We start from the raw sequence: 72,089 nt of genomic DNA, 5'->3' as shown, positions 1-72,089 counted from the left end.
TACTTATCTTATTTGAACACATTTCACATTTGGTCATTTAAAGCAAGTGAGTTTATCTGCAGAACTACCTGACAGGACCGTACACAGAGCAGCAAAGGCATTAATCTTGAGGCTCTTCATGTTCTGGTAGCAGTGGAAAATCTCTGTGAACATGAGAAGACCTCCAACCAGCAGAAGGTTGATGTATAAACATTCGGCCAAGATGCACAGCCAGAGGATGCCTAAAGAGAAAACCTTCTGAGTACACCATTCCACTAGCACAATCCTTACTGTAAGCACACACACACATTTTCAGAACCGCTTGTCCCATACGGGGTCACGGGGAACCGGAGCCTACCCGGCAACACAGGGCGTAAGGCCAGAGGGGGAGGGGACACACCCAGGACGGGACGCCAGTCCGTCGCAAGGCACCCCAATCAGGACTTGAACCCCAGACCCACCGGAGAGCAGGACTGCGGTCCAACCCACTGCGCCACCGCACCCCCCTTACTGTAAGCAAGTTATCCTAAAATACAGTTATCAGCGTAACACTACCCTGGCTCTTGCATCACCAGTAGAGGAGTAAGTGTAAGGAATCCAGGCTGCAAATCTCGGTAGAAAACCAAGTTAACACATTACAGCCAATGCCATCTGCTAATGGGTTCGGTAAAAATACTGAGTTGAATTTTCGGCATAGATCAACACAAGTGTTCAGACAGGTATATAAATGACTACTCAAGGTGGGGGGTAGTTCTACTACTACTTTCTGGTGAAACAAGGTGGGTGCTGTCACTCTGTTGTGATGTCAGATTTAATGCAGTTAATAAACTTAAAAGAATACTGGGATGTATATTACATATTATCCGTCCATCCATCCATCCATCCATCCATCCATCCATCCATCCATCCATCCATCCATCTTTGATCCCGCTTGTCCTAATAGGGTTGTGGTGGCAGCAGGGAAAGCAGAGAGGCCCAGCCGCCCCTGTTCCCAGGCCAACTGTGAGATATAATCCCTCCAGCAGGTCCTGGGCCGACCTCAGGGCCTTGTCCCAGTTGGCCATACCCGGTATACCTCCAAAGGAAGGCGCCAGGGGGCCTCCTTATCAGATGCCCGAACCACCTCAACTGGCTCCTCTCAATGTGAACGAGTAGCGGCTCTACTCTAAGTTCCTCCCAGATGTCCGAACTCTTCACCCTATCACGGAGAGTGAGTCCCAACACCCTGCAGAGAAAACTCATTTCAGCAGCTTGTATCTGCGATCTTATTCTTTCGATCATGACCCAAAGTTCATGACCATAGGTGAGGGTGGGGATGTAGATCGACCGATAAATGGAGAGCTTTGCCTTATGGCTCAGCTCTCCCTTCACCACTACAGTCCAGTACAGCGACTGCATTACTGCTGCCGCTACTCCCAGTCTGCGGCCGATCTCACGCTCTCTTCTCCCCTCACTCGTGAACAAGACCTCAAGATACTTGAACTCCTCCACCTGGGGCAAATTCTCTCCCCTTACCTGGAGGGGGCATGCCGTCTTTTTCCGTGAAACAACCATGGACTCAAACTTTGAGGTGCTGATCCTCATCCCACACTTAGCTGCAAACCGTTCCAGTGCGTGTTGGAGGCAACCATGTGATGGTGCCAAAAGGACAATATCATCTGCAAAAAGCAGAGACGTCACCTTCCGACACCCACACAGAATGCCCTCTTGGCCTTGACTGCGCCTTGATATCCTGTCCATGAAAACCACAAACAGGAGTGGACACAAGGCACAACCTTGGCAGAGCCCAACACTCACACTGAACAGGCTTGACTTAATGCAGAGTATGCGGACACAGCTTTCGCTCCGTATGTACAGACCGAATGGCCCGCAGAAGTGGCCCTGGTACCCCATACTCCCTAAGCACCTCCCACAGAATTTCCCGGGGAACATGGTTATAGACTTTCTCCAAGTCCACAAAACACATGTAGACTGGATTACTGAACTCCCATGCTCCTTCAATTATCTGTGAGAGTAAAAAGCTGGTCCACTGTTCCATGGCCAGGGTCGAAAGCTGCATTTTTCCTCTTCAATCTGAGGTTCAACTATTGGCTGGAGCCTCCTCTCCAGCACCCCGGCATAGACTTTCCCAGGGAGGCTGAGAAGTGTGATATCCTGATAGCTGTCACGCACTCTCCAGTCCCCTTTCTTAAAGATACAGGCTACCACCCTAGTTTGCCAATCCAAAGGCACTGTCCCCGAGGTCCATGCAACATTGCAGAGGCGTGTCAACCATGACAGCCCTGCAACATCCAGGGCCTTAAGCAGTTCTGTGCGAATCTGATACACCCCTGGTGCTTTGCCACTGTGGAGGTTTCCAACTACCTCAGTGACTTCCACCAGGGAAATAGACTCTGACAGTCAGAAAGCCTCAGGCCCTGACTCCTGTAAGGGAGGCATATCACTTGGGTTTAAGATTTCTTCAAAGTGCTCCTTCCACCTTCCTACAATGTTCTCATCAGAGGTCAGAGTTTCTCCACTCCTGCTGAACACATCCTGAGCGAAACTCCTCTGACCCCTTCTGAGCTGCCAGATAGTTCACCAGAACCTCTTTGAAGCCGACTGATAGTCGTTTTCCATGGCCTCTCCAAACTCCTCCCATGCCCTGGATTTTGCTTCTGCAACCACAGCCGCTGCTGCCTTTTTCACCTGCTGGTACCTGTCTGCTGAGTCAGGAGTCCCCAGAGCCACCAGGCCCTAAAGGCCTCCTTCTTCAGCTTGATTACTTCCCTCACCACTGGTGTCCACCAGCGGGTTCTCGGGTTGCCGCCCTGGCTGGCACCAACAGGCTTTTGACCACAGCTGTGCCTGGCTGCTTCCACAATGGAGGTTTTGAACAGGGTCCATTCAGACTCCATGTCCCCTACGTCCTCCGGGACATGGGAGAAGCTCTCCCGGAGGTGCAAGTTAAAACCATCCTGGACAAGCTCCTCTGACAGTCATTCCCAGCACACCCTCATTAAACATTTGGGTCTACTGGGTCTGTCCATTAGTTTTCCCCGCCATCTGATCCAACTCACCACCAGATGGTGATCGGTTGACAGCTCAGCACCTCTCTTCACCCGAGTGTCCAGAACAGGTGACCACAAGTCAGATGAAACGACTACAAAGTCGATCATTCACCTTTGGCCCAAGGAGCTCTGGTACCAAGTACACTTATGAACATCCTTGTGTTCGAACATGGTGTTTGTTATGGACAAACCAAGGCTAGCACAGAAGTCCAATAACATTTCACCATTTGGGTTCAGATCGAGCAAGCCGTTCTTCCCTATCACCCCCAGCCAGATTTCCCAGTCATTGCCAACGTGAATGTTGAAGTCCCCCAGCAGGACTATGGAGTCTGTAGGTGGAGCCCTGTCCAGAACCCCACCCACCCTCTCCAAGAAGGCCAAATACTCTGAACTGCTGTTTGGTGCATAAGCACACACAACAGTCAAAGTCTTCCTCTCTGCAACCCTAAGTCGTATTGAGGTGACCCTCTTGTCCACCGGGATAAACTCCAACTGTATGGCAGCCGAGGGTTTGAGAGTATCCCCACACCCGCCCGGTGCCTCTCACCCTGTGCAACTCCTGAGTAGGAGAGCGACTACTCCCATATTGAGGAGTTTAGTTTCAGAGCCAACACTGTGAGTGGAGGTGAGCCCAACTATATCTAGTTGGTATTTCTCAACCTCCCGCATCAGTTCCAGCTCCTTCCCCCCCAGTGAGGTTACATTCCATGTACCAAGAGCCAGTTTCTGTCATGAGGGGCCACGACACCATGCACCACCCTGCCCCCTCCTGCTGCCTGGTACACATCGCACCCGGCCCCGTGTTGGACCTTGCAGGTGGTGGGCCCACATGGCCCCCCCACGATGTCTTTTCGGGCTGAGCCCGACCACCAGGCGCTCGCCTAGGAACACTACCCCTAGGCCTGGCTCCAGGGGTAGGTCCTGGTGACCCTATTCTGGGCAGGTTAAACGTTCTTCTGTTCCCATTTTCCATAGGGGTTTTTCAGATTGTGTTAGTCTGGATCTTCACTCCAGACCTGTTTGCCTTTGGAGACCCTACCAGGAGCATACTGCTCCTGACGACACAGCTCTGGAGATCCCTAGATCACGCAAGCCCTTCCACCACGCCAAGGCCTCGATCCAAGATATTAGTGATAAATATTTCTTCATGATCTTAAGACGATTAGAGCTCACACTGAAATCAGCAAAACAGAGGCCAGCTGCTTAGTGGCATGATAACTCTTGAAAGTTCAAATTGGCAATATGAACGATGGCAACCATCGGTTTTGAGAGACTATGGTACATGCGCACGAGATCAGGGAGCACTAGCAGAGCAGTACTTAGTGTTGCTGTAGAGTCCCACATGGGAAAGGAAGTTTCTCTGGCAGATGGCACATTTGAAAATCCTGCTGTTCGATGTTGTGGACTGTGATGCTTTTCTCTGCACTCTTTTCTCCACTGCTGCTTGGTTCAGCACGGTCTCCCTCTTCTTGACACCCTCCCAAACCTCCTGCCTCCACACGGTTACTAGCGCGTTCCTCCTAGTCTTCTATTCTGATGCCCATGGCCTTCATATCTCGCCTGCAGATGACTTTGAAGCGAAGGTGGGGGCAGCCCAGTGCCCTGGTACCTGTGGCAAGTTCACCATAAAGCAGGCCCTTGGGGATTCTAACATCTGCCATGCGATGCACATGACTGAGCCATTGGAGATAGCACTGTTGCAGTAGACTGTACTCCAGACAAGAACAATACCTTCCACATGAGCAACCTCAGGTGCATCCTTGACGTTCCGTGGCAGGACAGAGTAACCCACAAAGCGCTTCTAAACTGAGCCCAGATGCTGAGCATCTACAGAGTCCAAGACTTGCTTCCATACAGCAGAGTGCTGAGGATGCAGATGCTGTAGACAGCCGTCTTGGTGCATACTATCAGCTTGCTATAATTCCAGACTCTCATTGTCAGGGTGTGAAGGTTGTTACAGCTTGGCCGATCCTCTGGTTGATCTCAGAGTCGAGAGAGAGCTTGTCAGTGATTGTGGAGCTGAGGTAGGTAAACTGGTACACTACTTCCAGCATGTAGTCAGAGGTTATGATTGAAGGGGGACTCTCAATGCCTTGTCTCATCATGGTAGTCTTTTTCAGGCTGACTTTTCTTGGAGTGCAGCAATGTCCACTTTCAATCTGAACAGTTCAGTATCAATAACTGCTGTCTTGCGTGCATCATCTATCTCCAGAATGTTACTACATAGACCAGTAGTCATGGTTCGAACATTCCAGCAACTTAGTTGGAGTTGGAGTGCTGGTCTCCTTGTTTTGTTTCTTGTTTTGTCTGGTGCAGGGTTTCTGTCTGCCTGTCAAGGAAAATCTTAAGGTTCACGCACTTAGTGAAGCAAGCAGACTGTGGCAAGACAGCACCTTACTGGGTGTGGACTGCACAGCTTAGGCGGGCAGTAGTTGTCCAGTGAGACGCGATGATCTCTCCCACCGTCAGAAGCAGCCCCTGGCGCTTCGCTCTATGCTAGTTAAGCATGACTTGTCACTGGTAGACTGCTGCTCTCTGTGTTGTGTTGTCACGGTGAGATGACACTGGAGTGACCTTTCCAGTGTGCAAGCCTGGGCAGGAATGAATGGTACACTAGCTGTAGCCCACAGAGCAGGTCACCCCTCTTCATGCTATTGGTGAGATCCAAGGGAAAGGCAAGAGCCAGTACAACTTGGCACCACCGTCATCGCAGGAGTTGCCGGAACAATGTTGAAGACAGCAGCGGACGGCCTTACATTTACATTTATTAATTTAGCAGACGTTTTTGTCCGAAGTGACATACATCTCAGCAAAACTACAATTTATGCATTACATTAAGAGAAAGAGACATAGCTGCAGACATGTGACTCAAGTAAACCTCGTTTGTTACCTACCATTTGCTGCACCGAGGTTCATTCAAGTAGGTGCATAAAGCACAGGATAGACAAATCCTGATACCCTCTTACCAATCTTTTTTTTTTTTTAGGGACTCCAGCTCCAGATTTATCCTCAGGGTTGACTTTCGAAGCCTTTCCTATAAATGAGTATGGCCGTAAGGCAGCGGAGATTTGAAATTGGAATATTCCTTCTCCTAGGTGGGTTGCCTTTCCAGGCTGATGAGCCCCTCCTGCCTGAAGCAACTGGTTATTAAGGCCCCAGTGACCTACCTTCGCCCCTTCTCCTGTCTGTAGGAACAGGTCCTGTCACGTGAAGGTCAGGAACTGGGCTTTGGTTGTCAGAGGCTACTTGAGACGCATGTTAATGGGAGCATTTTATAGGAAGTGGGAGATTATCCCCACATCCACCCTCAGCTATGACAACTTTTAGGAACCAGTTTGAATGCCCACGCGAATTTGGGAATAAGCCAAACATATTTGTGGCTATCAGCTGACATAACAGAATAAAAGATCTCTTATGGCTGTATGAGCACCCTCAGTTCTACCTGCATATGACCCTTTGGGCAACAAGTTTAGGCCTTTGTTAATTCTGGCAATTAGCAACATGCTTAAATGTCATAGCAACATTCCTCACTGAGAGTTGTGTTGGCAGCAGTGCTAATGAAAAATTTGCAATGTGAGAAGTGCAGGCTATTTACAAACAATAAAACATAGTTCAAAACATGATGTACAAGCACATTACAATTACCCACTTTCAACATCAGCTGCTCTCTTTGACTGTATTCAGGGCCACCTCATGTGCTACAACTCCCACCCTTTTTAGACCATACCATTTTGCACATCAAGGCCTTACATTTACATTTATTTAGTTAGCTAAAACTTTTCTCCAAAGCAACTTACAATGTTAAACTATTTACAAAGCTGGATAATTTTACTTGACCAATTTAGGATGTAAAGTACCTTGCACAAGGTTACTACAACAGTAAGAAAGATTTGAAGCAGCAACCTTTAGATTTGAAGGCAGCAGCACTAACCACTACACTACCAACTGCCCCATAAAACATAGAATGCATGTAGACATTCATTATCTGGTATTAAAAAGCTACTTAAATCTTGTTTTTAGGATCAAAAAGATTGACAATCAGGTTTTAAAAAGATACATAAATACATCTTTCACACTACAATCATGACCAACAATTGACAACAGACATAGTTTCACTATTTTGTGGCCCTTTACACAAGTGACAGCAAAGAGAAGAGGTTAAGCACTGGCTAACTGCAACACTGCAGGCCCTGCTCCATTTATGGAAGTTCAGTAGGGCTTAAAATCCTCAGATAAGGCTGCCACCAAATTCACCATTTGGTGTACCACCCCATCATTAACTATTACCGGGGTGACAAACCTTTTTTTTAGCCAAGGGTTAGTCATTATTGTGAACTGGTCTGAGGACTATACGTGTTAAAGTCACAGTTAGTGACATAATTCTCATTAAAACAAATTACTGTGGCATAATTAAATAAAATGACTGCTTCACTTTGCAGACACAGAAACCAAGCGTGAAACAGGGTCCCAATACACAAATTCACATATCACTACTATTATTAAGTAATTCAAGTGATTTGTAGTACTTTTCTTGGCTAAGAGGGAAGAGGGGAATCTCTAAAGGAAATTGCAGCAATGTATTGAATTTGTGCTATTGCTGTCCCTTTGACAACTTCACTTTGCAGACACAACAAATTTGAGGGAAGGGGCTGTCTCCTTAAAGAGTTTCATTATATAAGCTCTATAAGTAAAAAATTCTGTAGCCGAGATAAACTGAGGACCATCAGTTCAGTTGGACATTCCTGATCTTTGGTCATGTGCTTTGGGTAGTGATGAAAAGAACAAAATCAGAGAGGCTGTTGTAGCTCCACATGGACAGAGAGCAAGTGAAGGCAGTTCAGGCACACTTTAGATATGCCTCTTGCCAGACCTGACAGTGAATGGAGATCCCAAAGGAGGAGTTGTAGGCTCTTGCTGCAGACATTGAGAGATGGTCTGCAAACTGTTACCTTAACCTTTAAGCACAAGAATAAGATGTTTGAATGATTTCCCCATAAACTAAAACTTGCTGGACTGCAGTTTTGAATAACTGGAATAACCAGCCTTTTTTTATTATGTTCAGTTGAACAGTTTGAAATGTAAAACAGAAACCAATTGCTATTTAGAAAAAATAAATAATATTCTTCCTCATAATAGGAAGGAATATAAGGACAAAGGTACCTACATTTATTTGACACTTTTCTCCAAAGTGACTTACAATGTTAAGATTACAATTATTTACCCATTTATACAGGAGGGTAATTTTACTGGAGTAATTCAGGGTAAGTACCTTGCTCAAGAGTACTACAACCAGAGGTGAGGCTCAAACCTGACACCTGGGGGTCTAAAGGCAGTAGTTGTAACCACTATGCTACAAGCTGTTCCCAGGTATGGCTCAGTAGCAATGGAATTCAGTCGGGAGATTGTACACAGGCATGTGAATTTGTATGTGTAGAGCAGTTTGGGTGTATGAGATGTGTTTGTGTTTATGTGTGATACTGTTCGCGAGGGTTATGTCTTAATAAATGTGAGAAGGTGTGAGTTTGAAGAAGTGAGCTTGGGACTGAGGCCTTGGCTTGCAGTCTGGTATATAACGTAGCCTAGTGTATGGAAGCAGATCTAAAAAGCAATTCAGACATGTTAGACACCCCAGTTCTTTCAGTCAGTGTCATGGTGGTTAAGGCCACTGTAATCAGAAAGGTTTCCAGGTAAGATCTCACTCCTGATGCAACACAGTTGAGCAAGGAACTTACCAAGAGCTACTCCAGTGAGAATACACTGCTGTTTAAATCTCTCTCACACACACACACACACACACACACATACACACACACTGTCTGAACCACTTATCCCATACAGGGTCACAGGGAGCCAGAGCCTAACCTGGCAACACAGGGCATAAGGCTGGAGGGGGAGGGGGCACACCCAGGACAGGACACCAGTCCACTGCAAGGCACCTCAAGCCGGACTCAAACCCCAGATCCACCAGAGAGCAGAACCCAGTTCAACCCACTGCACTACCATGCCCCTGCCTGTTTAAGTCAGTAAATAATTTTAAGTCACTTATTGTACAAATATAACATTGTCGAATCTTGGACAATGATGTAAACTAAATAAAATAATTACTATACAGGTCAAATTGTCTCTAAAGAAGGGAGAGTAAGAGCATATTAATTTTACCTACCTCTTTCATCTTCAGGTACAATGTCCAAAAAACTTCTACAGTTAAATCCTGCAAGAAAAAGCATGCAGTTTTCATTTTATATTTACACACACACACTCTGAGCCACTTGTCCCATACAGGGTTGCAGGGAGCTGGAGCCTAACCTGGCAACTGAGGGCATAAGGCTGGAGGGGGTGGGGACACACCCAGGACAGGACGCCAATCTGTCGCAAGGCACCCCAAGCGGGACTCGAACCCCAGACCCACCAGAGAGCAGGACCTGGTCCAACCCACTGTGCCACCACACCCCCCTTGTATGACCCATTTAATAAAATTTAATAATAAAAGACAAATAATATATAACAAATTTACAGCACACTGCACCATATTACTTTACATGAAGTGCTATGAAGATTTTGTACAGTATTTAAAATTATCTAGCATAAGTTAGCTTTAAATATCTTTTTTAGTTTGATGCCATGCTCTCTGTGATGCCCATGAAATCAGGTGATAAATTTTGTTTGGGTGAAGGCAAATTCCACCTGGATTCCCCTATGATACACACACACACTGTCTAAAACTGCTTGTCCTGAGTGGGGTCATGGCAAACTGAAGCCTAACCTGGCAACACAGGGCTCAAGGCTGGATGGGGAGGGGACACACCCAAGACGGAACACCAGCCCACCACAAGGCACCCCAAGCAGGACTCAAACCACAGACCCGTCGGAGGGTGGGACCTGGCCAAGCCCGCTGCACCACCGTGCCCCCCCCATGATACACACACACACACACACATTTGCAGAACCGCTTGTCCCATACGGGGTCACGGGGAACCGGAGCCTACCCGGCAACACAGGGCGGAAGGCCGGAGGGGGAAGGGGACATACCCAGGACGGGACGCCAGTCCGCCACAAGGCACCCCAAGCGGGACTCGAACCCCAGACCCACTGGAGAGCAGGACTGTGGTCCAACCCACTGCGCCATCACACCCCACTCCCCCCCCCATGATAATGAATTTTAATTATTGAATAAATTGTGTCCCTTTTCAATGGGCCATTTTTACTGCTTAAACTAATGGTAATTAGATCTTTGACTTGTGAGAATTCCTCTCGTGATGGGTACATTAATTTATACTCTTAAGGTGGGGGAGAGTGTAACTAGGACAGGGAATGGGCTTCAAACAACCAGTGTGCATATAAAGTATTTTCTTCTTAAATCACAGCATTTCTTTTTTGATGATGTTATAGTATGCAGACTGATAAGTATTATGTACTTGCTAAGGAAAAACATTTAATATTGTGGGCTACACCAGATGTTCCATCTCTAAATATGTAGATGACTGGTTAAATATTTAAAATCCTCTTAAAAAATTTACATTTTGTAATTTGTAAATGAATAAATGTAAATTTAATTTAATTTTGGGTGTTCTTCTTGTAGGTAATCATTACTGTATGTGTGGGGGGCGCAGTGGGTTGGACTGGGTCCTGCTCTCTGGTGGGTCTGGGGTTCAAATCCCACTTGGGCTGCCTTACGACGGACTGGCATCCCGTCCTGGGTGTGTCCCCTCCAGCCTTACGCCCTGTGTTGCCGGGTTTGGCTCCTCGACCCCGTATGGGACAAACGGTTCAGATAATGTGTGTGTGTGATTGCTGTATGTAATATACTCTGTCCTAACACCATTTTTCCCCATTATAACTTATTTTTATTATGCAAATTAACATAACAAATTCTATACCTCTTCCCTTGGCCCTGGCATCACCTCCAGTGGATTCTCCTACCATCGCTGCTCCTGTCCTTTCCCCCCAGAGCTATAGATGTTTCCTCACGCATTGCTACCTGCCTCTCAGAAATGGATGCCTGATTACCACCTACCTGTGGGAACTTGCTATCAAACTGAAAATTCACCCATTTCACCTGCCTCATCAGCTAATAGTCTGTAAGTAATGATCGACTCAAGTTGTACTTCTCCCAACATATCAAAATCACAACCCAGTCCTGCAGATACATCCTGCATAACATCCACTATCGAATCTGACAAACTCTATGCAACGCTGGTGCAGGCCATGCTGTGGTGACATCTCACCTGGACTACTGCAACTCTTTCCTGTCTGGCCATCTAGCCTCTGCTATTACACCTTTCTAGTTGTTACAGAATGCTGCTGCAGAAGCTGTGTTTGACCAAAGCGATCCCACCACCCCATTGATTAAAGACTCTGGTTGCAGCTAAAACAAAACTATCAATAGATTTGCTCCCCAATATCCACAACAGGTTATCATTTGCTACATCCCAGTCAGACTGCTATGCTCCTCCACCTTTGCCCACTTGATAGTTCCACACAGATGAAATCCAAAAAAAAGCACAAAAGTTTTAAGTTTTGGGTCAGATGTCATGGATGGAAACTGAACAGAACTCATTCTAAAGCCTGTTTCTTACTAAGATAACTTGTTTCCATGTTAGGGGAAAAAATAAAGGATAAAAGAGATTCACTTGAGACATCAGGAATAATTTTACTTTTATCCATTTAACTGAGGCTTTTCTCCAAAGCGACATACAATGTTAAGGTACTTACAATTATTTACCCGTTTATACAGCTGGGTATTTTTTACTGGTGCAATTTAGGTCAAACACCCTTGCTCACAGGTACTACAGTTGGAGGTGAGACTGAAACCTACAACCTTTGGATCCAAAGGCAGCAGCTCTAACCACTCTAATATTTATGAAAAAGTGATGGTCTACATGTATGAGTATTATTACTCAGTTTATACATACAGTAGTTCTATACCATAAAATGAATATTATACTAATAGTTTGTAACATGTTTTACACAATGCAGGTTAACAAGTTTGCATTAAAGTTGATGGGAAGGTCTTACCTGTCAAGTTCTCATTTTCTTCACAGGAGAACCAGATACCTGCATGGAACTTCCTCATGATGAACTTGTTTTCTCCAGTTTCCAGGATGTACTGCACGAGTCGGCTGTCATTGAGGTTGGAACTGTTGAAACTGATGCAGTAGGTACGGCGGACATGAGAGAGCCCCGTGCACAGTGGCTTCACCACTTTCCTACTGCCCTCACACCAGTAGCTAGTGATGACTGCGATGACTGCAAACGAGAAAGCCATAATGTTCAGGATAAGACTCAGGGAAGCTCTAGGATGCTGCCCTACACACATAACGGAGGTGAATGTTTGTAACAGCAGCTCATTCCAGATCCCAGCTTCGGCAAAACAGCCCTCTAAATGCCTCACATCCTCACATTATTTTCTACTGGACGTAAAAGAACTGATGAAATGCAGTGCACTCTGGCTATGTCAACTTTTTCTCCCTTCCTCTGTCGTTTGTATCCAGCACATGCAGTGAAAAAGGTATAGGAGCCAGCCTACTTCTAACCATGGCTCCGCCTCCCCACCTCTCTGAACATTAGAATTGGCTGAATTTATTTTTTATTATTTTTTTAATATTAGGGACTTACAAGAGTGTGTTTATGGGACTTAGGGTTAGGGTTGTGTGCCTAGGGGCTGTGGAAGAGCTCCAGACTCAGAGGTGGGTTTACCATTATTGAAGTAGTAAAGATAGACTGGCAGATGAAACTGTCATTGTGCAGATGGCTTATTCCATTTTCCTGTAAGATAATATTATAGGACACTGATCTGCTAAACCTCTGTGGAGCAATCAAGCATAAATGGGATTAGTTCCCTATTACCTCAAGTGATGTATGATTCTGTTATTCTTTTTTTCTCTCTTCTAGTCAAAATATCTAAACTGATTTTGTTTCTTACAACTTTCTTACAAAAAAAGCATGTTTCAAAATCAATACAAAATCACACACACACATTGTCTAAACTGCTTGTCTCATACGGGGTCACGGGGAGCTGGAGCCTAACCCGGCAACACAGGGCAGAAGGCCAGAGGGGGAGGGAACACACCCAGGACAGGATGCCAGTCCGCTGCAAGGCACTCCAAGCAGGACTCAAACCCCAGACACACTGGAGAGCAGAACCCAGTTCAACCCACTCTGCCACTGCCTCCCAATACAAAATCAGCTACAGTTTATATATTTTGGTAGTTTATACGTGACTTTGGATGCATTACTTTGTCAAAATAAACTGAGATGGTTTCCATTAACACTCTTTTCCTGTAGGCAAAGCTGTTTGTGTGTTCTTCCACTGGGGCTAGTTACTAATCTGAGCTGGACCTCACTGACCACACACACACACTTTCAGAACCGCTCGTCCCTTACGGGGTCACGGGGAACCGGAGCCTACCCGGCAACACAGGGCGTAAGGCCTGAGGGGGAAGGGGACGCACCCAGGACGGGACGCCAGTCCGTCACAAGGCACCCCAAGCGGGACTCGAACCCCAGACCCACCGGAGAGTAGGACTGCGGTCCAACCCACCGCGCCACCGCGCCACCGCACCCCCCCTCGCTGACCAATAATTGACAAATGAGTTTTCATTTTGGGGTGAGTTGTAGAACATCTTTTTGTATAAGTGAATGTCTCTATAATAAACATCTGTGTAACAGAACAAGTATGTAGCCTGAGGGGAGTGCAATAGAATTGCTACTTCAAAGTGCATGGGGGGCTTGAGTGTAGGTTTGAATCCTGCTCAGTCTGTGTGAAGTTTGCATGTTCTGCTTGTGCTTGTGTGGGTTTCAAGGATATGCATTTCAAGAGAACTAGGGAATCTTTACTGTGTGAATGTGATGAGTGAATTTTGGAGAAGTGTGCTCAAAGTGCAGAGAAAAGCATATAATAATGCATGCGGAACTGAATCAGGCCAATAGGCCCTACTTATTAAAATCCAAAATAACCTTAAAATGAGTGGTCCCCATTCTTAGCACTTTAAAGTCCTAAAAAAAGCCAAGAGAGAAGAGTCTACTCAGTCAACTTGTCCTGAGGCTCAGCATGCTAACCCAGTCCAACACCACTAATAAAAATTCTTTCTCTGGGCAGTGAGACCAACTTAGTGAATCTGACTCCAGCAAATTTTCAGTAAATTTAAAGAGAAATAGCAAACCTACTGTACTGAGATAACCAGGGCCCTATGTAAACTTCTGTGCTATTTGGGTCTAAACAGACAGCACACTGTGGCAGACTACTGGTACATGGTGACTGATGTAAAACTGAGGAGAACCCTGATACACTATAGGCTCAGCAAGTACAGTCTGGCCATAGAGATGGGTGCGCGCACACACACACACACACACACACACACACACACACACACACACACACACACACCGAGGCAGACCTGGGAACCCAAAGAGAAGCGACTGTGCTACCATTGTGACCAAAGACAGGTGGAAACAGAGATGCACTTCTTAAGCAGCTGTAACAGTTATGAATAAATCAGAGGCAGATACTTCCCTACATTCATAAATACTGACCTCGGTTTCCAGAATATCAGAGACAGTGACCCGGTACCTTATTTATTAAGAGAAAAAAAGAGACTATATGAAACTATCAAAGCAGTTTGTACACATTAGTCATAAGAAGAGGGAAGCGGACTGATTGCACTTAACCCCACGTTCACAAATATAGACACGTTGTTGTTAATAGTAGAGGGATGAGCTTGTTAGAATGCTTGTTATTGCATCTCTTCAGGTCTTCACAGGGTTGATTATTTTAGCCATGTTGCCGGGTAGGCTCCGGTTCCCCGTGACCCCGTAAGGGACAAGCGGTTCTGAAAATGTGTGTGTGTGTGATTTCAATTTGAAGTACAATACTCTTGTTTAGAGAACATTTCACCCACTCCTTCGACAAAAGAAGTGTATAAAATTTGTGATCCCAAAAAGCACACTAAATTGAAAATGTATAAGGTGCACACCTTAAATCACCATTTTCCTGATATTTTAGGGCACGTCACGTAACTTAGCATTTGAAATCTGATGCATTGTGTCTCATTTTAATGCAGTGTGACTAATACCTCAGCTTTCATATGAATGCATGAAGAGTACAATATATACTTTGTTTTCTTCTGTTTCATTTATTGACTGACCAGGAAAGAATTTTTGCAGTCAAGATCAATATTTGTCAGGTGTGTAACAGCTTCTCAAAAATGTTTTATCCAAATTGTGTCTAAAATGGTACATCTAAAAGTGTAAAAAAATGTTCAAGGTCTCAGTTGCAGCTGGAATAGATGATGAGGAATTCCCTCAGATGAGCTGCTATCCTCAGCTGCAACAGAGAAAAAGATAAAGCAAGTAAGTGCTCACTTCTTCTTCCATCAAAGCTTGCAAAATATAGAGGCAAAACCACATTAAAATGAACAGTGATTCCATGGCTAACAGGTATTCAAATAGCAGATCATATACTGCTTCATTCCCCCCTGTAAACACAGATTTTGTGCAATTTGTCGAGAAGACTCAACAAAAGATATACTTTGTAAAGGGTGAGAAATGTGTGACACCTTTTGAGTGAACAAGGCCTTTAAAATTAGAGCACAGATTATTATAAGTAATCCTACATTCATCAGTTATTCTTAGTATGCTGTCACACACCTACAGTTGTAGTGCTACAACAGACAAGATCAGGAGAAAGGAATATTGTGGATAAATGCTAAAAAACACAAAACACTCAACTGAGGTGAACATTGACATGTATTTAACAATTCTTCTGTAAATGCACACTGAAACATTTTTCTTTCCCTTGTACTGTATGGCAGCGCAGAAAGTTCTTTCTGTGCTAATATCCTTAGACTTCCATTCTTAAACTATTTTTTCTGAAAGCAACAAGAAACATTTATTTCAGTTGCATTTAGCAATATTACACTATGTAATACTGTATATTTTCCTTACACAGACTAAAGATCAGGTCTTGGTGGGCATTTAATAGTTTCAGCTGAAGAAATTGTATTTTTCAACTGTGGCTGATTGTGAGGTGAAGGTATCCACATGGACAGGATTCAAGGTACAGGACAACAACCAGGTCCAAGAAAAGGGGTTTAATTTTAACTCAAAAGAAGCGAACAAAAGAATCCGAGGGTGGCCCCTTTCAGGAAAACCAGAACCACAAAACCAAACATAAATCCAAAAAGCCATCCCCTGAAGTCGTAAGGCCAGCTGCTTCTATTGTCTGTGTGATGGGCCCTTAAGTGACCACAGCTGACCATCATATTTCATATACAGAAGGGGCAGATCACTGGAAGCTGTCCATCCAGCAAATCCCGTTTCCTGCCCCAGGCCGTACCGTCCACGAACTCACAATACCTTTTACTTTTCCAATGGAAAAGAAAAAATTTACTTGTCCGTGCATTTATACCATCCTGTTCATGTCAATGTGATTTTTTTAAATTTAATGTTTTAACATTGTCTACCTAAAACCAGTCAAGTTATCTTTATTGCAGATTACATTTCCTCATTGTCAGTTGACATCTGCCAGTCTCAGTTACTTTTTACTGTGAGCTGTCAGCAACTGCATGGCATTAGGCTGCTGCGTATCATTTGTAACCAAAAATAATGTATGAAGAGTGCATAAATACCATAAAACATTAATATTTCCTCTGAAAATCCATTAAAATTCACACACACACAAGCTGCTTGTCCTGAGCGGGGTTGCAGCAAGCTGGAGCCTAACCCAGCAACACAGGGTGCAAGGCTGGAGGGGGAGAAGACATGCCCAGGACAGGACACTGGTCCATCACAAGGCACCCCATGCATGACTCAAACCCCAGACCCACCAGAGAGCAGGACCTGGCCAAGCCTGCTGCATCACCACATCCCCACTCCCCTATCCATTAAAGTTTTGTTGTAACTAATTACAGGTTAGCATTGAGCTTACTGTTAGTAATTAAGAAATTGTGTCTAAGTGTGGTTTTGGATTAGGGTTAAGCTTTTTTCTCTGGTGGCACACATGATGTTCTATTAGTATTTGGGGAGTTCTGCACCCAGGTTTGCTTTGTTGAAGTTCCCCACAACATAAGGATGGAAGTTCTGTTCTAACCAGATCATCTGTTCTAGTAGCACATGAACTATAAACACCTGTCATGGTTTCTTCCCGGGGCAGAGGAGGTGGACCCAAGTGTGGTGCACAAGCTGATTTCTTTAAGGGTAAATTCGAAGACGTAGTAAAAATAACGGGCAAAGGGTCACCGATGTGCAGACGTAGTACTGAGGAGAACCCAAAGACGTAATCCGAGAGGTGAGTCGTGGGTCAAAGATACTGGAGAGACTAATAGATGAAGGACGGGAATGGGAGCGAAAGGCGAGGGTCAAGGAACAAAGGATATGGGAGAGCAGATGCTAACACTGAGAACAGGTACGCTGAACTAAGGTTCCGCATCCGGTTGTGTTGCGAGTTCCCTTTTATCCTTGCGTCAGCTGATCGGTTGCAGGTGTCCCTCATTGGTCAGAGGTGGTGGGCGTGACAACGCCAACCATAATGAAAGATAAGAATTCTCAGGAGAACAGTATGGCTAAGCTAACAAAATAGGATTCCAAGTCAGAACAGCATTTCCTCAATAATACACATAAACACACCAACTTTTGTTGACGTAAAAGAAAACTCCAGACTTCATTTCCTGATCCACCCTGTAAAGCTGAAAGCTGGACCAGTGTCCCAAATTAGTATAGTCAGCCAGATTTCCATGAAACATAAAAGAGATCATAAATACATTTCTCATTCTAGACAATGAGTGCTACTGTATATTTGTGTGTCTTAACCATGTTGAATTTCTGGCTTGCCAAGTATTGGTGGACCATGCTTAAAGTCAGACCTCAGTGTTAAGAATGTTGTGTAATGTCATATACACAAACAAACCATTTATAAAATCCAGCCAAACTCCAGCTGACAGAATGCCTTATCTACATTTTCCATGAAACCAGGATTTGCTTGTGTTTCAGATTTTAATTTTGTGTCCTCAATGTCATAATAAATGCCATAAAGGAGTAAATTTAATCCAATGCCAGAACTGAAATGCTTACAAACATAATTTTTAGGATTATGTTTTGTAATGCATTTTTGATTTTCTAAGTAATGCATCATTGAATTGCACTGTGACCTTGTTCTACCAGAAGAGTTATAAAGTATTCTATTTGACATCCTATTGTTGTCATGTTAGAAGAAGGATGAGTGAAACCTTAGTTTTCTCTGATAAAGAAAGCCTCACCAGTCTCTTTTATTTTCTGGTCATGTAAGTAAATCTTCAAATCAAATTTTGATGTAATTAACAATGGATTTTCATTTTGTTCAGTAGCAAGCAGTCTTTCCATGATGAATACTGCTGGTAGGGGAGATCACGTGGCCTGAAATTAAGATGACCACTTAACTTTTGGCTCAAGGGCAGTAAAAACTTTAAAACCTGCTTGATGACAGATAATTTAATTGAACAAGAAATTAAAGAAACAAAGTCAAGTCCTGGTTCGTAACCGTTGCTGTGAACATGAGAGAGATGGCGGTAGGTGTGCCAAGCTGCACCAGCTTCTCTGCCTATGAAAACATTATTTCATTGATGAAAGACTTAGTGAGTAGTGTGGGAGCTCATCCTGTAAGGCTGAGTTGTATGGAAGCTCAGCTTGTGAAGCTGAGTGGTATGAAAGAAATGTTGGACGATGTTTAGTGTGGCATTACGATTGAGCTACAGAGTGTCAATACTGATGTTAGAAAGCTTTCAAAAACCGTCTCTGTCATGGAAAAGAGACTTGTGGGTGTAACTGAACGTGTAAACAAGTTTGAAGAAAAGTTTGCAGAGGCTGAGAACAGGATTATTGCTACTGAATACAGAGCTAAGTCAAATTATTGGCAAGGCGGCAGGCCCAGATGAAGTGCCCAGCCGGGTACTGAAAGCATGTGCCGACCAGCTTACAGAGGTGTTTACTAAAATATTCAACCTCTCATTAGAACAAGCTGCAGTTCCAACATGCCTTAAATCCTCCATCATCATCCCAATGCCCAAGAAACCAACTGTGAAGTGCCTGAATGACTATCGCCCAGTGGCTTTAACACTCATAGTCATGAAGTGCTTTGAGAAACTCCTGGTTTCATACATCAGAACCATCATCTCATCTCATCTGGATAAGCACCAATTTGCCTACTGAGCAAACCACTGCGCAGAGGATGTCATCACAACAGCTCTCCACACTGCTCTGACAAACGGTTCAGGACAATAAAAGCCTGTTCCAGCAGGCTGAGGAGCAGTTTCTTTCCCAGAGCGCACCATTAATGTAGAAAGATATGTAAAGATTTTGGAGCAACATATGCTGCCATGCAGATGCTATCTTTTCCAGAGATGTTCCTGCATTTACATTTACATTTGTTCATTTAGCAGAAGCTTTTGTCCAAAGCAACATACATCTCAGCAAAAGTACAATTTATGCATTACATTTAGAGAAGGAGACATAGCTGCAGACATGAAAATCTCAAGCAAACCTAGTTTGTTCCCTACCATTTGCTGCACCGAGGTTCATCATCCAAGTTAGTGCATAAGACACGGGATAGACAAATTCTGATACCCACACCAATTTTTTTTTTTTTATTAAATATTATAAGATAGGGGTGCGGTGATGCAGTGGGTTGGACCGGGTCCTGCTCTCTGGTGGTCTGGGGTTTAAGTCCCGCTTGGGGTGTCTTGCGGCGGACTGGCGTCCCGCCCTGGGTGTGTCCCCTCCCCCTCCGGCCTTACGCCCTGTGTTACCGGGTAGGCTCCGGTTCCCCGCGACCCCGTATGGGGCAAGCGGTTCTGAAAATGTGTGTGTGTATTATAAGATACACAAATGAGCAGTACAATACCAGAGTAATGGCTGAAGAAAGGTTGTATCTGAGGATGCTTATGGAGTTACATTGCATGAACAGTTACACCATAGATGAACTGGAGAGATCTTGGCCGAAGTGATTTTGGAATAGGTGGTTTTTCAGACCCTTCTTGAAAACAGACAGAGTTTCTGCAGTTCTGAGTGACAGGGGAAGGTCATTCCACCACAACAGACCCAGAACTGAGAACCTCTGAGCTGAGAACTGAGCTTTGCCTTTTGTGCGCGGGACCACCAAGCGAGCAGAAGTACATAAGCAAAGGGACCTGGCTGGGGTGTACTGGTTGATCAAGTCCTGTAAATAGCCGGGAGCAGTTCTATTGATGCATTTGTACACAGTAACCAGGGTTTTGAATTTGATTCCTGCAGGTATAGGAAGCCAGTGAAGAGAGATGAGTAGAGGAGATACATGGGAGCGCTTTGGCAAAGCAAACACAACTCGTGAAGCAGCATTCTGTAGAGGCTGCAGAGGTTTGATGGCATTAGCAGGAAGGCCACACAGAAGAGGGTTGCAGTAGTCCAGACGGGAAGTCACCATGGCCTGGACTAGTAGCTGGGTGGAGTCAGTAGTGAGGTAGGGACGGATCCTACGAATATTATGCAGGATGTATCTGTAGGACCGGGTTATGGCTTTGATATGTTGAGAGAATGACAGACTCGCATCAGTCGTTACTCCCAGGCTCTTAGCAAAGGAGCTAGGCGAAATGAGCGAGTTGTCCAGTTTGATTGAGAGGTTGTGACAGGAGGACAGGCCAGCTTGGAGGTAAAGAATCTGTTTTGGAGAGGTTGAGTTGGAGGTGGTGATCATACATCTATGAAGAGATGTCCGACAGGCAGACAGCAATGCGATGATGAGATGTCTGACGCACCAGGTGGAAAGGAGAGGAAGAGCTGGGTATGATCAGCATAGCAGTGGTATTTGAATCCATGGGAGGTTATGACCAGACCGAGGGAGGAGGTGTAGATGAAAAAAAGAAGAGGACCCAGTATCAAGCCCTGCGGAACACCAGTTGAGAGAGGCAGAAGAGAAGAATGAGAGCTCTGCCAGACCACTTGATAGGATCTGTCAGAGAGATAGGACTCAAACCATCTGAGTGCCGCACCTTTGGTCCCAAGCTGGTTAAGAGAGGATAGTAGAATCTGGTGATTTACAGTGTCGAATGCTGCAGACAGATCGAGGAGGATGAGGATCGAGGAGAGGGAGGCAGCTCTAGCAGCTTGGAGAGCGTCAGATACTGCAAGAAGGGTTAGTGGAGTGACTAACTTTGAAACCAGACTGATAACCATCAAAGAAATGATTCCGGGTGAGGAAATTGGATAAGGTTCAAAAACCCCTTATGAAGAAAAAATCAAGGCTTTAATTTACCCCGCCCGGTATGGGGTCACCGGGGCCTGCATGCGAGCGCCTGGTGGCCAGGTCTATGCCCATGGGGCCTGGCCGGGCTCAGCCCAAAGCCATGACGTGGAGCCGCTCTTCGGTGGGCTCACCACCTGCCGGAGAAACCGTAAGGGGCCGGTGCATTGTGATTTGGGCGGTGGTCGGGGCCGAGTGCCCGGCTGACCCAAACCTCGGGCGCCAACTCTGGTTTTTGGGACTTGGAATATCACCTCACTGGCGGGGAAGGAGCCTGAGCTGGTGCGGGAAGTTGAGAGATACCGTCTAGATATAGTCGGGCTCACTTCCACTCACAGCTTGGGTTCTGGAACCACTCTCCTCGATCGGGGGTGGACTCTCCACTATTCTGGCGTTGCCCAAGGTGAGAGGTGGCAGGCGGGTGTGGGCTTATTAATAGGCCATGTGTTGGAGTCTACCCCGGTGAATGAGAGGGTCATCTCCCTGCGCCTTCGGGTCAGGGAACAGTCTCTCACTGTCGTGTGTGCTTATGTGCCTAGTGGCAGTGTAGAGTACCTGGCCTTTTTACAGTCCCTGGGGGGCGTGCTGGAAAGCGCTCCCACTGGGGACTCTGTCGTTCTACTGGGGGACTTTAACGCCCACGTGGGCAGCGACAGTGATACCTGGAGGGGCGTGATTGGGAGGAACGGCCTCCCTGATCTGAACCCGAGCGGTGAGTTGTTATTGGATTTCTGTGCTAGTCGCGGTTTATCCATAACGAACACCATGTTCATGCATAAGGGTGTCCACCAGTGCACTTGGCACCAGGACACCCTAGGTCGGAGGTCGATGATCGACTTTGTAGTCGTTTCTTCTGACCTTCGGCCATATGTCTTGGACACTCGGGTGAAGAGAGGGGCTGAGCTGTCAACTGATCACCACCTGTTGGTGAGTTGGATTCGATGGCGGGGGAAAAAGCTGGACAGACCTGGCAGGCCCAAACACATAGTGAGGGTCTGTTGGGAACGTTTGGCGGAGGCCCCTGTCAGAGGTCTTCAACTCCCACCTCCGACAGAGCTTCAACCAGGTCCCGAGGGAGGTGGGGGACATCGAGTCTGAATGGACTATGTTCCATGCCTCCATTGTCGGGGCGGCGGTTCGGAGCTGCGGCCATAAGGTCTCCGGCGCCTGTCGCGGCGGCAATCCCCGAACACGGTGGTGGACACCGGAAGTAAGGGATGCCGTCAAGCTGAAGAAGGAGTTCTATCGGGCCTGGCTGGTTCATGGGACTCCTGAAGCAGCTGACGGGTACCGACGGGCCAAACGGAGCGTGGCTCTGGCAGTCGCCGCGGCAAAAACTTGGGCTTGGGAGGAGTTCGGTGAGGCCATGGAGGAAGACTTTCGGTCAGCCTCAAAGAGATTCTGGCAAACCGTCCGGCAACTCAGAAGGGGGAAGCGGTGTTCCACGAACACTGTTTACAGTGGAAGTGGTGCGCTGCTGACCTCAGCTGAGGATGTCCTCGGGCGGTGGAAGGGGTACTTTGAGGATCTCCTCAATCCCTCCGACACGCCTTCCGTAGAGGAAGCTGAGGCTGGGGACTCGGAGGGGGACTCGTCCATTACCCTGGCTGAAGTTGCTGAGGTAGTCAAAAACTCCTTGGTGGCAAGGCTCCGGGGGTGGATGAGATCCGCCCCGAGTTTCTCAAGTCTCCGGATGTTGTGGGGCTGTCTTGGCTGACACGCCTCTGCAGCATCGCGTGGAGTTCGGGAACGGTGCCTCTGGACTGGCAGACTGGGGTGGTGGTCCCTCTTTTTAAGAAGGGGGACCGGAGATTGTGTTCCAACTACAGGGGGATCACACTCCTTAGCCTCCCTGGGAAAGTTTATGCCAGGGTACTGGAAAGGAGAATCCGACCGATAGTCGAACCTCGGATTCAGTAGGAGCAATGCGGTTTTCGCCCTGGCCGTGGAACACTGGACCAGCTCTATACCCTCACTAGGGTGCTGGAGGGTTTGTGGGAGTTTGCCCAACCAGTCCATATGTATTTTGTGGACCTGGAGAAGGCGTTTGACCGTGTCCCTCGTGGCATCCTATGGGGGGTACTTCGGGATTATGGGGTTCGGGGCTCGTTGCTACGGGCTGTTCGTTCCCTGTATGACCGGAGCAGGAGCTTGGTTCGCATTGCCGGCAGTAAAAGTCAGACCTGTTCCTGGTGCATGTTGGACTCCGCCAGGGCTGCCCTTTGTCACCGATTCTGTTCATTATCTTCATGGACAGAATTTCTAGGCGCAGCCAGAGAACGGAGGGTGTCTGTTTTGGTGGCCGTGAGATCTCGTCTCTGCTTTTTGCGGACGATGTGGTCCTGCTGGCTTCATCAAGTCAAGACTTGCAGCGTGCACTGGGGAGGTTTGCAGCCGAGTGCGAAGCGGCGGGGATGAGAATCAGCACCTCCAAATCCGAGGCCATGGTTCTCAGTCGGAAAAAGGTGGATTGCCCCCTCTGGGTTTGGGGGGAGTTGTTCCCTCAAGTGGAGGAGTTTAAGTATCTTGGGGTCTTGTTCACGAGTGAGGGAAAAATAGAGCGGCAGGTTGACAGACGGATCGGTGCGGCGTCCGCAGTAATGCAGTCATTGTACCGGTCTGTTGTGGTGAAGAGGGAGCTGAGTCGTAAGGCGAAGCTCTCAATTTACCGGTCGATCTACGTTCCTACCCTCACCTATGGTCATGAACTCTGGATCATGACCGAAAGAATGAGATCGCGGATACAAGCGGCAGAAATGAGTTTCCTCCGCAGAGTGGCTGGGCGCACCCTTAGGGATAGGGTGAGGAGCTCAGTCACCCGGGAGGAGCTCGGAGTAGAGCCGCTGCTCCTCCGCATCGAGAGGAGCCAGTTGAGGTGGCTCGGGCATCTGTTCCGGATGCCTCCTGGACGCCTCTCTGGGGAGGTGTTCCGGGCTTGTCCCACTGGGAGGAGGCCTCGGGGCAGACCCAGGACACGTTGGAGAGACTATGTCTCCCGGCTGGCCTGGGAACGCCTTGGGGTTCCCCCAGAGGAACTGGAGGAGGTGTGCGGGGAGAGGGAAGTCTGGAGGACTCTGCTTGGACTGCTGCCCCTGCGACCCGGCCCCGGATAAGCGGAGGAAGATGGATGGATGGATGGAAATTGGACAGATGATCACAGGCTGCCCGCTCAAAGGGTTTTGGACAGGAAGGAGAGGAGAGAGACCGGTCTATAATTTTCAACCAGATTGGGGTCTAGGGAGGATTTTTTTAACAGAGGTGAAATTAGAGTAGTTTTGAAGGCAGCTGGGAAACAGCCAGAGGAGAGTGAGGAGTTGATGATAGAAGAGATGAAGGAGGAGAGTTTAAATGTTCTGAAGGAGTGATGATGGGATCGGATCAAACGAGCAGGTGGTAGCTCTGCGCATTTTCCAGCAGGACGACGCCAATCGCATTTTGTCCGGATTACAAGTGCATGGCTGCGTAAGCAGAAAGTGCGGGTACTAGACTGGTCTGCCTGCAGTCCTGACCTGTGTCTGATTGAGAATTTGTGGCACATTGTCAAGTGCCAATACAGCAACGAAGGTCCTGTACAACTGTGCAGCTGAACACCTGTATAAAGGATGAATGTGGAAAGTTCCACTTGCCGAATTTAACCAGCTGGTGTCTTCAGTGCCCAAACAATTAATAAGTGTTATCAAAAGACACGGTGATGTTACACAATGGTAAATACTTGACTGTCCCAAATTTTTGAACCTTTTAACTTTTTTGTGCCTCAATGTGTTTGTGTGTCATGAATCAGTCACCTTATTCTTTTGCATAAAATGTGCTACATAGATGTCATGTGTACAGTGTTTATTTCTTTAACCACAATAAGTTGCATGACATTAGCTGTGAGCTCGCCAACCTTTACATCTCACTTCAGCTAGATGGAGGTGACAGAAACAGATGAGATGAGATAATGAGGTGACTATTACATCAAAACATAAATTGAGATTAGTTTTGTAAAACCCAGGTGGGTACCTGTACTCATGAAATTACAAACGCCATTTGATGTATCTCAGACGTCTCAGGAAAATTTAGTGTAGCAATTATCATTTTAATTGTTTTGCTGTTTTTAATGACTTATTTAACCAACAAATATTTGACTAATTTTAAATTTTTTGTAGCTCATGGTCAAAATCCTGAAATAAAATATCTTTTGAAACATCATTTATGTATTATACCTTTATACAAGGTTTTAACAGAACAAATAAGTAACTTTGAACATAAAGAGTTAAATGAATTTTGAACAGACTTTCTGTCAAATTGTTTTTAAGTGAGAAGCAAGTGTATGTGTTTGCAAGGTTAACATTGCAGAACTGGATATTTGTTTCGTACTCTTAAAGCAGAACATGCTTGCTCGATATCACAACTTCATTATCCTGAATAAACTGGATATTTTATAGTTAAATGGTGGGTTTTAAAAACATTTTATGTAGGTAACATCTACAGTCTTACAATTAAACTATCCCCATATTCCCTATACCATTGTTAAACAAGGTTTCCAAGAAGGGAACAGTTCCTCTTGAAACTTGTCTTATTTGCAGTGGTGAAGTCAATAAACCTGTTTTTCCCATATTATACTCTGAAGTGCTGACACCTGGGGACTTCTGATGGCAAGCTGACAAGATGAAAATATCAAAATAAATGTTTGAATATAATATCACACTACAGACATAACATCTGGGCACAGACATAGACTATGATGACCTCACATGCAGAGTATACTGTAAGTTCACAGTGCAAACTGGAAAATACATTGCAGAGGTGATATAATGAACATGGAACAAAGGGATGGACAGGACATTTGCACAAGGCAATAAATAAAACAGGGTTATGTTGTTGGAATGTAGAGGTGTCAGAAAATGCTGTACTTAGACTCAGGCACTGGATAGGTGTAAAGAAAAGTGGTGCACACAGGAGAGAACTTGGGTCTAGAACACAAACACCCATGGAACAGGACTTGGGAAATGAGTGCAAAAAGAAGGATTTCACAACCTTAATTATGGTCTTTGCTGCTTTTTTACCTGTTGATTGCTGATTAGCAGATTACCAACAGGTGTGAGGGTTTGGATTGATGCGACAGAGTTACGCCTCCCTTGGTCACAGGGGTTATTACTCATCTGGGTCATGACATATAAATTCTGTGACCTTATTTGCCTTTTATTGTAATTTAATTTTGAATATATATATAGATATAATATATAATTTTGTAAAATAGGAACACATTTTCCTAGTTTTCTGTGAAAGCTAGGAAGTACATATAAATTTGAGTATAACCTTAAAATTATTCTTACTGCATGTACTCATTTACTTGCTCTTCACAAGCATGTTATTATCATTGCCTACCAACAGATGTCAGTCTCATTGCACATGAACTCCAGTCTTCATGTCACTTAAATATCTAACTTAGACACCATGTAGCAGGCTGTAGTCAACTAGCTGTATACCTTATATTTAAGACACTGCTTACAGCTGTCTAATTTTGTGAATATATAGCCATTACTATTGTTGTAAGATACAGCCTGCACTTGGACACATCGTCCGTGATGTGAGCTGGGATCATCGGGTATTTCAGGTCTTTCAACATGAGACACCCTCACCCGGGCGACCCAGCCGAGGTTAATCAAACCCCGGCTTGCATCCCAGCAACAACTCAGCACGGATCTGCTCTCTTAATCCAGAGCCACCTAGTGGCTCTCTCTGTGGCTTCAGTAGCTGATCTGATGGTCTTCCTCTTCACCTCCCCTGTGATGCCCAGCAGCACTTTGATTACATGTTGCTTGTTTTTCCTTTCCTCTTCTTTAGACAGTGTGATTTTAGACCTGCGATACTCCTAATAAACGCCACTGCATTAGAAATACAAAAACGAGAACTAGAATCAGAGATAAAAGGCCAGATTGTTTTTTAATACTGGGTGGTTAGTGATTTTAATTTATGTTATAAGGGCGTGCTTTAGCCATACTGCCAGCAGCCGAAGGTAAAGCATAACAAATTATTCAGTCCGCCTATTGACACAGGCTTCTAGTACAACAACAAAGCAATGACTGCTCCGAGGAAGAGACATTCCTATTCACTCAACCCACATGTGCACAGGATTAAATTTCTACAATACTGTAGTGAATGACTCCACAGATGGCCAATGTGCAGAGATTCAGCCTGCAGCACAGTCCACGTGATTGTATGACCAGGATTTGGATGCTCTGTTCTTTGACGTCATTAGGTGCCCAGGTTGGGATCCTTACCTAAATGCCCCCAGATTATTATGATTGGAAATCCCCCCCCCTCCCAACAAGACTCTTCAGACCACATGCCATTCACCCTCTCCCTGTGGGTGCCACACCTAAACCTGTATTTATTCAACTAAGCGCCTGATGACAATTAGAGCACTCAGCTTTAAAAGACCCTCCTCAGCTCCTTCACATGCACAGAATCTCAATGAGACAAATGGCCTCCTTTACACTTATGTCCTGATTGCCTTTATTCCAAGTCCCAGCTCTTCATTCCCCAGCTTCTGACCATTTGCCTCATCCCCTGACTACGTCCATGGATCCTCGCTCCCACTCTGACCGCCGATTGACCAACTGTTTGCCTGTCCCCAACAAAAAGAACTCGCCTGATCCCTCGGTTCCTGACAAATGATCCTGCACTTGGGTCCAGCCATCTCCATGTCCTCTGTTCTGCGTGACAATGTGTAAGTGAGTTACACATACAGGAGAATGAAATTCGTTTCTCTTTGCACCTCCGTGCCACATAGTGCAGTGTGCAACAAACAAGATGACTGCAAATATAGGACAATGCAGTACACATCATATATGCAAAGCATGAGCACTATAGACAGTAGTGTAAGCTACTGGAACAGCAAAAAATACAAGAACACTGTGTGCCATGACAATTTGACAGTTTGAATAGTTTTTCTATTTTATTTTTTGGGGGTGGATTAACCCCCAAGGAGTGGAGGATTCAATTGTTTGCACAGCGAGTGCTACTTTACTTAAAGTGGCATAACCGTCTTATGCAGTCTTTTCCTTTTGTATATGGAAAACTGCCAACTATTTCATGAGATGAATGTATGGATGGTCTGGGGGTTCATGCTGTTGAGGATTCCCACAGCATGAGTGAAGAAGCTGTTGACCAGTGGAAAAGGTGGTACGGATACTTTGGTATCTCCTTCCAGACGGCAGAATGATGAAGAGGCTGTGGGAGAGGTGGGTGGTGTCAGATGTGATGCTAAGGGCTGGTTTTGGTTTCTTCTCCTACTGTTTTATATTGTACTCTTTACTGGTTTGAGGCATTTACTCTTAATATTTTATCTGGGGGGAGGTGTATGCAGGGATACTAAGTGAAGAGTTAAAATGGTGCATTCACTGTCTTGCACCCATAAATAAAGTGTTGATTGATGGGTTCTCTGAGGGATGGTGGAGTTCTGATGGAGTTTCTGTTTTCTTTTAATAGTTTGGTTTCACATTTTGGATTTGCTGTCTCTCTTGCTCTCCCTCTCTGTCTGCTTTCTGCCTCACCGCGTCATGTGCTTTAGTTATTGCTTTCATGACAGACTGAGGTTCAATGAGGTTACATTTTTGTTTTACCATTTACATTTATTTATTTAGCAGACACTTTTCTCCAAAACAATTTCCAATGAACTCTATATAGTGTTAGTAGCCCACACACCTTATTCACCAAGGTGACTGTAGCACAAACGCAGGACGCATTTGGCGGGTGAGGATTTGTCTTTATTTACATGTGCAGCACATCAGTGAAGGGGAAACTGCACAGGAGAGGAATGCTCTGTCGTGTTTGTGCTGTTCTATGCTCTTGGTGTGGGATGTTGAGACTTCAGGGTCTGGGGCTGTGTTTCTTCAGGCTCTTGAGTGCAGCATTCGTCTGGAACTCCTGAGTCAGTCTCTCCTACTGTTTGGAAAGACGAGGTTAAATAGGGCAGATTATTAGTGAGAGGTGGGGTAAAATCACTACTCCTCACCATCTCCCTCTTCCCTGACCTGGGCATTCTACAATCCTCCGCTGACAGTACCATGTTACCCCACCCCCCAAGTTGGGAAGTCCCTGCCCCACACCCGCCCCACCGCGAGAGGAAATCTGGGGCAACCGATGTCAAGTCAGGTGAGCTATCTCCAATTAAGAAGGTTGCAACGCAAGGTACTAGCGAGCGATGCAGGAATTTTGGTTGTTCATTGACTGGAGCCACTGGAGGTGGGTGTGGTCCGTACAGAGACGGAACTCACATTCCAGGAGGTAGTACCGAAGGGAGAGGACCGCCCAAGTGAAACACTCTTTTTCGATGTTACTATAGTTGCGGTCCCGACGAGCCAGCTTGCGGCTGAGAAACAAGATGGGGTGACGCCCCCCCCCACCTCCTGGGGGAGGACGGCCCTCACACCCTGGTCGGACATGTTGGTCTGTAGGAGAAAAGGGAAACAGAAATCAGGGCATGCTAATATAGGCCCTGCACACAGCTTTGCCTTAACCATCCAGAAGGCAGCCTGGCACTGCTCCATCCACTGGACTGGCTCTGGGGCCCCTTGTCGGGTGAGGTCCTCCTGTCTGTAAGTGAGGAAACCCCAGGATGAACTGCTGGTAGTAGTTTGCCAACCCTAAGAAGGACCTCACCTGCTTTTTGGTCTTGGGATCTGGACAGGCTGCAATGGCAGCCATTTTGTCTATCTGGGGCTAAATCTGTCCGTTTCCCAAGGGGAACCCCAGATTCTGTACCTCACTCCTGCCAATTGCATACCTTGCTGGGTTTGCTGTAAAGCCTTCAGGGACTGCAGGACTGCTCGAAGGTGGTCCAGGTGCCAGGGTCAGTCCTGACTATAAATTGAGATCATCCAGATAGGCCACAGCATACCCTGTATGGGACTTCAGGATTTTGTCCATGAGCCTCTGAAAGGTAGCCAGAGCCCCATGGAAACCAAACGGGAGTGTAACAAACTGGTGTAAACCAAAAGGAGTCAAACAAGCCGAGATCTCCTCGGACTCTGGCAACAAGGGAATCTGCCGGTAGCCCTTAGTCAGATCCAGGGAGAAATAAAAGCAAACAGTGCCCAGTCGGTCCAGCAGCTCATCCACGCATAGGATACACATCAAACTTAGTGACAGCATTTACCTTACGATAATCCACACAAAAGCAAGTTGAGCCATCTGGTTTTTTGGAATGAGTACCACCAGACTACTCCGGTCACTGTGCAATTCCTCAGTGATGCCCATTTGCAACATCTTGTCGATCTCTTCCTGAATCATCTTGAATTTGTGCAGGGGAATGTGATATGGTAGTCTCCATACTACCGCGTCCATTACTGGCTAGATATGATGCTATCTGAGGTGTGTCTGGCCCGGAAGAGAAGAGAACACATCTGCAAAATCCTCCTGCACTTGCCTAATCCCCTGTTGCTGTTGGTCAGGGAGGCCAGACCACAGGGACACCAAAGAGGCTGGAGCCAGGGTGGGAACCTCTGGATCCAACTCATTCTGCACGGGCTCCCTAGTGGCGAGAGAGGCCATCACTGGCTCTTGCCACCGTTTGAGGAGATTCAGGTGGTAAATCTGATGTGCATTACCCCTGTCAGACTAGACAACCTCATAATCAACATCCCATACTCATCATGTGACCACAAAAGGCCCTTGCCACTTAGCGAGTAATTTAGGCTGTGAAGTTGGGAGCAAAACAAAGATTTTTTCCCCGGGGGTGAAGTGTTGCAGTTGAGCTCTTTTGTTGTATGTACGAGTTCGGCCTCAAATTTACGACTCATGTTTTCAACACCAGGGGTGCAGTGGCGCAGGGGATTTGGCCTCTGCCTGCTCTCTGGTGGATCTGGGGTTCGAGTACTGCTTGGGGTGCCTTGCACTGCTCCATCCATTTTGGGATGGAAAACACTGGTGCAAATGGACCAAACCCCAAGAAGCTTATAGAGATCAGCTAACGTGCGTGATGTAAAAGTTGTGCCTTGGTCAGTGAGTCTCTGTTGGGACCCCCACCCTTGTGAAGACCAGGAATAAAGCCCCTGCCACTGTGCAAGCTGATATGTTGCACAGGGGAACCGCCTCCCGATATTGTGTAGCATAATCCACTATACAAAATGGAACCTCCAAGCGTTGCGTTCCAATGGTCCGAGAAGGTCCATTCTGATGCAATCAAAACGGACCTCCATTAATGGGAGCAGAGGCAGTGATACACAGGGTACCGCTAGTGGATTTATGCACTGACACTCTGGACGAACGGTGCACCAGCGGCGGACGTCCCTGCAAATACCTGGCCAAAAAAACTGTGCCTGTAAACGCAGTGGAATCTTTTTCTGCCGAAGAAGGCCCACCATAGGGTTAGAATGGGCAGCCTGAAAACATTTCACAGCATCCCCGAGGAACTAATAACTGCAATGTCTCTTTCTTCCTGTCAGGGTCTGGCAACACCCTTTAATACTGATCATTCACTATACAAAAATATGCGAAGGTAAGCCGCTGTCCGGGGTGCACATGGACCCTATCCATTTTCATCACCTGTGCATGAGCATGACAAAGCCTTTCGTCCCACAGCTGTTCAAGCAGAAAGACACTTACCTTTTCAAACATCAGTGTTCGGTTCAGTGTATCCAAGGAGCTGTCACTGCCAGTGAAGCACACCATAATTAGGCTGAAAAATCAAAACAAATTAATCAGAGAGATAGCAACATTACGTGCGGCCAAATCAACTATTCTGTACATTCTTAAAAAGAAAAAAGCACTGGTGAGCTCAGTAACACTGGAAGGCCCTGGTGACCATGGATAAAAACTGTGGTGGATGACAGAGAAATTCTTTCCCTGATGAAGGAAAACCCCTTCACAGCAGCCAGCCAGGCCAAGGTCAGATACAGGGCAGGTGTATCTGTGTCAAAGTCAACAATCAGGAGAAGACTTTACCAAGTAAATACAGAGGTTTTACTACAAGATGTAAACCATTGTTAAGCCTCAAAAACAGGAAGACCAAATTAGAGCATGCCAAAAAACAGTTTTAAAAGCCTGTACAGTTGTGGAACAACATTCTATAAACAGATGAGATATAGATAAACTTGTACCCGAATGAGGGGAAGCGTATGGAGAAGGGGAAGTACTACTTATCCGAAGCATATCACCTTATGTGTGAAGCATGCTGGAGATTGTGTTTTGGTGTGGGCATGTATGGCTGCCAAAGGAACTGGTTCCTTTGTATTTATTGATTATGTCACTGCTGACTAAAGCAGCAGGATGAATTCTAAAGGGCTATATTATCTGTTCAGATTCTGCCAAATGCTCCAGAGCTCATTGGACGCCACTTCACAATACAGATTAACAATGATCCAAAGCAGACTGTGAAAGCAATCCAAGACTTTTTAAGGCAAAGAAGTGGAATGTTCTGCAATGGCCAAGTCAGTCACCTGCCTCGAATCAAACTGAAGATGCATTTCACTTGCTGAAGGCAAAATGCCCCAAGAACAAGCGGAACTGAAGACTGCTGCAGTCAAAGCCTGGCAGAGCATCACCTGGGAAGAAACTCGCCATTTGGTGATGTCTATGGGTTCCAGACTTCAAGCAATCATTGACTGCAAAGTATTTGCAACAAAGTATTAAAAGTGACAATTTAATTTATATTTGTTTGTTCAATTACTTTTGAACACCTCAAACTGGGGACCTATGTATAAAAATGGATGTAATTCCTTCACAGTTCATGCAATATTATAATGGCACTGAGGGGGGCTGATATGGATTAATGTAAATAGTTGATGTTAGTGTCAGGACTATGTACAGGAACAGTCAGCCTCTCTGATTGGTTGTTATGCTGGTGAGGCTTAGTCTGCCAGGAGGATATTGTGGGGGTTCAAGGGGTGACCCCTTAACCATTGTGTGGAGTAGAGAGGCTTAGAGTCACCTGGGGGGACTCTTCAGTGTTCAGCAGACTGCCTAGTCTGCCTTTAAGACTGTTATTGAAAAGACAGGTACATGGTCAATAGAGAACATTTTCTTAGAACACTGTCTCCAGCAGCTCCATGGAGGGATTGTATACTATTTTTGACAAAACCCTTAAATTAAAGCTAAAAGTCTATTCTTAAAGCCCATCTTAACTGCTTCATTTCAGTTCCACTGTGGTGGCGTGCAGACCCGAAATGATCAAAATTTTTTCACTGTCCAAATATTTAAGGACCTAACTGTATATGCAGCTATTTGTATAATGTGTACTGGCAAAAACAAACAAAATGTGATATTGCCCTATTTGGCTGTACTTTAAGGACTGTTGTCTGCATTTGCATCTTTGCTCATGCACCTTTGCTCATGTTGTGCTGTACACTGCATTTGAGAAGTGTCCATAATGCTAAATTTATAACTGTAAAATGCAAATGGAGGAAATCTTCCATCACTTATTTACATTTGTGGAGGAAAAATTGAATTGTGTATGTGCTCTGACTATGAAGAAGTACTGCATGAGGAGTGTAGGTCTACAGAAAACTGTGCTAAGCAAAATATCTGCAGGGCAGGTGCTTTTTTTACTCATGGATGTTGCTAACTGTTATAAACTGTAACTCTCGTGCTGTTGTAAAACCAAAATGTATATGGTGGCTTAGCAGAAAAGACAAAGGGTCTCAGGGTTAGAAGACAAGAGCAGTCCTAAGGAAAAGAGAGCCTTTCATTGACAGAACTGTTGTGTTTACGGGTGCAATAACTACACTCGAACACAAAGATAAGACGCGATGGATAATGTTTTCTTTTTCCTTTACTGAACCACGTGCAGCAACAACTCTTCTACCCTTTTCTGTACATATTGCCAGCCAACCAAACTCTAACCCATGGTACTATTAAGAGTGGCCTATTAACACTTAGCCCGGAGTTTTCACTATAATCAATACACAACAACTCCTCCCCTCTAGAGAAAGCAACCCATAACAATAACACAACCGCAAGTCCCTTTGCATGACGTCTTCGCTTCAGTAGGATTCCAAACCCTATAAAATAAGACGGTCTGGGGGTTTCCGTGTACGGGTAGGGTAATGTTTCTCCTCACAAGCTGGGATAGGTGTTTGTGGCACCTCCTGTGAAGACATCGCGGCATCTTGTGGTGTAGTGGTGTCGCTGCCATCGGAAGGGGTAACAGTAGACGTAGATGGCACATTTCCTGGAACACCTTCCAAAGAAATATCTGCCTTTCTCAACTGATCAATATGCTGTCTCCAGGTGGTGTCTGGTCCAATCTCTACTGTGTAAGAAAGTGGTCCTGTTCTTTCTTTTACCTTCGCAGGCATCCACTTGTGATCCCCGCGGTAGTCCCTAGCGAGCACACTCTCACCAATTTCCAGCTCTCGTACCGGTCCATCTCTTTGCACCTGTCTCAACTGGTTGTGCTGCACAACCCTCTTCACATTCGGTCGCAACAGGTCCAGCCTTGAACGTAAAGGTCTTCCCAAGAACAACATAGCTGGTGTTCGATTCGTGGTAGCGTGTTGCGTTACAATACGCAAACAAAAACCTTTGCAACTTATGGGTTAACGTAATGTTGTCACTCACAATGGCACGCAGCGGATTCTTCAAACTTTGTACAAATCACTCCACTAATCCGACACCAGTCCTCGCAAAAAGTTCTCAGCACTGTTATAATCTGGGTAGCGGTTGTAGACGACATGCTAAACACTTCTGGCCACTTAGAACATGCATCGACAACCACCAGAAATGTAGTGCCCATGAAAGATCCTGCCAGTCAACATGAATCCTTTGCCACGCCACAGCAGGCCATTCCCAAGGGTGCAACGGTGCAGGTTTTGGCATATTTTGAACCTGTTGGCATCCTGGGCAATGCATGGCGAGCTGCTCGATCTGCTGATCGATTCCTGGCCACCACACAAAACTTCTAGCGAGTGATTTCATCTTCACCACTCCTAGGTAACCAGCATGAAGCTCTTCCAAGACTCAAGCTTGCAACTTCGGAGGTATAATAATCCTTAATCCCCACACGAGGCAACCTCCATCCAGCGTCAGTTCATCTCGGCGTCGATAGAACTGCGGCAACTGTATCTTCTGTTCTTCATTCCAGCCAGTCCCCGAGTAGCTGTGTAAACTCGGGACAATATTGGATCTCTCCTGGTTTCCCTCTGAAGCATTTCAGCTATAACAGGGGAACTCTCAAGCTGAGCAAGAGCAAAAACATCCAAGGGAATACTTCCTTTTGCCGGATTTGCATCATCATCACCGCCTAATAGTAGCCGTGAGAGTCCATCAGTATTTGCATGACTGTGAGTTCTTTTGAATTCAATCTGGTATCTATGTCCTCCCAAAAACAATGCCCACCGCTGCATTCGCGCTGCTGCTGTCAGTGGAACGCCTTTCCGTGGATTAAAAATGGAAACCAAGGGTTGGTGGGCAGTAACCACAGTAAATTCGTTTTCATACAAATACTGATTGAATCGTTTCACACCCCATACTAGACTCAAAGCCTCTTTATCAATTTGTGCATAATTTCTTTCTGCAGCATTGAGAGAGCGTGATGCAAAAGCTATGGGGCGTTCAGTTCCATTACCCCCGACGTGATAACACCGCTCCAATACTGTACGGTGAAGCATCACAGGCTAGCTTGATGGGTTTGCGTGGATCAAAATGGGTCAACACTGTTTCTGATACCACCAGTTTCTTCGCTTCCTGAAACGCTCGTTCACGCTGTTTTGTCCACATCCATTTCTGTTCTGCTCGCAATAACGCATTCAAGGGGTGGAGAACAGTGGCGAGGTTTGCCAAAAACCGGTTATAATAATTAACAAATCCAAGGAACGACCTCAATTGTGAGACATCTTTTGGTCGTGGGGCCTCTGCGACAGCCCTTATCTTGTCATGACACTTGTGCAAGCCGTTTGCATCAATTTCCTGTCCACAATATGTAATAGTACTCCTGAAAAACTCACACTTATCGCGCCTCGCACGCAGTCCATAACTTCTTAGTCTCTGTAGAACACGTGTCAAGTTCTCCAAATGACTGTCGTCATCCTCTCCAGTGACTATAATATCATCAAGGTAACACTGGATACCCCGACATCCTTGAAGTACACCTTTGAGTCTTCCTCCATATCCATCTGCAAATACGTTTCTGCCAGATCTATTTTACTGAAAAACTGTCCTCCTGATAAGGAAGCAAAAATATCCTCTATTCTTGGTAGTGGATATTGTTCTGCTTGCAGTTCAGAGTTGGAGACTTTAAAATCCTCGCACAGTCTTACAGTTCCATCCTTCTTGGCAACAGGAACAACTGGTGTTGCCCAGGGGCTCCGGTCAACTTTGGACAGTATTCCTTCAGCTTCTAACCGATCCAGCTCCGTTTCCACTTTCTGACGAATAGCATAGGGGACTGGCCGCGCTTTCTGAAATTTGGGTACTGCACCCTCATTCAGGGTTATTCTCCCTTTAATATGCTTCAACGTTCCTATTCCTGGTTGGAATACCACTGTAGCACCATCCAACACCTTTTTCAGTTTCTCTTGAGTGCCTGACAAAACAGGAACTGAGATTTGTAGACTTTTTATGGATTTCCAGTCCAACTGTAACTTTCTCAACCAGTCATGTCCCCAAAGTGCTGGTCCTGCCGTTGGAACTATATACAGATCTAGTTCACGCTGTTGATCATTGTACCTTACAGTCACTGGCATCACACCCAGAGGAACTATGGGCTCACCAGTATATGTTTTCAATTTAAGAGGCGATGGCTTAAGTTCTGCTTTTGTGAAATGTCTTTCTTTCAAACTCAGTCTGGGACATGACAGATACGGCAGAGCCTGTGTCCAGCTCCATTCGGATTGACTTTCCATTCACTCGTGGTGTTAGCCAGATCGCTTGTTTCAAGTCATCTCTCAGACTGTAGAATTCCAGAGTTGCCAACCCTGTGTCACTTTCTTCATCAGATCTTTGAGCAACAGCATGCACATCTCTACTTTTCTTTCTCTGAGCCTTGTACTGTTTGTTCTTCTCCTGGTGTGAAAGATCGGAGCGACAAGCTCTTTGTATGTATCCAACTTTGTTGCATTTTCTGCATGTTTCAGTTTTAAATCTGCACTGGTTTCCTTTGTGCCAGCCCTTGCCACAACGGTAGCACAATTCTGCATTTTGCACTGTCCCTTTTAATTTACACACAGTGGTCACTTTCTTCACCGACATTTTTACTCCGGATCGCAACTCTACAGCGTCTCTGGCTGCTGTTTCCATGGCGACAGCAATTTCAACTGCTCGTTTGAATGTGAGATCCGACTCGGTAAGCAATCTTTTCTGGATACTCTCTTGTAAAATACCACAGACTAGACGGTCTCTCAGTGCATCACACATCTCCAACCTTACAGTGTTCTGACAGCTTCTTTAATTCAGCCACATAAGCTGCGATAGACTCTCCTTCGTTTTGGTTACGTTTATGGAACCTAAAACGTTCCGCTATAAGCAGCGGTTTTGGCGCTAAATGATCCCGCAGTGTTTGCACAATGTTATCAAAGCTGAGGTCTGCAGGCTTTGTCGGGGCACTAAGAGTTCTTAGCAACGCATAGGCTTTTCACCCATCGCACTTAACAGCACCGACACCCGCCTTGTCGTCGGCAATGCCGTTGGCTTTGAATGAAATACTGTTCGATTCGCTCACAGTACATCGGCCAATCATCCGTAGCACTGTCAAGCGCATCCATTTGTCCGATATATCCAGCCATCTTTCCTATAGAGTATGTCACTTACAGGCGGGAACTGCGCTTCCCCCTCGGAGCCGGAGCCGTCGCACGTCTTCGTCACGTTCGTCTCCCAGGAAAGAAAAACGTCCATCCACAAAAAAAACTAGGAGAAACTTCAGGGCAATATCCGAAAAATCCTCGTCGCCAACTGTTGTGTTTACGGGTGCAACAACTACACTCGAACACAAATAAAGATAAGACGCGATGGATAATGTTTTTTCTTTCCTTTTACTGAACCATGTGCAGCAGCAACTCTTCTACCCTTTTTCTGTACATATTGCCGGCCAACCAAACTCTAACCCATGGTGCTATTAAGAGTGGCCTATTAACACTTAGCCCGGAGTTTTCACTATAATCAATACACAACAAGAACCGTCTATATAAGTTAAATGCTACCAATAAAACCTAATAACCAATGAAATGTACACCATTAGCTGATGATGCATCGAACATGCATCAAGTTAACTATAAATTGTAAGAGTTTTTGTACCATTAGCGAAAACTTTTTCTTGTCTTTTATTAAGTAGGTTTGTGCAAAATTCTTCCAGACATTATGATGACTCAACAAGGGAGAAATGGTAGTGAAAAGGTTCTATACATATTTCACATTTTGAGATTAAATTAAACTTTGTCTTGAAGTGTCTTGTAAGAAGTAACAAAACCATAAAAAACCATAAAAATTATAATTATAAAAACTAATTCTAAACTTGCTGTCATGAAATTGTTCTGTGGTTGTCTAACATGCACATGGCTTTGTGACCAAGTTTGAAAGTTTTTACAAATCCTAAATTGAGACGTTAGTAGTTACATACACTATATAACAACACTCATATTAGTTGAAGTATTTCTTTTAATTTGTTATGGTACATTATACAGGGAATAATAGCTTCAAGATGATTTGCTCAGTAACAAGTATAAATACAAGAGATGAATCCTGCTTCAGGTTCTGACATGAATCAATAATGCAATTCTGCTTTGGTTACTCTGGAAAGAAAAGATGTCTCCCCACCCTTTTTATTCACACATTGTTATGAGGAACTTGGAACAAGTCCTTTGTTATAGATTTTGTGTTTTGTGATTCTGTGAGTTTGACAGTGTGTATGATGATTTTTTTCAGAGAGATCTGAGATTCCACTCTTCCTGTTAACTTTGTTGGATCTTGTATGCTGCTTCTATGCCTACTTCAAGATCCTGCTTTATGGGGCAGTACAAAATAGTTATAGCTGTCCCCTTTGAACCCAAAAGGTGCATGTTCAACTCCCACCTCCTAACATAGTACCCTTGGACAAATTACTTACACTGACCTGCTTCAGAAGAACTTACTCACCTGTATAAATCCAGCAAATCAGAGGTTTAAGTAGCTTAACACTGTAAGTCGCTTTGGGAGAAAGCTGCAGCTAAATGAATAAATGAGAATGTTTTCATTGCTATTGTCAGTCATAGATTGCTTGTGCTCTCTGATTATCCAAGCCCTCAAAAAGATGTCACACTTGTTTGACGCAATTATCCCCTTAATCTTTAAGAATCTGGATTTAAACAGAGATCTGTGACTTCACTGAGCAATTTGCAGAGTTGCCAAGTAGCACAAGCTTGTTGAGAGCACATACTAAGCAGGTTCAGTGTGTCCTGTGTGTATTGGAGAAAAATGGGCAACAGCAAGAGTGGTGCACTGTCAAAGGAGCTGCTGGAGGACCTGAAGCTTAACACCCGCTTCAGTGAGGAGGAGCTTTGCGCATGGTATCAGACTTTCCAGAAAGAGTGTCCTAACGGCCGCATCACCAAGGAACAGTTTGAAGGCATCTATGCCAGCTTCTTCCCAGATGCAGACCCTACAGAATATGCTCGCCATGTGTTCAGAAGCTTTGACACCAACAGTGATGGTACACTGGATTTTAAGGAATACATTGTTGCACTTCACCTGACTTCATCGGGAAAGACATTGCAGAAGCTGGAGTGGGCCTTCTCTTTGTATGACGTTGATGGGAATGGTACCATCAGCAAGAATGAAATCCAGGAAATTGTTAAGGTACCTGTGAAGTTTTTGGCATGGCTGAGTGAAATAGACTGCATTCCTAGCTTTTGGCTTTGAGTATCCTGGTCACACACTCTATTACACATGAGCACATAGCAAGATTGAAAGTAGAAGTGTAATGTTACTAAGCTGTGTTTAATGATAGACACTGTAAACTGGCAAGGAAAAAATAATGTATAATAAAGTAGAATGAATATAATAAATAGAGGTGACTGAAGACAAATATTTTTCTATGCCACATGCCTACTTGATGCTGTAATCTGCTGCATGAATAGAAATATTTGTGAAAATTAGACATTTATGCTTCTGAATTTGTTTTGTTGACTATAAAGTTAAATCATAGCAGCATTCTGTGCCAACTATATTTTTCACAGACACCGATTTGAAATAGTCCACAACATTGCATGATAACATTATATTTCTATGTGGATAAATATTTAATCTGGGTTGTCGAGTCATGAACACTCAGGGCATTGCATTAAAGAAGATTACATCTGCTTATTGTATGTAATTGGTTTTCACTATGGCACAAGGAATGTATTAACGTGATCTACTTTTCCTTTACCACACTGTTTGTTTACAAAAATAACTGCTAACTGTTGTCCCTTTTCTGTACTTTTATAGTCAATATTCAATATGATTTCCCAAGATGACAAAAAAACCCTTCCAGAAGATGAGAATACACCAGAAAAGAGAGCAGACAAAGTCTGGGAGTTCTTTGGAAAGAAGGAAAATGGTAACTCTGATCTGTTTAATATGTTGGTATTTGGTGCTTTCTCATTTTCATGGTATGAAGGTCAATCTTGCAGAATTACTATGCTCTTCACTATATAACTAAATATTATATTATATAACTAATATTATTATGTTTCATCAAGTTTTCATTCTGCCAAATACAAATAATGCACAAAGTTACACAGTTCTTTGTCTTTTCTCTTTTCCTCCCCCAGATAAAATAGCTGAAGGGGAGTTCATTCGAGGTGTTATGGAAAACAAGGACATCCTCAGGTTGATACAATTTGATGAACCACAGAAAGTGAAAGACAGGTTAAAAGAGAAGAAACAGTAGCTTTTAAAAGTTTTTCTCCAAAAAGACTGTAAAACTTTATTTTAAGCATATAACTGTTTACATACTGTATGTATAAAATGTTAATTAATTCTGTCACTGAAAGATCATTATTAAGGACAGCTGATATGGCAGTAAGGGATGTTGACTAGTAACCTGAAGGTTGTTACTTCAAATCCATCCCCCACAAATGCTGTAATACCCTTAGGAAAGGAATTTATCCTGAACTGCACCGGTAAGAAAAACTGACAAATTGGTAAACATTTATGTCTCTTTGGATAATTAAATTATCCGAATAATTATCCCCTAAATGAAAACCCACTAATAACAGCAGCACCTACAGGTTCTATGCTGTTTGTATACTATGTAAAAATTGCTTATATTCATGACAATATGACTGATTTTATCCCTTCTACATACACAGCAGAAGCCCATAAAGAATGTGTTGCTTAGCATTTGTTCTAGACATTAACAAGTCATTATTAGGACTCTACCAAACAGGGGAAATGGCAGTGAGTACAATAATGAGGCCTTGTCTGGGATTCAGTCTTGCAAACTTGCATTTACAAATCCAGGATTGAAACCCTTACTCATCTCTGCCATCTCACATTAACACCTTTAACACTAGGCCCTTTCTTTAAAAAATCCTCTTATGATCTGAAGGTCAATCAGACAAATCCTGGTTGAGGGCCTTGCTGTCAGTATTACTCTAAGAGGGTTAATTTAAATATTATTTGTGCTTTGGCTTTTTTTAGCCCTTCTGTGGCAGAGCTGGGACATCATATAAACATGCTAACATGGCAGATTTTGTGACATAAAGCAATTTCGTGACATAAAGCAGAAGTTCTGTGTGTACATTTTATTTACTGAAAACTAATAAATGATACTACAATGCCAGCAGGGTGGTGTTCCTGTCACTCAAGATGGCTTTGTTTAGTCGACTGGTTGTCTCCTAGTAGGAAGCTATAAACACTTGATTCTGCTTTTATCACTGAAATGCAGAAAATACTGGCCTTCTCAATGGCATAATTTATCAGTGTTTAGCTTTTATGCCAGTTGTAGACCCCTTCCATTTATCATCAATAGTCAAGTGCCCAGTTAAGGTTGTAGTTTTCATTAATTGTTTAAATGCATGTCTTCGTGACCTTTTTCTTTTTATTAGGAAGAAAAGTAAAAAATAAAAGTTTAATTTCATTTTAAAGAACATGTAATTTTCTTCTGCTTTCATAAGCAATATAGATGTCAGTGTCATGAGAAAAATACACAATAATTCCAAAATATTAAATCCTTTACTGTGGGGTAAGTGGTGTACTTCAAGTCCTGCTTGGGGTGTGTGGCAGCTCCAAGTCATTCACCATAGCTTTGTTGATGGGCTTAGCTCATACTAAAGGCTAGAAGAGAGCTTTTCATTTACTGTAGTCTTTACTTACAGAAATCATCTTTACTTGCTCCAATTACTTTTTCCAATTACGATATCTTGTTTTATTTGTTTCCATAGTAGATCCAACTTTAAAGTATTAGGCAGAAATAGAAGCCTCACACCAAAGTTCTGAAACCAAATCCCATTTTACTTTGCTGTAATGCTGGTCCTGGTGACCTAATTAACTACATGTTACAAATCCCCAGGGACAGTGGAATAGTGCTCATAAAACAAACTCAAAAACAGAAATAAACCATGTTACAGACATTTCCAAGTAAACTAGTGACAGATTTTTTACAGAAAATTTTGTTGAACCCACCCACACAAGACAGTGAGATGGGTTTCAATGGGCCCAGTTTCTACCATGGGCAGAATACACCCATAATTCTATCACACACCTGTACAGGACTCACCCCATTCCAGTGTATCCTAGATTATCAGCCTCCCCTATTCCCATGGCACTCTGAACGCACCGAAGTCTCCACCGTAGACACCTAGTACCAGAACAGTGAGGAGACATGGCTGGCGGTGACCACTCGTCTGCGCCAAAGCGTGCACCGGTACAAGCAGCAGGCTGATCCTCACTGGTGCTCCGTCTCGTTCTGTCCTGGCCAGTGGGTCTGGTTGTCCACCAGGGATCTGAAATTACGACTGCCGTCCAAGAAGCTAAGCCCACGGTACATCGGCCCTTACAGGATCATCTGACAGATCAACCCTGTCACATATCGATTGCACCCGCCGCCCAATCTCCGGGTCTGTCCTTCCTTCCACGTTTCCCTCCTCAAATCATATACAGTGTCTTCCCTTCAGGATTCCTCGTGGGCAGGCGTCTCCCCCACCGGTGCAGGTGGATGAGGCTCCCGCGTATGCAGTTTGCAAACTCCTGGATTCCTGGCACTGTCGTGGCCATCTACAGTACTTGGTGGACTGGGAAGGCTATGGCCCAGAGGAGCACTGTTGGGTGCTGGCAGCGGATGTCCTGGACCCCGACTTGATCTTGGCCTTCCACAGAGAGCACCTGGACCGCCCGGCACCCCAGCCCCAAGTCCAGAAAGGCGCCTGGAGCCGCCCGTGGGGAGGGGGATACTGTCACGCCCACACCCACCGACTCAGCAATAGCACCTGTTGCCGATTAGCACAGCTTGGTATAAAAGCAGCACCAACATGGCAACGGGTGCAGAATCTACAACGCCAATCCATTTGCTTGTACATTCAGCGTCCTGTTTCCCAGTACCTATTTCATGTTTACAGTTCCTGCTTCTCCTGGCTTTTTAACCTCAGATTGTTTACTGGTTTCTTGAGTATGGCTTCGCCCCTTACAATGATGGTTGCACCTCGGAAGATCCTCGCCTGTCCCCGACCTCAGTCTCTGATTGCTCTCGCATTTCGGCACCGAAACAACAATACCTGCACTTGGGTCCAAATCCTACCTCCCTTCTCCTGTCCGCGACCGTGACACTATGATGCTTTAAATAACCTATTGTATCTAGCAAAAAAACCAAAAGTACAGGGGGAGCACATGCCTCTTCCCTAATATATTTAGACAGGCTACTGAAACCTACGTGTTGGATATGAACCAACCAAAACTATACCAAAGAAAAAATGAATAAACAAACACATAAAGCAGCAGAGTCAATACTCCAAACACAAGCACCATGAAGCAAAGTCTGTGCTTCATTTGGCAAGCTTTTGTTTTATCTTAAACAGATCAGAATGGATTACCAGAACACTAAAAGATTCTTTTTGCTTGGCAATGCTGATCACCTGCCATGTCCGGGAAGTTGCTGCCTTCTGAATGCCAGGGAACCATCCCCTCAAGACTTTGTCCTACACGGATTGATCTACTTGTACAGCTTAGTCAAACGTCAGACCTCCCACACCTATCCCCAGTCCCAAAAAGTAAGAGTCCCAAAACACCAGTTTCGTTCTCACCACACTGGAGTCACAGGTAGAGTGGATAGCTGGTCAATTTGTACCTGTACAGGACTACTTTGACCAGCAACTTACTTTGTAAACAATGCCAGTTTAAGTCTTGCAAATGGTGGTCTAGCCCCTTTGGCTGAATCTTGATCCACATGCCTTCCTCGAGCCTTGAAAAAAACTCAAGCTCCTCTCCTCTTGACCAGGGCCTTATACAAGATCCCTGTGCATGAGGAGGGTCTCTGCCTTGACCCCAGCCACAGTGGTCTTGCTCCACTTTACACCGTGGCTGTAATGAGCGGGCCATGTCTTGGCATATGGCCCGGTGTTGGAGTTGGAGTTCACAAGTTGGCACATCAGAAGGGCAAACCAAAGACATACAAAGTACTGGTGAGAATCCTCAGTTGGACCTGCCAGTTGGTTATGTAACTGGGAGACAAAGAGACAATCCAGTTTAAGAGGAATGTCAGATACATCCCTCCCTCCCTCCTCCTTCAGGAAGTACATGACCTTCCTCTTCATGTACTTGTACCTGCCCCCCAGACAAGATCAAAAGCATCTTTTGTGAGGCTTCTCTACATCAGGTGAGGCAAGAGGTACACTTGTGCAAGGTAGAGCAACGTGGATGTATACCTTCAACACCAGCATTTTTCCTTTCAAGAAAGGGACCTAGTCGTCCACAATCCCATTTTCCATCTGGCTTTGGCTAAGCGTTCTTCCCAATTGACCCTGGCTGCACCTTCCGAAAGGAAGTTGATCCCAACACCGTGAGAGGACCATAGTATCGGAAAAAACCCTCTGATGCAGTCCTCTCTGTTTTTCCAGCTACCAAAGTACTTGATAAGAGACTTGCTAAGGTTCAGTGCTGTGCCGGAGGCACGCCAGAACGGCGGAACATGGTTGAGCACCTGGTCGAGTCACCAGTCTGAGCACAAAAACAACGTAGTGTCGGCCTTGTACTGGGCCAGCTTCACCCCTTCACTGCCACACCCTGGTAGGGGCAGACCATCAATCCCCAGGTGGGTGCAAGCAGCAGCCATCAGTGGTTCGATGTAAAGAACACAGAGGAGCAGGGAGAGTGGACAGCCCTGACTCACTCCGCTAAGCTGCAGCGCCCACCCCCTGAAGGAACCATTGATGGTAACTTGGCTACCTACCTCAGAGAGTATGTACTCACGTCAGGAAACTGAAGCCAAAGCCCAATCTGCTGAGGATGTAAAAAGGAAGCGGTGATCTATTCAAAATGCCTTCTCCTGGTCCTGCCTAATCAGCACAAAGAAGATTGAAAATGTGGATGGTTATCATTCTATCCATCCACCACAGGTGCTAAATTTTATGTTGTTAGAATTGCCTGTCCTTTTCCTTATTGCACATTTCCAGCACCTTCTGGTAGGTGTCTTCAGCGAGGACAGTAATGTTGACAGACCGCTGGGGTGTGTTTCTTTGAGTGCACACACCTTGTCTGGCGACTAAGCCCAACGTCTTGAAAAACACCTCCCTAATGAAACTGGCACGGTCCGGGAAGTCCTCTGCTGCCTCTGTTTTCCTTCATCTGAAGTGGGAAGTGTGCTTCAGTTTCAACCCAAAAGCTCTAGGGAAAGAGGTCTTTTCCTCCTTTTCTGGGGCTTGTGCCAGGGGAGCAAAATTCCTCTTCTCAGGTCTGGCCACCTCTTCCTACATGGGACCGGGTGGGTAACCCCTTGGGGAGAGCAGTGTGGAGCTGCTACCCTGGAGGACATGGCCTCACCTGTCCCTCAGTGGTCATCTTCGTCCTCACTGCCGTCTACTCTGCTGAGATCATCGTTGCTTTGCTTGGCAAATAGTGGGGTGTTTAAGATGGTAGACCTTACAGGTGATTGGTCCAAATGGAGGAACTGACAACAGGACTGATGATGATGGACAGAGATGATAACCGATGGTAGACAGTTGGTAGACAGATGGTAGACCAAAAACCTGTACAAAGACGTAGCACTCCCACCCATAAAAGCAAAAACTCCCAGGTGTGTGCACAACAAAATCATACACTTTACATGCAAGACAGAGCATCAGCCACAACATTTTCAGTCCCTTTTTTGTGTTTGATGTCTATATTATAATGTTAGGGACCAACAGAGAAGTCACTGATTCTGACTATAGATTCGAGAGAGACATCCCAATGGGTAACTGAAAGAGATGGACTGGTAAATTCTGCAGTATCTCAAAGCTCACCAACCTGGCACACTGCTGAGGAATATTATGCAAGATAAATCCATCCACATGGATAACACTGTTCTCTAACGTGTTACTGACCTGACAAGCAGAATTCAAGTCAATTCAGTTTCGACCTTATTTACACGAACATTCACAGTGCTTACAAGACTACACCCCACCTCCACCTCGGCTGCTCGGACCACATCACTGTTATGCTAATCCCAGCATACAGACCACTCTTGAAACGTGCCAAACTGGTCCTGAAACAGGTGAGAATCTGGCCTGGAGAAGCCATCTCAGCACTTCAGGACTGCTTTGAACACACAGACTGGAATATGTTCAGAGAGGCTGCTAGATACCACAACACCACAGATGTGGAGGAATACACAGCATCAGTGACTGGCTACATCAGCAAGCACATAGATGATGTGACTTCCTTCAAGATCATCATCACACTCGCAAACCAGAAACCGTGGATGAGGTGCATTTGCTGCTGAAAACCCAAGATACTGCCTTCAGGTCTGATGACATGGCAGCCTACCGCACAACAAGGGCCAATCTGTCCGGGGCTATCAAAGAGGCAAAGCACAACTACGCAGAAAGAATCAACCGTCACTTCCTAAATTCCAATGACACAAAATGCATGTGGCAAGGCATTCAGGCCATCACAGACTACAAAGCTACACCACTTGTTTGAGATGGTGATGCCTTGCTCCCAGATGCATTGAACAATTTCTACGCATGGTTTGAAGCACAAAACAAGATGCCAGCAGTTAAGATCACCCCAACTCCCATTGACTAAGTACTTTGTCTGTCTGTAGTAGACGTCAGGAAGACTCTGTCCAGAGTTAACCCATGGAAAGCTGCAGGTCCTAACAATATACCTGGCTGAGTGCTCAGAGAACGTGCTGTTCAGCTTGCAGATGTTTTCACGGACATCTTCAACATTTCCCTGAGCCAAGCAGTTATCCCTGTGTACTTCAAGACGACCCCTATCATCCCTGTGCCGAAGAAATCATCTGTGTCCTGCCTGAATGACTACCGGCCGGTTGCCCTCACACATGTCATTATGAAGTGCTTTTAGCAGCTAGTCATGAAACACGTAAAGAGCAGTCTTCCCACCACATTGGACCCATTTCAATACACCTACCGTCCCAACCGTTTAACCGAGGACGCCATATCTGCTACCATCCGCCTTTCTCTGACCCATCTGAACAAAAAGGACAACTATGTAAGGATGCTGTTCATAGACTTCAGTTCAGCATTCAACACAATCATCCATCAGAAACTGATAACAAAGCTGAGCCTGCTGGGTCTGACCACCTCCCTCTGCAACTGGATCCTGGACTTTTTGACTGAGAGACCTCAGTCTGTCAGGATTGGAAACTCCACCTCTAGCACCACCACACTGAACACCGGCCTTATCCAGGGCTGTGTGCTCAGTCCACTGCTGTTTACCCTGGAGACTCATGACTGTGCTGCAAAGTACAGCTCAAATTGTATCATCAAGTTTGCTGATGACAGTACAGTTGTGGGCCTCATCAGCAACAATGACGAGTCAGCATACAGAGAGGAGATGAACCAGTGTAGCGTCCGGACGGGAGTCCGACACGGACGGTCGTTGCTATTACGTCCGAACACGGACGAAACGTAAAATGACCTCACGTGCAGTGTGATGTTAAAAGTGCACTGTGCGTACTGTAAGACACTTGGTGGAAGTGAAACAGGAAACACGAGACCAGGAAACACACACGGTGTTTGAACTACGGTGAACAGTGAAACGCTACTCTGTGAGTATGACCGCAACCCCGAGACGTGACGAAATACCAGACTGGAACACTGGACCAGGACTGGAGAACAAGAGGCAGGAACTGACAGGACGGGCACTCAGTACTGGAACATGAACACCTAGGAAACAGACTGAGGGAACAAGAGACTACGAATCGCCAAGAGAGCACAATAGAACCGCTGATTAAGAATCCGCAAGTAATTCTGCTCCGCTGGCTCCTTTCATACCTCCGTGTCCTATGAGACTGTGAGGTGATACATAAGCGTTACCTAGCGGCACTGAGTGGCGCCACCTCTGACCAGGAGGGGCAGTGACCCCGTGGGACGTGACAACCAGCTTGCAGAATGGTGTAGAAACAACAATCTATCACTTAATGTTGATAAGACTAAAGAGATGATTGTCGACTTCAGGAGAACCCGAAAAGATCACTCACCACTGCACATCCATGGAACAACTGTGGAGAGTCAAAAGTTCCAAGTTTCTTGGTGTGCACATGACGGAGGACCTCTCCTGGACTCTCAACACCACTTGCCTAACCAAGAAGGCCCAGCAGCACCGCCAGTTCTTATGGAGGCCGAAGAGAGCCAAACTCCCCCTTCCCATCCTCACCATCTTTTACAGAGGGACGATAGAAAGTGTCCTAACCAGCTGTCTCACCGTGTGGTATGGGAACTGCACAGCCTCTGACTGCAAGACCATACAGCGAATTGTGAGAACAACTGAAAAGATCGTAGGAGTCTTCCAACGCTCCCCTGGCACAGTCAAACAGGAAACGCAGCATGACTCCATATACTACAAACAATTTACAGTTTACAGCCCATGTCCTGTGTATTTATTGTCCTGTACTTGTCTCACACTGTTGTGTATTTATACTTTTTTTTTCCCTATTCCCCTGCCCAGCTCTAAAACTCCCATGGTTTTGACCCATCGCTTGATCCTCCTAGACCACGTTCCTGGATTTGCATCTCTGAATACACACACACACACACACACGCACACACACACACACACACACACACACACACACACACACACATATTTTCTGAACCGCTTGCCCCATACAGGGTTGCGAGGAACCAGAGCCTACCCGGCAACACAGGGCGTAAGGCTGGAGGGGACACACCCAGGACGGGACGCCAGTCCGCCGCAAGGCACCCCAAGCAGGACTCCAACTCCCGACCCACTGGAGAGCAGGAACCGGTCCAACCCACTGCGCCACCGCACCCCCCGTCATCTCTGCACAGTGTATGCTAATCAGACTGATCCTTTGCCCGTCCCTGACCATGATACCTGTCTCGTCCCTCCAACTCACAATAAAGATCCTGCGCTTGGGTCCATCATCCTGCATGTAAGCTCTGCCCATAACAGCAATGTGTTAGCAAGAATAAAAGATTGTTCAGAGCCTGTGAAGAAAAGACCAACACAGAGTATAGAATGTAGTGTTGTTCTGGATGCATCTCAACCCTCTGACAAAGAAGTAATGAGACACTTGTAACCCTAACCCTTGTTTTCTGTTCTGTCATCACTTGTACTTGTCCTTCAAAAGTATATCCAGCAACTTGGATGAAAGTGGTGAGTGATGAAATGAGAGTTAAATTTCTTAAATGCTATCTGGTCCAGACAGTATGTACCTTTCTGACTGAATGAGCTATGCAGAAGTTAATTTTTCATAGCTGGATGATGTGTACACTGAATTAAAGCAACTCTCCTCCTTGCGTCTATGGAGACAAATTGAATTCAAACATTTAACCAATCGTATTAATAGTTTTGAAACCCACCTTGCCAGGATTGAACTCATGATTTATGCTTTAGTGCAGGAGGAAGCTATACTAAATGAATCAATAGCCGCCCTCAAGCAAGAAGTTGATTGGCATCAAGTGAAACTGGACAAAAGGGGATATAACGATCATTATAAATGGGTACAAATAGCTGTATAAATGGTTAATAACTGTAAGAAGCGTAACATTGTAGATTACTCTGGAGAAAACTAATGAAAAAAATGCACGCACGCACCGTCTGAACCGTGTGTCCCATATGGGGTCGCGGAGAGCCAGAGACTTACACGGCAACACAGGGCGTAAGGCTGGAGGGGGAGGGGCCACACCCAGGACAGGACGCTAGTCTGTCACAAGGCACCCCAAGTGGGACTCAAACCCCAGACCCACCAGAGAGCAGGACCAGGTCCAACCCACTGCACCACCACACCCCCTGTAATGAATAAATGAATAAATGTAATTATTAAGCCATAAGTATTGTACCAAACCGCGCTACTGAGGAGTGTTACGTTTAAGTGGGAACAGCTCCATCCATCCATCCATTTTCTTGACCACTTGTCTTTCTAGGGTCGCAGTGGCAATAGGGAGAGCAGAGAAGCCAAGACATCCCTGTCCCTCACAACTTTCTCCAGCTCACCTCGGGGATCCTCAGCTGCTCCCAGACCAACTGGGAGATATAACTCCTCGAGCGTTTCCTGGGCCAACCTCAGGGCTATGTCCCAGTTGGCCGTGCCTGGTATACCTCCAAAGGGAGGTGTCCAGCGGACATCCTTACCAGATGCCCCAACCACAGAAGCACAGAAGTCCAATAACATTTCACGATTCGGGTTTAGATTAAGCAAGCCATTTTTCCCAGTCACCCCACTCCAAATTTCTCAATCATTATCAATGTGAGCATTGAAGTCCCCCAGCAGGATTCTGGAGTCTCTAGGTGGGGCCCTGTCCGGAACCGTACCCACTCTCTCCAAGAAGGTCTAACTCCTGTTTGGTGCATAAGCACACACAACAGTTAAAGTTTTCCTCTCTGCGACCTTAAGTCGCATTGAGGCAACCCTCTCGTCCACTGGGACAAACTCCAACTGTAGGGCAGCCAGCCAGAGTCTTGTGAATATCTCTACACCCACCCAGTGCCTCTCACCCTGTGCAACTCCTTGTGTAGGAGAGAGACCACCCCCTATCAAAAAGTTTGGTTCCAAAGCCAACACTGTGAGTGGAGGTAAGCCCAACTATTTCTGCTTGGTATCTCTCAACCTCCCGCACTAGTTCCGGCTTCTTCCCCCGCAGTGAGGTTATATTCCACGTGCCAAGAACCAATTTCTGCCTCGAGGGGCTGTGACGCCACGTGCCACCCTGCCCCCTGCTGCCTGAAGGGCATTGCATCCAACCCCTATGTTGGACCTTGCTGGCGGTGGGCCCACATGGCCCCACCATGTTGCTTTTTTGAGATGAGACCACCTGGGTTACTCACCTAGGAACACTACCCCCAGGCCTGGTTTCAGGAGTAGGTCCCATTGACCCTATTCCAGGCAGGGTAAACGGTGTATTCCTCACATTCACCATAGGGGTCTTTAGATCTTGCAAGTCTGGATCTTCATTCCAGACCTGGTTGCCATTGGCGACCCTACCAGGAGCATACTGATCCCGATAATATAGCTCTGGAGATCCTAAGATGACGCAAGTCCTTCGGCCACAACAAGGCCTCGGTCCAGGAGGGTCAGCTGTGCATTGTAAATAGCTGAAATACTGGGAATTGTGGGGAAAAAATGTGAAATAGTTGTCCAACCACCAAGGGGGCTGACAGGAATTATTAGTGTATGCCTGCTGGGAAGGTAGAAACAGTGAAAAAAGCCAAACAGACTGGGAAAGGTTGGCTTGAGGTACAGGTCCTTGAGGAAAAGGGGTCCTTGGGCCGAGAGCATTATTTCTTTGTGTTTATGCCTATGCCTCTTGCTGTGCAGTGTCTAGGCTTTATGTACTTTGAACTATTACTGTAAAACATTTGATTTGCAGTAACAGCCTTAGAACTAACTGTTTTATGCTTACACTCTTCCAGGCAACATAATCAACCACTCATCCCAATGACCAGGTGTTGTGTCTTACCATGGCCATCATGAGGAAAACTTTATGCAGAGTCAACCTGTGAAAGGCTGCTGGAGCAGATAACATTTCTGGCAGAGTGCTCAGACAATGTGCAGACCAGCTGGCAGATGTTCTCACTGACATCTTCAACATCTCCCTGAGCAGTGATGTCGTTTCAACATGCTTAAAGGCCACCACCATCATCCCCGTGCCGAAGAAGTCGTAAGTGCCCTGCCTCAACGACTACTGTCTTGTTGCACTCACACCCATCGTCAGGAAGTGCTTCAAGAGGCTTGTCATGAGGCACATTAAGACCTTGCTGCTCCCTTCACTGGACTCCCTGCAGTTTGCGTATCATCCCAATCGCTCAACAAGCAACACCATGGCCACCACTCTTCCTATGGCCCTCACACATCACGATAAAAAGGAACGTGTACGTTCCAATGCTGTTCATAAACTTCAGTTCAGCATTCAATACAATCATTCCTCAACACCTGATCGGAAAGCTGACCCTACTAGGCCTGAATACCTCCATCTGCAACTGTCTCCTAGACTTCCTGACTGAGAGACCTCAAATGTCTGGATCGGGAGCAGCATCTCCAAAACCACTACACTGAGCACTGGGGTTCCCCATGGCTGTGTGTTCAGTCCACTGGTGTTCATTCTACTGACTCACGACTGTGTAGCAATGCACAGCCCGAACCACTTCATCAAGTTTGCCAATGACATGACCCTTGTAGGCCTCATCAGCAAGAACGATGAGTCAGCATACAGAAAGGAGGTCTAGCGGCTAACGCATCGGTGCAAAGCCAACAGAAAAAAACAGATGGTTGTTGACTTCAGGAGAGCACGGAGCTACTGTTCTCTGCTGAACATCAAGGGCCCCTCCATGGAGATCGTCAAGAGCACCAAATTCCTTGGTGTTCACCTAACGGAAAACCTCACCTGGTCCCTCAACACCAGCTCCATAGCCAAGAAAGCCCAGCAACGTCTCTACTTTCTGCGACAGGTGAGAAAGGCCCATCTCCCACCACCCATCCTCACCATATTCTACAGAGGGACTGTCGAACGCATCCTGTGCAGCCGTATCCCTGCCTGGTTTAGCAATTGCACCATTTTGGATCACAAGACACTGCAGCAGATAATTAGGGCAGCTGAGAAGATTGTCAGGGTCTCTCTTCCCTCCATGACAGACATTTACACCGCACTCTGTATGCACAAAGCCACCAGCATTGTGGAAGACCCCACACAACTCTCACACAAGCTCTTCACCCTCCTGCTGTCTGATAAAAAGTACTGAATCATTCAGGCCCTCACAGCCAGACTGTGTAACAGTTTCTTCTCCCAAGCCATCAGACTCCTCAGTACTCAGGGACTGGACTGGACTGACACTGGAACTTGCACACTGGTCGGTGCTGAACTGTCCATTATTGTGCCTATTGTCCTGTCTTTGTAGACTGTTGGAATGTTTAGTATTGTTGAAACATTTAGGAATTGTTGAAATGTCTAGTGCTGTTTGCACAAGTCTTGCATGCGTGCACTTTATGTAGTCTGTGTAGGTAACGGTGTTGTTTTATGTAGCACCATGGTCCTGGAGGAAGGTTATTTTGTTTCCACTGTGTACTGTATCAGCTGTATATAGTAGAAATGACAATAAAGCCTTTCTTATCTTGTCAGGGAGGTCAGGCCACCAGGAACCTAGATCTGCTCTACAGAAATGACAAGGTTTAGTAAATTTAACTTTTACATTAACTAAATTAACAACTGATTTTATTTATTTTGATTAAGAGTTTTTACTTCCTTATTTTCCAATACGTCCTTTCAAGGACCTTCTCTTCAGAAAGGCTAGGCAGTGTTTTTGCAAGAGGTTGCCCTATTCCATTTAACAGTCAAAACCAAGAGACATTGTTTTCTTCCTCTTGCCAAGCATGAAGAGTCTCCACAAGGACGAAAACAGCTGGTTCATATGCAAGCTGGATTAGGGCGCAGGACAACCAGCGTTTATAAAAATACAACGCATGAAGCTGGCACATGTGATAAACATATTGTGGTGTCCGAAAAGGAAGGTACACCGTTCTTTGGAGGTTTCCCTGAAACAAAGCACTGGAACACTTGAAGTGTGCAAACAAAGAGTTTATTAAGAACAGTAGCTCGCGTCACAAACTCACTTCACACCGCGGAACCTCATCTGCGTTCGCGCGAAAAAGCCCCCGTTATATATAGTGCCCCCAATAACGGTTCCCGCTTCTTTTAGGAACTAACCAATAACAATTATCCTTTGTCAACGTAAACCCTACAGGCCGGCAGGAACCTTTCTTTTACAAAACTCTCGTGAGGATTCGTTCTTGGTGTAAAACACCACACATATTTTCAATTTTGTAGACAGTGTATCAAAGTGTGTAGTGGTTCCATTCGGCTGTACTACGTAAGAGAGAGAGCGAGTACTATAGTCAGTATCATATCATATACTGGAAGATGAATTCAGAATTCCTGACAATGTGTACATGAAAGGTTAGATTACAATGTTTAACTACTTTGATGAATTGTTCAATTTTATTCCATGCTCCTTTGTTCATGGAAAGAGAAATTCAGAGAAAGATTTTTAATGTAGAAATACAAGTGCATACAAATCAAATCACTTTGTCACTCACCATAACCACAAGTGTACAGGTGGTGAAAATCTTAGGTGTGTTCTTCATAGCTGTTTTGCTGAAGTTACAGAAATATACATTCCGCAAAAAATATGTACAATATACACAACACCTGTACAGTGTGTACAATATTCACAATGTATACAGTATACAATAGCCAGTGCTGGCAGTAAACACAGTGCTTGGGAGGTAGAGTGAATAGTGCACGTGGTGGCATTATTAGTTATTTGTAAGAGTTCAACAGTCTGATGGGCTGTGAAAAGAAGCTGTCCCACAGCCTTCTAGTGCGGGATTTGATACTGCGATACCGTCTGCACGATTGTAGCAGCAAGAGCAGTCGATGGCTTGGGTGGCTAGGGTCTCTGATAATCCCTGCGCTTTCCTCACACACCGCCTGCTGTAGATGTCCTGGAGGGAAGGAAGCTAACCTCCGATGATGTGCTGGGTTGTCTGCACCACTCGCTGCAGAGCTTTGCGGTTGAGGACAGTGCTGTTCCTATACCAGACGGTGATACAGCCAGTCAGGATGCTCTCCATGGTGCAGGTGTAGAACGATCTGAGGATGTGGTAGCTCATATCAAACCTCCTCAGCCATCTGAGGAAGAAGAGGCACTGGTGAACTTTCTTTATCACTGCCCCAGTATGAGTGGACCACGTGAGGTCCTCAGTGATATGAACACCGAGGAACTTGAAGCTGTTGACCCACTCCACTGGTGGCCTGTCGATGGTAATGGGGGCGTGCTCCCTGTCCTTTCTCCTAAAGTCCACTACAAGCTCCTTGGTCTTTCTGATGTGAAAGAAAGAGTGAAAGAAAGAGTTCAAGTTTATTGTCATAGATACAAGTACCATGTACCAGTATGATGAAATTCTTCCTGAATGCTTCTCCACAGGCTATGGACAAAGACAGAGACAATAGAAATACTGCACAAACAAAACAATGACAGTGAGTAGTGCAACAGCAATAACCTCTCGCTACAATAGCTGAGCGAGAGGTTGTTTTCCTGGAACCAGTGTGTCAGAGTACGCACCTCTTCTGTGTAATTTGTCTCCCCGTTGTCGTGATCAGACCTACCACCCTTGTGTCATCCGCAAATTTGACAATAACATTGAAGCTGTGTGTGGCCACACAGTCACAGGTGTATAAGGAGTATAGGAGAGGGCTGACAACACAGCGCTGTGGGGCTCCAGTGTTGAGGGTCAGTGGGGATTAGATGCTGCTGCCAGTTTTGACACCCTGCATCTGCCTCACAGAAAGTCCAGGATCCAGCTACAAAGGGAGCTGTTCAGGACCAGATCCCAGAGTTTCAAGTGAAGCTTGGAGGGCACAGTGGTATTGAATGCCAAGCTGTAGTCCACAAGCAGCATTCTCACATATGTGTTCTTTTTGTCCAGGTGGGAGATAGTGGTCTGTAGGGTGAAGGCAATGGCATCATCAGTGGAACGGTTGTTATGATAAGCAAACTGCAGTGGGTCAAGCGAGATGGGCAGCATAGAGCAGATGTGGTCTCTGATGAGCCTCTCAAAGCATTTGCTGATAATAGGGGTCAGAACAACAGGGTGCCAGTCATTCATACAGGTTACCTTAGACTTCTTCAGTACAGGCACAACGGTGTACATTGTAAAACATGTGGGGACTACAGACAGAGAGGGAGAGGTTAATGTCTGTAAAAAATCTCACTAATTGCCCCGCTCATGCTTTGAGGACATGGCCTGGGATGCCGTACGGACCCATGGGCTTGCGGATATTTACGCGTCAGAAGGATCTTGTTACGTCCACTACAGAGACAGAGTGTACTGACCTCTGCAGCATCAACTGCAGGACCTTGTGGAGGCGGGGTTGTTTGCCTCGAAACGAGCATAAAAGCTTCAAGCTTGTCCAGTAGAGATGCAGTGCCGATGTTCACAGCGGAGTGTTTCTTTCCCTAAAAGTCCGTAATTTTGTCAATCCTATGCTAGTAAACCTCAATGTGGCCATCAGAGGCAGACTGGAACATCTCCCAGTCTACGTGATCAAAACAGTCCTGTAGGATGGAATCTGATTGGTCCAACCAGCACTGAATCGTTCTGAAGGAGGGGGCTTCCTGTTTCAGCTTCTGCCTGTAAAAGGGAAGGAGCAGGATGGAAGAGTGGTCTGATTTGCCAACAGCTGGGTGGAGGAGGGATCTGTAGGCATCTCGGAAGGGAGAGTAGCAGTGGTCCAAAACCTGGTCTCCTGGAGTTACTGTTCTCTAAGGTGGGGGTGCTGTGGCGCAGTGGGTTGGACCGGGTCCTGCTCTCTAGTGGGTCTGGGGTTCGAGTCCTGCTTGGGGTGCCTTGCGGCGGACTGGTGTCCCCTCCCCCTCCAGCCTTGCGCCCTCTGTTGCTGGGTAGGCTTCAGTTCCCCACGACCTTGTATGGGACAAGCAGTTCTGACAGCGTGCGTGCGTGTGTTCTCTGAGGTTGTCTTTGTTGAAGTCCCTTGCCCCAGTGAATATGGCCTCAGGGTGTGCAGTTTCCTGCTTGCTCATATTCCCATAGAGTTCCTTGAGTGCCTGGTCTGTGTTGGCTTGATGGGGGGATGTACATAGCTGTGATAATAACTGCTGTGAATTTCTATGATAGCCAGTGTGGCTGACACAGAAGCATGAGGGGTCAGGTCAGGGGGGCAAAAGGACTTGATAGAGTGTATGTTCCTCCGATCACACCATGAGTTGTTGATTATAAAACATACACCCCCTCCTCTGCTTTACCCCTAGTGGGAAGGGCCTATGTGCATACATTTTTTTGCAAAAGTATTTCCCCTTTACTTTTGGAGGTTGAGGGAGCCGGAGGCTTTCAGCTGTGCCACCAGAAGATTCTGGGAATACAGGCAGGATCCTGAAAGCAGCTAATAAAGGTACTATTTATATAGAGTAGCTCCACTTCGAATCAATTACCCCCCACCTCTGAAACATTCAGCCACATGCTTAAAGCTGTGTGCCAGAAGTGTTGAACATTCTACCACTTAATATCCTAAGAGAACATGTCAAGTCATGTTAAGTCATACCTGTGGATAATAACTCTGACAACGTAAAGAGAGATGTTAATGAGCAGAAAAGGAGGAAATGTACAGTACTTACATTATTTGTGTGAAGTGATTACATGCCATAACTGTAAATAAAATTAAACAATATTTAAATATAAGATATATTTCAAAGTGTTTGTATTCACATCTTACTCTTGACAATGTATGACTGTCTATTTTTTAGTATCTGTTCATCAGTCCTGTCCAGTATATGATGGGGTGAAAGGTAGTCGTATTCATATTTTTGATGTACTGTGGCATGCAGCGCCATGGGTTTGGATGGGGCGAAGAAGGACGCGGAGGCAGCGTTCATAACAAACTGTTTATTCGAACACTAGCACAAGGGAAATAATGCTCTCAGTTCGAGAACCCCTTTTCCTCCAGGACCTGCGCTTATGACTAGCCTGCCTTAGCGCCCCTAAGCTCTCCCAACACAGCGGCAGACACAGGCAAGCCACCATTTCCCCCCGAAGTGGGCCCAGCGGTTACACACCATTTAACATTATTTCCCATAATGCAACTACTTACATTTAAACACACACTTCCTCCTAAAACAGTAACGCGGGGTCATTACAGTACTATAATTCATCAATAGATTAATTACAGGCTTTGAATTCAGGATTGTGTTTTATTATATAAAATCATGTAAAAGATATTATTTGGGATGATTCTGTAAGACGGTGCAGTAGCACAGGGGGAACTTAGGAACATTTCAATTAGTTGAATCAAGCTTGTATGTTTACCCCTCATCTTGATCAGACTGACTTTTTTACCTGTAGTTTTTACTTCTTTATAATCATTGTCATTCAGTATGTCATATTTCCACCCTTAAATCAGTTCTGCACCTGAAAGCTTGAGGGGAAATCCAAACTTTCAGAAAAAGAAGAGTGCAGGACTTGGCCTGTACTAACGAAAGACAAGAAAAGATGGCTGTGAGGATAAGGATGAAGGATGGAGGCAGCAGGAGAGAACCAAAGTAGCTGGTCCAAAAAATGTAAATTTTTCTTTACTTAAAAAGATGAGCTTCAATAATAATAAAACACTTTAACCCAAGCCAGATACAAAAACAAACATTGAGGGTTTTTTTTTTTTTTTTTTTAAAAATGGGGGGGGGGGGGGGCTATAAGCCATGGGCTTAAACCCCTTGCACCAACAAACAATACAGAGTCTCCCTCTAACTAGTAACCAAATACAACCTTTTATACCAGTAACTCTGCCCTTCCCCTCCGTGAACCACCACCTTACTGTGGTGGAGGGGTTTGAGCGCCTGAATGGGTCCAGGAGCTATGTTGCCTGGGGCTATATGCCCCTGATAGGGTCTCCCATGGCAAACAGGTCCTGGATGACAGACGAGACAAAGTGCGGTTCAAAAACCCCTTATGAAGAAAATAAAATCGAGGCTTTCGTTAACCCCGCCCGGTATGGGGTCACTGGGGCCCCACCCTGGAGCCAGGCCTGGCGGGGGGGGCTCGCATGCGAGTGCCTGGTGGCCAGGTCTATGCCCACGGGGCCTGGCCGGGCTCAGCCCAAAGCCATGACGTGGAGCCGCTCTTCGGTGGGCTCACCACCTGCCGGAGAAACCGTAAGGGGCCGGTGCACTGTGATTTGGGCGGTGGTCGGGGCCGAGTGCCCGGCCGACCCAAACCTCGGGCGCCAACTCTGGTTTTTGGGACTTGGAATGTCACCTCACTGGCGGGGAAGGAGCCTGAGCTGGTGCGGGAAGTTGAGAGATACCGTCTAGATATAGTCGGGCTCACTTCCACTCACAGCTTGGGTTCTGGAACCACTCTTCTCGACCAAGGGTGGACTCTCCACTATTCTGGCGTTGCGCAGGGTGAGAGGCAGCGGGCGGGTGTGGGCTTATTAATAGCCCCCCAGTTTAGCCGCCATGTGTTGGAGTCTACCCCGGTGAATGAGAGGATCATCTCCCTGTGCCTTCGGGTCAGGGAACGGTCTCTCGCTGTCGTTTGTGCTTATGCGCCTAGTGGCAGTGTAGAGTACCCGGCCTTCTTGGAGTCCCTGGAGGGCGTGCTGGAAAGTGCTCCCACTGGGGACTCTGTCGTTCTACTGGGGTACTTTAACGCCCACGTGGGTAGCGACAGTGATACCTGGAGGGGCGTGATTGGGAGGAACGGCCTCCCTGATCTGAACCCGAGCGGTGAGTTGTTATTGGATTTCTGTGCTAGTCACGGTTTATCCATAACGAACACCATGTTCATGCATAAGGGTGTCCATCAGTGCACTTGGCACCAGGACACCCTAGGTCGGAGGTCGATGATCGACTTTGTAGTCGTTTCTACTGATCTTCGGCCATATGTCTTGGACACTCGGGTGAAGAGAGGGGCTGAGCTGTCAACTGATCACCACCTGGTGGTGAGTTGGATTCGATGGCGGGGGAAAAAGCTGGACAGTCTGGCAGGCACAAATGCATAGTGAGGGTCTGTTGGGAACGTTTGGCGGAGGCCTCTGTCAGAGAGGTCTTCAACTCCCACCTCCGACAGAGCTTCAACCAGGTCCCGAGGGAGGTGGGGGACATCGAGTCTGAATGGACTATGTTCCATGCCTCCATTGTCGGGGCGGCGGTTCGGAGCTGCGGCCATAAGGTCTCCGGCGTCTGTCGCGGCGGCAATCCCCGAACATGGTGGTGGACACCGGAAGTAAGGGATGCAGTCAAGCTGAAGAAGGAGTTCAATCGGGCCTGGCTGGCTCATGGGACTCCTGAAGCAGCTGACTGGTACCGATGGGCCAAACGGAGCGCGGCTCTGGCAGTCGTCGCGGCAAAAACTCGGGCCTGGGAGGAGTTCGGTGAGGCCATGGAGGAAGACTTTCGGTCGGCCTCAAAGAGATTCTGGCAAACCGTCCGGCGACTCAGAGGGGGGAAGCGGTGTTCCACAAACACTGTTTACAGTGGAAGTGGTGCGCTGCTGACCTCAGCTGAGGATGTCCTCGGGCGGTGGAAGGAGTACTTTGAGGATCTCCTCAATCCCTCCGACACGCCTTCCGTAGAGGAAGCTGAGGCTGGGGACTTGGAGGGGGACTCGTCCATTACCCTGGCTGAAGTTGCTGAGTTAGTCAAAAAACTCCTCGGTGGCAAGGCTCCGGGGCTGGATGAGATCTGCCCCGAGTTTCTCAAGTCTCTGGATGTTGTGGGGCTGTCTTGGCTGACACGCCTCTGCAGCATCGCGTGGAGTTCGGGAACGGTGCCTCTGGACTGGCAGACCGGGGTGGTGGTCCCTCTTTTTAAGAAGGGGCACCGGAGATTGTGTTCCAACTACAGGGGGATCACACTCCTTAGCCTCCCTGGGAAAGTCTATGCCAGGGTACTGGAAAGGAGAATCCGACCGATAGTCGAACCTCGGATTCAGTAGGAGCAATGCGGTTTTCGCCCTGGCTGTGGAACACTGGACCAGCTCTATACCCTCACTAGGGTGCTGGAGGGTTCATGGGAGTTTGCCCAACCAGTCCATATGTGTTTTGTGGACCTGGAGAAGGCATTTGACCGTGTCCCTCGTGGCATCCTGTGGGAGGTGCTTCGGGATTATGGGGTTCGGGGCTCGCTGTTACGGGCTGTTCGTTCCCTGTATGACCGGAGCAGGAGCTTGGTTCGCATTGCTGGCAGTAAGTCAGACCTGTTCCTGGTGCATGTTGGACTCTGCCAGGGCTGCCCTTTGTCACCGATTCTGTTCATTATCTTCATGGACAGAATTTCTAGGCGCAGCCAGGGAACGGAGGGTGTCTGTTTTGGTGGCCGCGAGATCTCGTCTCTGCTTTTTGCGGACGATGTGGTCCTGCTGGCTTCATCAAGTCAAGACTTGCAGCGTGCACTGGGGAGGTTTGCAGCCGAGTGCGAAGCGGCGGGGATGAGAATCAGCACCTCCAAATCCGAGGCCATGGTTCTCAGTTGGAAAAAGGTGGATTGCCCCCTCTGGGTTTGGGGGGAGTTGTTCCCTCAAGTGGAGGAGTTTAAGTATCTCAGGGTCTTGTTCACGAGTGAGGGAAAAATGAAGCGGCAGGTTGACGGACGGATCGGTGCGACGTCCGTAGTAATGCGGTCATTGCACCGGTCTGTTGTGGTGAAGAAGGAGCTGAGTCGTAAGGCGAAGCTCTCAATTTACCAGTCGATCTACGTTCCTACCCTCACCTATGGTCATGAACTCTGGATCATGACCGAAAGAATGAGATCGCGGATACAAGCGGCAGAAATGAGTTTCCTCCGCAGAGTGGCTGGGCGCACCCTTAGGGATAGGGTGAGGAGCTCAGTCACCCGGGAGGAGCTCGGAGTAGAGCCGCTGCTCCTCCGCATCGAGAGGAGCCAGTTGAGGTGGCTCGGGCATCTGTTCCGGATGCCTCCTGGACGCCTCCCTGGGGAGGTGTTCCGGGCTTGTCCCACTGGGAGGAGGCCTCGGGGCAGACCCAGGACACGTTGGAGAGACTATGTCTCCCGGCTGGCCTGGGAACGCCTTGGGGTTCCCCCAGAGGAACTGGAGGAGGTGTGCGGGGAGAGGGAAGTCTGGAGGACTCTGCTCGGACTGCTGCCCCCGCGACCCGGTCCCGGATAGCGGAGGAAGATGAATGAATGAATGAATGAACTCTGCCCTTCTGGCTACACCGTAAGTCTCAACAATTCATTTCAAAATACATTTTCCCCGAAAATAACACACACACACACACACACACACACACACACACACACTTTCTGAACCGCTTGTCCCATACAGGGTCGCGGGGAACCGGAGCCTACCCGGCCACACAGGGCGTAAGGCCGGAGGGGGAGGGGACACACCCAGGACAGGACGCCAGTCTGCCGCAAGGCACCCCAAGCGGGACTCAAACCCCAGACCCACTAGAGAGCAGGACCTGGTCCAACCCAATGCGCAACCACCCAACAACATAAATACAAAAATATACAAACCATGCAAAACATTCATCTGTTATAAATATCCCTATCTTACAAATTATAAAAACATTTATGCCATTACATAGTAAAACAACCTTGTCAGTTAGTCGTGCCCAAGGACTCCCACCTAGAAATACCTCGAGTGGTTCACTCCTCCTGGTTTGCAATACAGGCTAACCAGCACAAGAAAGATGTTAAACTGCTGAATGGTAAGCAAAGAGACTACAGAAATGATTTTTTTAAAACTGTAATCAATGTGTTTACTTTTAACAACCAACTGTATGTACTTGTCATATTACTTTAATAAAAGAAATGTTAATAGTTAATGACAACGGATACTGGTAGGCCTTCCCGGCACCCAACCTGGTTCAAATAGATAATCATTATGTTGAGTGAAATACAGTAATGGACCAAAACGAAGAGTAACAGCACAACATGAAATGCATGTCAACAGGCAACAGCAGCAATAAGATTCAGTATTTTATTCATGGTGTTTTTGCCAGCATCTTGCTGAATCTTTGCTGCCAGCATGCTTGTCACAGTTCAGTATGTGACAATGGTTTCTTGAGACGTTGCTTATGCATGCTGTAATAAGCTTTTTTATATACAAATATGCATTAAATGCTATAGTAAAAAGCCAGTTCTGGATGGTATGGGAGGTCACACCAAGGGAGCTTACTTTTGAAATGGTTAAAGTTAACCTCCCAACATTATTCACCTGCTTTGAGGTGCTCAGAATCCATGGGCATTACAATAACTTTGTGTAATTAAAAGATTTCTTGCAGTCATGCATTGGGAAATGCCATACTGGATTTGGCCTTGTTTAGTTTTAAATTTGTTTACTTTATAGCCACCAAAAATAACTACTTTTGTGTTTTAATGCCAGCACATTAGCACAGGCTTGAAAGTTAGTTTTTTTTATTATTGCAATCCAGTGAACATAAAGCTGAAATGACTGAGTAATATTCTCAGCCCAAGTAGAAATGATTAAGAAAAGTTATTGTAGCATGCCGAGATAGTCTGAAGAGGGGGCGGAGCCATGGATGGGCCAGCAGCAGCTAAAGCTAGTTAACGCCTCTGTTTCTTTCCTTGGATGAGAGAGAGAGAGAGAGAGAGAGAGAGAGAGAGAGAGAGAGAGAGAGAGAGAGAGAGAGAGAGAGAGAGAGACTGAAGAGCCGATGACGGAAACGGTTCCCCCACGATCTACCCGTTCCCTATTCCCCCGTCCCCCCCTCTGCTTCCCCGCACGACCCTGAATAAAAGCCTCCCCTTCTCACGAACTCTCCTCGTCTGTGCCTGCGCTTCTTTGCTACAGTTACATACTAAGCTTGTGTCTAAAACCTAACTTAGCGAGCTTACCTAGACCATCAAGCACAGAAAACTTATATCGTTCATTGTGCTCAGTGAATACATGCTACACATCCGCACATTCTCTCTTACAATGGTTAAAACTACAGTTTCTAATAGGTAAGTAGTTAGGGAGCTAATCCACTTTGCAGGCAGGTCCCTATACTTAGAGAACTTGACTGTCAGAGTATGCCGCTTTGTTGAGCCATGACTCGAATACTCAAAAAGTTAGTGTTTGAATGAGCCATGCCATTTCTATTACAGTCAACAGCCAGGAGGGAATTTGATTACATTTAGGGCTCAGTTGTGCTTCCTCAGTACCCTGGATGTCTTCTTCGAAGTGCCCAGCATTTGACTCTTTGAATACAAGTATCCAAATTTGGCCATTTGAAAATCACAACCCGACTTTTGACATCTGATTTTTATACTCTGATTTTTTTTTTTTTTTTTTTTTTTTTTATCAACATTTCATAATACAAATTTTTTGACACTTGAATTTTATACCCAGATTTTCTTTGAAACCTGAATTTTCAAATTTGAACTTTCCAAGGGTGCTTTCAAATTCAAATTTGGTTGACACTGATCTGATGGCATAACTATGACTTTCTAACCCTAATGCTAAATGGTACGTGTTACTGGCACTCTTGGGATCCTTGACCCTGAGAAACCCTGACAACCGTGTGCCCGATGACTGCATGCCTAACAACTGCCTGCCAGGAGACCACCATGACCACGTGAGCTTGTGTTCACTAACTCCATGAAGCTATGAAGCGGACAAAACCAAGATCGCCTACGTGATCTCCTTCCTCACGGGCCCTGTGCGGTACTGGGCCGTGGAAGGGTGGAAGACCTGCACCCCCTCCACCTACGAGGCTTTCAAGAGACACTTCCAGGGAATGTTTGACCATGCACTCTCTGCTCAAGCTGCCAGTGATCACCTGATAAAGACCCGACAGGGTAACTGCTTGGTGGCCAAATATTCCCTGGAATTCTGGACCCTGGCCAAACAGAGCGAGTGGAACTCCACCTCCCTCTTAACCAACTTCTGGAATGGGCTCCACCCCCAGATCCAGGTGGAGCTCTCCTACTTGGGGGAAGACTAGACCTTCAACGGCGTTGTGGAGACAGCAGTAACCATCGACAACCTCGCCTGAGAGAGAACCTCTCACCTGTGGATGCCCCTGCCAGAACACTGCCCCGCCGAGCAGGCTCCTGAATCGATGCAGATTGGCCGAGGCTTGATGGACCCCGACGAGAGACAGCGCCACCTCCGCGACTGCCTGCGTCTGTACTCCGGAATCTCCAGCCATTTCTGCGTGATCTGCCCGACTCACCCGCCACCACCTAAGACTAACCCAGAACCCAACGTTAGTAAACCGCAACTAACCGTGTCCGTGACTCTGGAGTGGGCGGGGAACCGTGTAGAGAAGCACACGTTGATAGATTCCCCTGCCGCAAGTTGTTTTATGGACGCCAGCTTTGCTGGCTCACACAGCGTACCCAGGCGAGCTTGTGATGTAAACTTGTGGGTTGTTAGCCTTGATGCCCAGCTAATAGAAACCAGACTAGTGGACTCGTGTACAGAATTGTTACACTTGTCAGTTGGGGCTTGCCACCATGAAGAGCTCGTGTTTTACCTGGTCACCTCACCGGACACATCAATCATTTTGAGTTTCACATGGTTAGCCCTATATGACCCAGTGTTCCATTGAAGTAGCGAGGACCTGGTTTCCTGGGAACCACAATGCGAACATTCTTGCTTGTTGCTTCCCTGTCGGGTCACCTCTGTTGAAACTGCCACAGACATACCAGCAGTGGTGATTCTTTTTGAATATCAAGACCTAAGTGAGGTATTCATTAAAGCCTGGGCAGCGTTCCTTCCCCCGCACCGTGGTGCTAAAAGCAGTCTTCCACTCATCCCCTTCCGTGATCCGGATTAGGTTGTATGCACTCCGAAGGTCCAAATTCGGGAAAATTTTTTGCACCCTGCACTCATTCCAACGCTGCCATAATTGAAGGCAGGGAAGGTGGGTATCGCACCATTACAGCCCCCATTCTTGTTCCCCACAAAAAAGAAACCTGCGGAGGCTGGTGACGTGGAGGTTCGAAGCTCGCTTTCAGCCCTTTTAAGTAGTATCTCCAGAAAGCACGTTGATCAAACCCATGCCAGGCATGATGGGCCCTGTTCTTCACCAGATTTGATTTCATTTCACTGTTTCATGTCAGCTGGGCTCTAAGACCACGAAGGCCGACACCCTGTCACAGCTGCATGCCGGTGACACGCCGACCAAAACCTCTGAACCGATCCTATCAGAGAACTGTGTTGTAGCCCCGGTATGCTGGCACTTCTTTCAGGATTTCCAGAATGCACAGGGAGACGAACCCAATCCACCTGAGGCACCAGAAGTTAAGGAAGATGTGCCCGCGAAAATGCGACCAGCACTCTCGCAGTGAGCCCATGACTCTCCCACCGCTGGCCACCCCAGCATGCACCAAACAATGTCCCTCCTCCAAGGGAAGTTCTGCTGGTCCTCCATGCAGGAAGATGTCCGGGAGTACGTGGAGGCCTACACAGTCTGTTGCCAAGCCAGAACCCCGACACAGAGACCTGCTGGCCCGTTAGAACCACTGCCAGTGCCCTCGTGGCCTTGGTCCCATGTAGCAGTGGACTTCCTGGTAGACCTCCCCCCTTCGGATGGTAAGACTGTGATACTAACCTTGATTGGCCGATTTTTCCAAAGCTTCCCGACTGATCCCCCGCCACAGTTGCCCACGGCCCTGGAGACGGGTGAGGCACTGTTCCAACAGGTCTTTCGCCTATATCGCCTGCCTGAGGACATTCTCTCAGACCACGGGCCCCAATTCACCTTGCGAGTGTGGAGGGCATTCTGGAATAAGCTGGGGGTCTCGGTGAGCCTCATCTCTGGTTACCAAACCCAGTCCAACGGGAAGGTGGAGTGGCTACAGCAGGATATCAGCTGCTTCCACCGCAGCTGCTGCACTCAACAACAGCACTGGTGGGCACGGTACCTACCCTGGGCTGAGTACGCACATAACATCTTGACTCACTCCTCAACAGGTATGTCACCAGTCCAATGTATCTGAGGATACCAGCCTGCTCTGTGTCCTTGGTACCCCGCCCCAAGCAACATCCCTGCAGTCAACGCCTGACACCAGGCCAGCGGGGAGACATGGCATGCCATCAAGACTCACCTCCAGCAGAGCACCCACTGCTACAAGCAGTAGGCAGACTGCCACCGGTGCACCCTCACCTTCCAGCCGGGGTAGAGAGTGTGGCTGTCCACCCAAGACCTGAGATTGTGCCTCCCATCCAGGAAGCTCAGGTCCCACTTCATCGGTGCCTTTGAGGTCCTTCACCAGGTCATGCCCATCTCCTACAGGCTCCGGTTACCCCCACTTGTGGGTCCACCCCACCTTTCACGTTTCTTTGCTCAAACCCTGCAGAACCTCTGCGCTCCGGGCCCCAGATGAGGTCGTGCCGAACCCGCCAGCTCAACTGGCTACGGTGGAGGTGGACCCGGTCTATGCCGTTCGGACGTTCCTAGACTCCTTCCTGCCGGACGATCACCATGACCCCCCCAGTGACAGCCCCTGAAACGCAACAGAAAACACCCACTACAACGCACCTGGGCGCGGAGCCTCCAACTGAGAGACGTTCTCCTCACCTATTTTCCATGGCTCTCTGTTCTGTTCTATGGTTGCAACCCTTGTGTGATACAAATAAAGCGACTTAAGCATCAGCATTTGAGCCTGCTCTCCTGGTCTCCTACACTCAACATGACAACATGGCACAAATCCAACACTACACCATAGTAAGATGGATAGTAAGACAATAGTCCCCACACTGTTCCTGTGTTCAGAAGTGCATACTCCTGTACAGAATCAAAAATTCTACCTGACGAGCAATACTGAATTTTATTTTTGCAGAAATAAACTCAGCATGACAAGAAACAGATTTAGCTGTAATCAGATAACAGCCACCTAAACATAATGGTAAAAGAAAAGAGAAAATTACAAGTCAGAAAAATACATGCAGTCTGCCTTACTTCTTGAAGCAGTAATGCCAACAAGCTTTGAAGTCACCAGTACAGCTTTAATCATGAAATCATTTGAGATATGCTTTTAAATTAGTCAAAACTGCACAGTAAATGACAGATTCCTTTGATTAACTTTGCAGAGATTATTGCTCAACTGTAAAATGGGGGGAAAACATAATTATCAATCTGAAAAATGCAAACTGTCTATTTTTACAGTTTCTGTTTTCTCATGTATGTTGCAATGGCAGTTGAGATCTCGGCGCTTCTCTTGTTCTGGCCGAAATATTCTAAAAATGTTCCATCCGGCCCAATAAGGTACATGATTATTGTGTGGTCTACCTTGAATTAGAAGAAGAAATAAGAAAAGTCAGGGAAATTTAGCCATGCTTCCAAGTATTGATATAATTATTCAAAATGAATAAACATACAGTACATAAATGTATCCATTGGTCCATCGACATGTGAAAGTTACATGGTTTAACTTACAATGTAATCATTATCCTCATCTTTGGGACCTTGACTGTAGTAGACTCGATAGGCCCGGGAGACCTCCTCTATCTCAGCCTTGGATCCAGTTAAACCAATCAGCTTCGGGGAGAACTCTGCTCAGTAAACATAAATTACTTCTTGGACAAACCTGCATGTTTCCACAAATTCAACATGAAATCCACTGAAATCAAGATGGTTTTCTGATTTTGTAAATAACCATGTACATCACAAAGAAATCCCCCATTTACATCATAATGAGTTCTGATAATGTAACTACTACAGCAACTTCCATAAATCAAGAAATATGACAAATACATTTTAATCTCTTACCCTTCACATACTCTGCTACAGCAGCCGGAGTGTCCCTTTCAGGGTCAATTGTTATGAAGATGGGTGTGAGGCTTGGTAAAGACTTTATTCCATCTGTAGATTTTTTTTGTATTAATCATCATTTTATTTTAGACACAGTTGCATATAACCACATTACACTGTAACCAAAGTATCATATAAAAAATAAATATGGACTGTTAAGAAATTTAAATGTGACTATTGTAAAATACAGTACCATTTATTAATCTGATATAAACAGTTGTACTTACTACTAGGTGCTGTGCAGTTTGTTCCCCCATTAAACCACTTACCTATTTCATTTACAACCTCTATCATTTTCTCCAGTTCCTCAGGGCAAATGTCTGGGCAGTGTGTGAATCCAAAATAGATTAACAGCCACTGCCCTAGGAAATCTTCACTTTTCCTGGGGTGATTGTGGTGATCGACAAGCGAAAATGGGCCGCCCAGGGCTGGCTTCCCCAGGGACCTAGTCCTCTCCTGCTCGAGTTCTACAGCCAACAATGAACAAAAAAGCAGTTACAAAAAGTAAATCAACATGAAAAGCAACGTTTTAACCATGAAATAAAGAGGACATGGACAATGTCATCAAGGTTGGCAGTGCCTTTTTCTGGGGGTGAAGAAAAAGATTAGCAGACTGATCCTTACAGCAAAAAATTTAGTGGACAAAATATAAAAAGTTGGTGTCTCAAGTGATAAAATGATTGATGTTGCATTATGATCCTGGAGAAATGACATTTTGTTCCACTGTTTACAAGCTACACAGGGGAATTATAATAAAAACCCACTTCACTTGACTTGATGTCATTGAAATTTGATGAAAATGAAAAATGATTGTTGAAATATTCGGAATCTGATTCCTCCTCACAATACAGGCGTAAAAAACAGTGACACTTGAGGCCATTTCATGACATGACTTGCTCTGTCATGGTGAGCTTGTAAAAACCAGTGTATTTACTGCGTGTTCATTTGGGTGACAAGGCCTTTGTCTGGAGATTCATTCCGTCAAACTCTAAGAAATATAAAAGGTGAGTTTCATTTCAGCTTACTTTTTTCTTTTTCCTTCTTTACATATTTCATCCCGGCAAGAAAGGCTCCACCAAAGGCAAGTGTCAGTGCCAAAGACTTCCATGTTACCGGCTGAATAAGACACATAAAAAAGACAATAATAACACAGCGTGCAGGATCCCAGGAGCCCAAACATTAGAGACATATCTGCTTTGAGTGTTATGCAGCCGGTTCTTACCAACAATACCTGTATGACTTTAACTCTGTACATGGGAGTTCATGCACTTATGTAAAAACATGATACATAATATTGCGGCAAATAACTAAACATATGTATAATACTGAAAACTGATGTTACATTTTGCTTCCATAATTTTCTTCCTGAAAACAGTATGAAATATCTAACAACTATATTAATAAAGATTTTAGAAACACACAAACTACCAAAAATCAAAGCACCTGGACTGGAATACATTGTAATTAAATCTTGCATTCATTTAGCTGATGCTTTTTTTGCTCCAAAGCAATTTACACAGTGTTAAGTGTACAGTTACTATTTAGCCACTCACACAGCTGGGTCGTTTTAATTACTGGGGCAATTAGGGAAGTACCCTTGCTCAACTGAGTCAGTCAAGGGCACTACGGAGATGGGAATCGAACCTGCTACCTTTATTATAAAAGTTATTCCTTACTCAAAACCGGCACAATCTTGCTAGACCATACTGAAGCAACACTTTACTACAGTAAAGTCAGCGTTGGACGACGCCACCCCGCTTCCTTCCCCGCGAGCGAGCGCGCGCACGCGCGCGCCTTACCGCACCCCGGCCGAGCTCCGGTTCCGGCTTGAAGACGGCGGGGGACGCGATGCGCCCGATGACATGCGCAAGCTACACGCCACGGCTCCGCGGGGCCAATGCGACACGGACTTCACCTGCAGCCAATGACGACACATCAATCCGTTATTCATATTGCTGAGCAAGAGACGAACACATGATGATGTTTCAAAGAACTGTGAGCCACGAGCCCAACGACTGGCCTACGTCCTTGGAGCTCAGTCAGAGTCAGTGTCAGTGTCACTACTACTGTACTATACCGGCGTACCGCGCACTGTACTGTCACCGGCACGTGCGATCCGGCGGCGGAGAAGTGTCCACAAAAACACAGGCGGTATCTTGTTAGAGCACTGCTGTTAAACCTGCACACAGCATTCATTTTCAAGAGCAGAATAATACGATCCAGTAGTTTCGACTGTGTACACAAAAACCAAAACGCGGTGACCGCGGAAGTTTAAAAAGAAAAACGAAAAGAACAGTTCCGCGCTTGCGCACTCATGAACGTCATTTGTTCACCGGGTGGCCCCCGCTGTCCCACGTGATCCTATGTGCCCCACGTGACAGCCCCCCCGGACTTCGGCGGTTCTGCGTCGTTCTCTGGAGCGAATATCGAATAACAATAAACATTTTTCTCTCCGTTCGAATAAACACGTTCGAGTGGAGTTTTCAGTTCCTCCGGTAGTAACTGTAATAACCTGGAGGAAGTGTTAAAGCATATTGAATCGTTTGTTTTTCTTTTATTTCCTCCTGTTGTTCTAATAAATAAAGGAGACGCCATGCCTTTTTAGAATTTTAAATACGAAAAGGATAAACAACGATATAAACAAAGTGCGAAACAGGCGGCCAAGGCCACATACAGATAATATGAATCAATCAGTAAAAGAGCAAACAAGGGAAGCGTTTACAATTTTTTTAAAAAAATATTTTGAGACATTCTAATAGCTTTCTTGTTAGAGATTTTCTGGAGAGAAATGACAAATTGTAAATCAATAAGAAATAGTTTATAATAAGGTCTAGATTAAAGAATGTGGCCGTGCCTAAACTCCACTGAACTCCATCATGTTGCCTGTCCATCAGATAAAAGACTGACCCTGTTTTGAGTGGGTTGAAATACTGTTTCTTGTATGAAAATGTAGTTTTCAGACAA

At 46.1% G+C, this 72,089-nt stretch overlaps 3 protein-coding genes across 6 annotated transcripts in view; 1 reads left to right on the top strand and 2 right to left on the bottom strand.

Moving 5' to 3' along the window:
* Positions 1–12,345, bottom strand: part of LOC108923539 (germ cell-specific gene 1-like protein) — a 15,805-nt gene extending 3,460 nt beyond the window's left edge. Inside the window, exons 1-3 of the mRNA XM_018734338.2 lie at positions 12,045–12,345; positions 9,193–9,240; positions 69–221 (exon numbers count right to left, since the gene is read on the bottom strand). Coding sequence (XP_018589854.1) covers positions 69–221; positions 9,193–9,240; positions 12,045–12,345 — 502 coding nt within the window. The remainder of the gene's footprint in view (positions 1–68; positions 222–9,192; positions 9,241–12,044) is intronic.
* Positions 12,346–39,642: 27,297 nt separating this feature from the next.
* Positions 39,643–41,098, top strand: rcvrna (recoverin a). The gene is made up of 3 exons (XM_018734354.1): positions 39,643–40,023; positions 40,654–40,765; positions 40,980–41,098. The coding sequence occupies exons 1-3, from the start codon at positions 39,643–39,645 to the stop codon at positions 41,096–41,098; spliced, it is 612 nt and encodes a 203-aa protein (XP_018589870.1).
* A 27,032-nt stretch (positions 41,099–68,130) lies between these two features.
* On the bottom strand, positions 68,131–71,458 carry sco1 (synthesis of cytochrome C oxidase 1). 4 transcript variants are annotated; one of them, XM_029252324.1, is made up of 7 exons: positions 71,211–71,458; positions 70,930–71,040; positions 70,151–70,241; positions 69,395–69,592; positions 69,084–69,176; positions 68,751–68,866; positions 68,131–68,603 (listed from the first exon to the last, which is right to left on the bottom strand). In XM_029252324.1, the coding sequence occupies exons 1-7, from the start codon at positions 71,319–71,321 to the stop codon at positions 68,475–68,477; spliced, it is 849 nt and encodes a 282-aa protein (XP_029108157.1). In that variant the 5' UTR covers positions 71,322–71,458; the 3' UTR covers positions 68,131–68,474. The 4 variants fall into 4 exon arrangements, with proteins under 4 accessions (XP_029108157.1, XP_029108158.1, XP_018589866.1 ...); XM_029252325.1 differs by lacking the exon at positions 71,211–71,458 and having other exon boundaries at positions 70,925–70,967; XM_018734350.2 differs by lacking the exons at positions 70,930–71,040; positions 71,211–71,458 and adding an exon at positions 70,777–70,896.
* Positions 71,459–72,089: the final 631 nt, after the last annotated feature.

Source organism: Scleropages formosus, chromosome 5 (genome assembly GCF_900964775.1).
Source record: "Scleropages formosus chromosome 5, fSclFor1.1, whole genome shotgun sequence".
Taxonomy (NCBI): domain Eukaryota; kingdom Metazoa; phylum Chordata; class Actinopteri; order Osteoglossiformes; family Osteoglossidae; genus Scleropages; species Scleropages formosus.
The sequence above is the reverse complement of the archived record's forward strand: the minus strand, read 5'-3'. Positions and strand labels throughout refer to the sequence as shown.

Bases quoted from the DNA above. Each gene is read 5' to 3' on its own strand.
- sco1 (XM_029252324.1), bottom strand. From the start codon at position 71,321: ATGAATGCTGTGTGCAGGTTTAACAGCAGTGCTCTAACAAGATACCGC. The intron at 70,242-70,929 runs GTGCGGTAAGGC...TGTCTTATTCAG, and splicing joins GGAACCGGAGCTCGGCCGGG to CCGGTAACATGGAAGTCTTT. The intron at 68,604-68,750 runs GTAAGTTAAACC...TTCTAATTCAAG, and splicing joins ATGAGGATAATGATTACATT to GTAGACCACACAATAATCAT.
- rcvrna (XM_018734354.1), top strand. From the start codon at position 39,643: ATGGGCAACAGCAAGAGTGGTGCACTGTCAAAGGAGCTGCTGGAGGAC. The intron at 40,024-40,653 runs GTACCTGTGAAG...GTACTTTTATAG, and splicing joins AAATCCAGGAAATTGTTAAG to TCAATATTCAATATGATTTC. The intron at 40,766-40,979 runs GTAACTCTGATC...TTCCTCCCCCAG, and splicing joins CTTTGGAAAGAAGGAAAATG to ATAAAATAGCTGAAGGGGAG.